Source organism: Mesoplodon mirus (assembly GCF_964341445.2).
Source record: "Mesoplodon mirus genome assembly, chromosome: 14".
Classification (NCBI taxonomy): Eukaryota; Metazoa; Chordata; class Mammalia; order Artiodactyla; family Ziphiidae; genus Mesoplodon; species Mesoplodon mirus.
The window spans coordinates 14,453,143-14,515,128 of record NC_138990.1 but is presented as its reverse complement, the minus strand read 5'-3'; the positions used below and the strand labels follow the sequence as shown (position 1 = coordinate 14,515,128).

Genomic DNA, 61,986 nt, shown 5'->3' with positions numbered 1-61,986 from the left:
CCGCAGTCCGCCGCGCCCGCCCGCCGCAGGGCCAGGGCCAAGGCCAGCCCCAGGCCCAGCAGGGCCGCCAGGAGGCCGGGCGCACGCACCATGGGGTCGGCCGGTGGGTTGCGAGCCGGGCGGACGGGGCTCAGGCGGCCGAGAGTGCGGGCCGCGCACGGGGCAGGCCGTGCATCCTTCACCAGCCTCCGTCCCGCTGCTCTCGAAACCGGCCCGACAGGTTTGGGCTACCTGGGCACCCGCCCGGAGCGCGGCCGGGGCAGGGGCGGAGGCCTGGGCTGGGGGTGGGGTTTGCGGGGTGGGGGGCAGGGCCTGGTCCAGACCCGCTCCCAGCGGCCTGGGGTGGGAGCCTGGGCGCCCTCTCCCCTCCCCAGATGCTCCTGGGAGGGCTGCCTCCGGAGCTGGGTGGGGAAGGCACCTCAGTACCTCTGGGTTATCTAGGATAGCCCAATTTCAACTATTACATCCTGCGCCCAGACGCAGCCGCCAAATCTGGGGCCTGGGAAAACAACCACCCCGTGAAGGTCTGGCCCAGAGTGCGGCAAGACCAGCCACCGGGCCCAGGAACCAGGCTCCTCCCCCAGCTTCCTCTGGGGCCTGCTCTGTTTCCTCGGGTCATGCCTGCGCCCGTGCCAGGTCATTCTGGAGCACAGAGGCCACAGGGCTTTGTCCAGAGCGGCTCTCTGAGGGGCCACTGAGACGGGCACAATCCTTTGGGAGAGTGAATCCCAGCAAAGCTGTGCCCAGCAATGTCCCATCCAGTCATCAGCTGAAAGAACTATCAGGAATATGCCCAGAGATGAAGTGAGAGAGTGGCATGGACATATAGACACCACCAAACGTAAAATCGATAGCTAGTGGGAAGCAGCCGCATAGCACAGGGAGATCAGCTCGGTGATCTGTGACCACCTAGAGGGGTGGGATAGGGAGGGCGGGAGGGAGACACAAGAGGGAGGAGATATGGGGATATATGTACATGTATAGCTGATGCACTTTGTTATAAAGCAGAAACTGACACACCATTGTAAAGCAATTCTCCAATAAAGATGTTAAAGGAAAAAAAAAAAAGAATATGCCCAGAGATGTGTCTGCACAGGCCTCTGTTTTGTCAGTGGCTGTAAGCCCAGTACCCAGAGGGTGCCTCTGGGGAAAATACTGCTAAATGGATGGAAGATGTTCCTGGCAGCATTATTCATGATACCGGAAGCATCCCCGATGGCACTACCGTGAAAAAATTGGTGAAATGACCACCTCACACACTGGGCTGTCATTAAAGAAAGTGATGTGGAAGTGGCTCTTTTGACCTGAACGATGCTCACAGCGTGCTAACAAGTGTGAATAGCTGATGACAAATGGCTGAATACACGGAGTGAAGGCATAAAACGACGGTCATCTCCAGGTGGAATCACGGGCACTTTTTAATTCTCTTCTGCTCATCTGTGCTTCCTAATGTGTGTTCAACAAGCATGCGTTAGTTGTGTTCAGAGAAGTATTAGAAGTTTGTGAGTTTCCATAGCAGCCCCCATGGGAGCCCTGGAGGGGGAGGCTGGGCCTGTCCCTGCATCCCCCCAGCTCAGCCCTGGTCTGTGGGGTGTGTGAGGGGCACAGGGGTTTTTGGCCGCTCACGGGAGTCTGCAGTAGGGAAGTGATTTTTTTTTTTTTTTTTTTTTTTTTGCGGTACGCGGGCCTCTCATTGTTGTGGCCTCTCCCGTTGTGGAGCGCAGGCTCCGGATGCGCAGGCTCAGCGGCCATGGCTCACGGGCCCAGCCGCTCTGCGGCATGTGGGATCCTCCCAGACCGGGGCACGAACCCGTGTCCCCTGCATCGGCTGGCGGATTCTCAACCACTGCGCCACCAGGGAAGCCGGCCGTATTGTTAATTCTTTTTTTTGGTGGGGGGGGAAGTGATTTAAATTCAAGTCACGGCTGGGCCTGCAGCAGAGTGCCTACGCTTCCCACTGCTGCCCTCACAGTTTTCTCTGAGCTGGGGGATAAGGGTACGCAGTTGTGGAAGGAATAGTCCAGTTAATGACGGGGTGCAGACGGGAATCGGAACCTCATCAAAGGGTGACTCAGAGATGAGGGTCACGGCTGCAGTGGGGAATGGGCTGGGGGTGCGCTAGTTCCTCAGGTCCAGGGCGGGGGGTGCAGTCCAGGGCCAGCACTGACCCCTGGAGCCCAACCACAGTCGTGGAGGAAGGCCCCTGACCCCTCCACCCTCTGACTGTGCTGAAAAGCTAAACGCAGGCCGTGCCCACCCCTCACCCTTCCCATCTGACTCACCTGAGCTCAGCAGCTGTGCTGGGGGTATCTTGGCCTCCTGGAAGCTGCCATCAGGAAGGGCTGGTCTCCCCGCAGCCAGCCCGCCCCTCCTCACTCTCCTCCAATGTGAGCTGTCAGAAGGAATGGCTCCCCTGGCCATCACTTTCTATCAGTAACTTGAGTCTAACCACCAGCAACATGGAAATAGCCCTTTCCCAAGTTGATATAATCCACCTATGTGATTTAGTAACTGCCATTTAGGCTTTTTTGTATTTTCTGACTTGGGTGCACCCAAGAGAGTGCAGGAGAGGTCCCAGCTTCCTGGGGAGGATTAGAAATCCTTGGAGCTTTGGGAAATAAGCAGTCCAGGCCCCCAGGTCCTGTCTCCCCACCAAACTCTTCTCAGCTATTGTAGTTAAGCCAATCAGTTGTTACTGCTATTGTTTTCCTGTGTCTCTAATAAAAGCACTGCACTTTGAAGATAAAGCGTTCACCCAAGAAAAAAACAAAACATACCAAGCCTCTTTTTTAGCATAGGGCCAGGAGGGTTGATAAAGATACTGAATCTGCCTATTTGATAGGTGGACAAAGTGAGGCATCGAAGAAGGGATTTTCCCAAGGCATTGGCCAAGCCAGGAATCTCCTTCCTGAGCCAGATCCTGATGGAACAATCTATCATCAAACTGGCTGGTCAGCCTGAGTCTCCTCCCCTCCCCCAGCCCTAACTGGGAGAGCAGGTGGGGCTCAGGGGTCAGCCCTGGGTGCTGGGCAGAGGAGGAGATGAAATTGCTGCTAGAATTGAATTCCTTGGAGGAACAGACCGAGCAGACTGTGTGGGGCTGGGCCCCTCGGCAGCAGGGATACCCCTGCAGCAGCCTCTAAGGGCATGGGGCTGGCAGGCAGCAGGGCTGGAGGGCTTCCAGATGTTGGGAAGGGGGTCCAAAGGAGGTTCTATCCTGCACCCTCCTTTTAGTCACGCCTTTTTGGGCACACCTGCACATCCCTGCCTCCTGCTGCTCCTGGGCCCCACTACCATCCATGGAAATTCTTTTTTTTTTTTGTGGTATGCGGGCCTCTCACTGTTGTGGCCTCTCCCGTTGCGGAGCACAGGCTCCGGACGCGCAGGCTCAGCGGCCATGGCTCACAGGACCCGCCGCTCCGCGGCATGTGGGATCCTCCCGGACCGGGGCACGAACCCGCGTCCCCTGCATCGGCAGGCGGACTCTCCACCACTGCGCCACCAGGGAAGCCCCATGGAAATTCTTTGGTTGATCTAGGCTAAGCTGGCCCTTGTTACCTTGGGAACACTTCCCAGGGCCACTTTCCCACACTTGACTTCAAACATCATCAGAAGTTTGATGGTCCCCAAACCCCACAGCCCTGAGGTCAGGGAGGGGAGAGTGGAGGTGGAGACCAGGGGGTGAGGAGAGGGACTCTGCCCTGATTCAGAAAGCACTTGGGCCCAAGGACACCAGGTGTGGCCCTCTGGGCTACCTCACGCCGCCCGCCCTTGAAACAGAGAGGAGGAGATATCCAGCAAGGAAGCAGCAGATGAGAGGGCTGGTTCTTCTTCCTTCTGGTCTCAGGAGTCGATGCTGTGCCCTGGGAATGGGATGTAAGTCAACCCCAGGGAACAGACCATCGAGGCTAGAGCACAGCGTTGCCTTAGTCAACGCCCTTTTGATGGCAGGAATCAGAGATCCACTTCGGTCGCTGAAGGACCTGCTGAAGGATTTAAAAAGTGAGCATTTACTATAGGGATACGGGACATCTGAGGAGCCCAAGCATGGGAGGTGGAGCCGGGTCTCAGGAGGGCTTGGGGCTGGAACAGGAAACCCACTGAGCGCCCCCTGCTCTGTCTTAGGGGGTCTCTGGGCGGAGGCCTCCCCCGCTGCACGCTGGCCGGTATCCCCTGCAGACCAACAGGGCAGAGAGGGCCATGCTGCCAGCCCAAGGCTACCTGTTCTCCCAGGTCTGCTGGTGCCAGAGGTCACAGCACCGCACGCCACATCCTGAATCAGAGCAGGAAGAAACCGATGGTGCCAACCTGAGACAGCGTCCCCCAGGCCACGGCAGTCCGGCCCTTGGAGACAGCCTTGCGTGGTCCAGTCACTGCTGCTGGGCCCACTGCGGTGGCTGGTGGGTGTGTGGGGGGACAGTCCCCTGAGGAGGAGGTAACATCTGAAAGATGTTGGTCCCAGTCATGGGAGCTGGACTCTGGTTCCAAAAATCCAGCAATGTATCCTTCTGAAACGCTTTTGGTTCAGAACTCAATGAGAGGAGAAGGGGTAACTGTGGGTATATTTTGGAGAATTTCTACCATCGTGAACCCTGACCCACGAGAGCATCCCTGACTTCTCGTCCCTCATACCTGCATCCAGCCACTCAACAGTGTCCTTCCAGTGCCCCCTCCTGGGCATTTCTTCAGAATGGACCATCGAAAGTGGGTATCAGGCTATGTGACTCCTTGGCGTCAAACCCTCCAATGGCTCCTGCACCAGCCTCGGGATAGAAGTGAATTCCTTCACTCGGATCACCAGGCCCTGGGCCACTGGTCCCACCTTGGTCCCCCTGGCAATTTCCCGAGTACTCTGCCCTCCCTGTGACATTCCCCCCATCCTCTTCCTGCCACAGGATCTCCTCTTCTTCACTCTTGTTCCCATCTTGCACCCCACTTCTGTTCATCCCCTGAGACGTGGCTTGGTGGTCATTTCTAAGAGGCTCCCCAGACCGCACCCCCAGGCTGAGTTGGGGGCCCCTTCAGGCTGCTTCCCTATCACCTGTTCACCAGTCTGTCTCCCCCACATAAACAAGCTGTATTTATTCATTAGGTTTTTTTTTTTAATTTATTTTTTGACGGTGCAATGCGGCATGTGGGATCTTAGTTCCCTTTCCAGGGATAGAACCTGGGCCCCCGCACTGAAAGTGCAGAGTCTTAACCACTGGACCACGAGGGAAGTACCAACAGGTTGTATTTTATTCACCTTCACCTCCTCCTCAGCCCCATGCACAGTCCCCGGCACACAGACTGTTCTCCATAAATGTTTCCCTAGGCTTGAGGAAAGCAGATTTCAAAACCTCTAAAGATAAGATTTTCTTGCAGCCAGAGAGTACGAAAGTGAATGTGATTCAAGAATAGTTGGGATGGGCTTCCCTGATGGCGCAGTAGTTGAGAGTCTGCCTGCCGACGCAGGGGACACGGGTTCATGCCTCGGTCTGGGAAGATCCCATATGCCGCGGAGCGGCTGGGCCCGTGAGCCATGGCCGCTGAGCCTGCGTGTCTGGAGCCTGTGCTCCGCAACGGGAGAGGCCACAACAGTGAGAGGCCCGCGTACTGCAAAAAAAAAAAAAAAAAAAAAAAGAATAGATGGGAGAGGGGAATTCCCTGGTGGTCCAGTGGTTAGGACTCTGCGCTTCCACTGCAGGGGGCGCGGGTTCGATCCCTGGTTGGGGAACTAAGATCCCACATGCTGTGCGGTGTGGCAAAAAAAAAAAGAGTATGTGGGAGAATTTCCCCAAACCGAAATTCCCCGTGGTGGTGAGTGAAGCTGGCGAGGAAGGGGTGGGGTGGGTGGGGAACGGGAGTAGGCTCTTTGGGGAGGAGTGTGTCCGTGGGAACGTCTTCATGAGCCTTGCCCAGCAGTAAGGATGGGGCGCAGCCCAGAGGGAGGCCACAGGAAGCACGTGGGGCTTTCAGCAAAGTGCTCCAGCATCGCAGTGATCACTGCTGCAGGCCGGGTGCAGGTTTCAACATGGCCAGCTAGCTGTGGCCGGAAGGCAGCAGGTATGTCGGGACCTCAGGCAGGCAGCTTTGTCAGAAGCAGTCAGAGTCAGGAGGGCAGGGGCCCAGGCAGACAGAGATGGCCGCGCTCTGGTTTGCCATGGCAGGATGAGCCTCTAGAAGAGGCAGCCCAGTAGTGAACAGATTCTCCAGGCAGACTTGCCATAGAAGGTTCTTGGTCAGCTGAAGACTTCAGTCTTTGCAGCCCAGGGCCCCTGGGTGGGCTCAGCATGGCCAGGGGAGTCCCCTTGAGACCTGAGGGTCACCATGTCCTCAAGGCTTGACCTCTGTGTCAGTTGGGAGGACAGCATCTTCTGGCCTGAGCCAGACTTCCTTGGCTGCCCTCTCTCTCCAAGGTCAGGGACAAGGGCTTGTCCCAAGGTCAGGGCCCAGGCCTCATGTGACACTGACATCAGCTCCCTCCTCACCCTGTGGCACTTGCGGCCACGGCCTCTCGGGGAGAAGACAGAGGCCTGGTTTGCAGAACCTGGGGGCCATCTGGGGAGTCGTGTGGTCCAGGAGCACCACGGGAGCCGGCTGCGCCTCCCCTAGAGCCTGACTTAGAAGGGAAGGAGGCCCAGGTTGGAGATGGGCCGCCGGCCCTATCCTCCGGTGCAGCCTCCTCCCTTCACCACAGTAGGTGCCAGGGAAGGTCGTTGATGGCCCCTCTTTGGAGGTGCCATGCGTCCATTGCTTCCCCTCGGGTGCTTGTGACAGCGCCATTGACCGGCCCCTCAGGAGCTCTGCTGACCCCTGAGTCTCCTCTTGGGCACATTCAGGTGCCCAGGAGGTCCAGACCCAAAGTCTTAAAGAGCAAGATCCTATATTGTACCGCGGAAAAGATGGCTCCTCCCTCTGACCCCTCGAGACAGCTCTGTGAGGACACAGGTTAGAGATGCAGAGGCTCCCCGGGAGTGGAGGCCTGGGAGAGGGGGGTTAAGCCCGAAAGACAAGCCCACCCAACCATGACCAGCAGATGCATTACATCGTGGAGAGTTGAAAAGTGATATCTAAAGTCCACAGGGTAGTTTCAGGTGACATGTTGCCTGCTCTGAATCAGAAACTGTGTCCTGTTCAACATCGACTACGCGAAACCAGGAGGAATGGTGTGTGGTCCTGATAACAGAGTGAGGATTCGAAAGAATCTCGATCCACTGGACCGGGGGGTTCAAACCCGCAGCATGAAATGGAGCCAGGAGAACAATAATAGGCAATTCACAAACAGATTCCTAGATTCATAACTGTTTGTGGAAACAAAAAGACCATAATGGGCCAGCTGACCACAAGGTAGCATAAGGTAGCACCTCAATAATGAGGTCAGACAGCGAAGATGCCTTTGTAATGCTAGCCAGCCTGAGAGGTCAGAGGTCCCCCCTGCCGAGGCCCAGGGCCATTGTCCTGTGCTGCTCAGCCCTGCCTGCTCTGGAAATTTAACTCCCTCCCGTGACAGCCACGACCAGGTAGGTGAGGCAAGGCCAGAGCACCAAGCCAGGAGCGGCCACCTGTGCCCAGGAGAGGACCACCCCCAGAGGTCAGGAGGAAGGACAGGAGAGTCAGGGAAAAGACCCCGTTGGCTTCCAGTCTTCCATGCTGGAAGCAGCCAAGAGACCTGCCCTGCCTGTCCCCCCAGCCCCGCCCCAACCCATCTCCTTCCTTCTCTGCCCCGCTGCAGACCGGGCCACGAACCTGGTCACAGCCACTGAGGACAAGGTTGGGCACACGCAGCCCCGCTGGGGCTCCACGCCAGCAGCATTTCCCCTTTTCCGAGCTGCTGGTGTGTCCTCCAGGCTGAGGATGGGGCTGAACACGTCAGGGTCCCCCTAGACCGTGGATGAGGACATAGGAACCCCCCTGACACCCAAGAGGTCACAGGCACTCCTGCACCCCTGCAGCAGGCCCCTGAGAAGTATGTCTGCAGTGACCACCCTCTAGGGGGCAGGACGCTCTCTGCAGGAGGGAACTGGGTAGGTGCCTTTCCGGGACTCTTTTTTTTTTTTTTGCAGTACGCGGGCCTCTCACTGTTGCGGCCTCTCCCGTTGCGGAGCACAGGCTCCGGACGTGCAGGCCCAGCGGCCATGGCTCACGGGCCCAGCCGCTCCGCGGCATGTGGGATCTTCCTGGACCGGGGCACGAACCCATATCCCCTGCATCGGCAGGCGGACTCTCAACCACTGCGCCACCAGGGAAGCCCATCCGGGCCTCTTTTGAAAGGGAAGGTCTTTCCTCTCTGGGTGACTTACAGTGAGAGCACTGCCCTCACCCCCAGTTCATTAGAGAAGGACAAATCCAAAGTGAGGGTCTCATCACGCTGCGCATTTATCCGATGCATTTATCCGACGCACGATCACTGCTAATTGAAACACAGGGACCACAAAAGAGCAAGTGTGGACATACTCTCCTAGGAGTGTGAATTACACATCAGTCTGTGTCTCTAAAACGTAAGGAGGCCACATAAAACTGTGGGAGGGGCTTCTGAATCACACTCTCACCCAGAGAAATGCCAGCTTTTGAGGAATGGGGACAATGGCAAAAGCATTCAGTCTCACCGGAGACCTTCTCTTCCTGATAAGATGCAAGGCCCCAAACTTCAGTGTGGAGAACTGGTGTTTTCAGGGCTGGGAGGGAGCTGTCTTCTGAGCAGGAGGCGTGGGCTCCGTCAGCAAGAAGAGCAGAGACGAAGGCTGTCCGTCCACACAGCTGGGGTGCGGGGCTCTCAATCAGGCTGCAGATGCCCAAACCAGAATCACCAGCAGAGGTCTAGGTAGCATCCCACTGAATTAGAATCTCGGGGTGGGGGGGCTCAGGTGGATGCAGGTTCATGAGCTCCCCGGGGCTCCTGATGGGCCAAGTGGACCGAGAGCCATTGCCGTGGGCAGTCCCGGCCCTGCCCCCCAAGGCGAGCAGCCCTTGTCCTGGAGGGCAAGGGTCTCCACACCTCACACACTTGGAAAATTTCCTGCGGGGACGTGGGGAGGGGCTGTCAGGACTCCATTCCTGCCTGTGGCCATCTCCATCTCCACCCCCCATAGGAAGGTGCCGCGGTGCCAGGCTTCAGGGACCAGATCAATACAGGTCTGGGGAGTATATGTGAGAAGCGGGGATCACGTTGGGCCCCTCAGCTGCTCTCAGGGTGTGAGGGGCAGGAAGCAGCGGGGTGGCAGGGAGGAGCCTGGTCGTCAGAAGAGTCCAAGAAGCACCTTTTGGGAAGCCTCCAGTTAGATGTGGACCAGCCGGGATTTGGGGAGTAACACCTGTCCCCAGAATGTTTAGAGATGCGGAGACCTCCCTGCCAAGGCCCAGCAGCCTCTGGGGTTCCTTGGGGGGCGCTGTTGGGGGCCAGTGAGGCCACAGTGAGCTCTTAGGGATGGGCTACTGTGCTGGCAGGAAAACAGATGAGTCAGTGACCAAAGCAGGTGGAGTCCCCACCTCGCTCCAGCTGGTCCTTCAGATGCAGAGGACAGTGGGAGAAGGACCTCAAAATCAAGACGACAAGGGGGCAGTGACGTCCACGTGCAGTGGACAATGGAACAGTGTTTTCGAAATGCAGAAGACAGTGGGTCAGTGCCTCCTCTGAATGCAGGGGAGGATGAAGGGATCTCTCCCAAACGCAGGGGAGCCCGGCACAGTGCCCTGGGGATGCAGAGAACTTGGGAGCAATTCCTTCAACAGCAGAGGACCGTGGAGCAGCGACCCCAGACACAGAAGATGGCAGAGCAATGAAGGGACGTGGAGAGCCGAGTGGCGCCTTTGCATCTGTAGAACAGTGGGCAGTGCCTTCGAAATGCAGAGGGCATTGCAGCTCTGCCTTCAAAATGCACTGGACAGGGGAGCAGGAACCCCCAGCGAAGCCACGAGAGTGGCAGGGATGTCTTAGTACAAGAGACCATCGAGCAGAGGCTCCGGACGCACAGAGTGTGGTTCAGCACCTTCCACACACGGGGGAGAGGGGAGGACCACCTCCAGATGCAGAGGATGGTGGAGCAATGACGTCCAAAATAGTTGGCAAAGGAGCAGTCCCGTCAAAAGGCAGTGGAGGGCTTCCCTGGTGGCGCAGTGGTTGAGAGTCCGCCTGCCGATGCAGGGGACACGGGTTCGTGCCCCGGTCCAGGAAGAGCCCACATGCCGTGGAGCGGCTGGGCCCATGAGCCATGGCCGCTGAGCCTGCGCGTCCGGAGCCTGTGCTCCGCAACGGGAGAGGCCACAACAGCGAGAGGCCCACGTACTACAAAAAAAAAAAAAAAAAAAAAAAAAAAAAAGGCAGTGGAGCAGTGCCTTTTCAGTGCAGGTGAGGGGGAGTATCGGCTTCCACACGGAGAGGAGAGGGCAGCAGTGCCTCCAGCTGGGGCCCCCACTTCCTGGCGGGCTGTCAGCCTTGGGCAGATCCTAGCAGCTGCTCTGTGCTCCCGCACGTGGGCCCCTACATCCCTTAGCCGGCGATGGTGCCTCCGATCCTTCCCGTGCTGACTTCCCCATCAGTCATATTTCTCTTGCCTCTTCTACCTCATCTCTCTGGCCAACTCTTCTTCCCAGTCTGTGATTAGGGACTCGCAGCTGGATGTTCCAGGACTGGCTTTCTATCTTAAAGCCAGAAGATGAGTAACCTTAATTACATCTGCAAAATCCCACCACAGCACTGCCCAGAATAGTGTTTGTTGAATAACCAAGGGACAGGAATCTTCAGGGGATATCTCTAGATGTCTGTGTATGATAGGTTTCTTTATTGTAAAGCTTCTCATTTGTCTTTAATTTGCTAATAGGAACTCTGAGTCTCCCAAAAGGAAGTCTTCTATGCCAGCCGTTTCTGTTAAGATTAGAGGGCTTCCCTGGTGGCGCAGTGGTTGAGAATTTGCCTGCTAATGCAGGGGACACGGGTTTGAGCCCTGGTCTGGGAGGATCCCACATGCCGCGGAGCAACTGGGCCCGTGAGCCACAACTACTGAGCCTGCGCGTCTGGAGCCTGTGCTCCGCAACAAGAGAGGCCGCGATAGTGAGAGGCCCGTGCACCGCGATGAAGAGTGGCCCCCACTCGCCACAACTAGAGAAAGCCCTCGCACAGAAACGAAGACCCAACACAGCAAAAATAAATAAATAAATTACTAAACTCCTACCCCCAACATCTTAAGAAAAAAATAAATAAAAAAGATTAGATTCAACTGACTATGTCAGAAAATCCAAAATAACAATGTGTAAACCAAAACAGGAACATTCTCACAAAAAGTGAGACTGGAGGTTGGTCATCCAGGGCTAGCCTGGCAGTTCGACGAAGCAACAACACCCAGGCTCCTCTCTTTTGTTTACTCTGGCAGTTTCTAATCTGGTGATTGCCTCCTGGAACAAAATGAGGGTTGGAGGTCCAGTCCTCACATTGACATTTCAGGCTGGGGAACAGCTGGGAGGGGCTGATATCCCTCCTGGCTAAGGCAACTTCCTTTAAAGCAGCCTCTACCCCCCAACAACCCACGCCCCCATGTCACTCCCAGACCTTGAATTTACATTTCATTGACCAGAGCTTGATCAGAAGGCCACACAGAGCTACAGGGAGGTTGGGAACATGCTCTTTGGGCTGGGTGCTCTATGCCTGGAGTAAAGCCAGGGTTCTGTGGCTCAGGAAGAAGTGGGGTGTGGACACTGGGTAGATCCAGCTTTCACTGCTACCCTGGGTGCTCCAAGCATATTTGACTACAGATGCCTTTGTTCTCAGAGCACAGTTCAGAAAGTGTGTTTTCCTTTAACCTGCAGAATAATGTGTTACGTCTAGCGGCCCAATACGTTTAGGTTCTATTCCTCTAGTCCCCGAGTAGTGAAAGCATTTTAAGACCGAATTATATAGTACTGAAGAAAACAAAAACATTCATCCCTAAATTGTATCAGAACAGGATCCTGTGCTTGCCAAACCCAAGCCACATCATTCGGGTCTTCCCTTTCCCCTTTCACTCGTGTTTGACTCTGCTGGTACTCAAATGTGGTACAGCACGCATGGCGGGTACAACAGCTCCAGGCAAAACCTTCAAGGCGCAGGGGAGCTGCAGGTCCTGCATTGGGGCCCATCCTGCCAGCTGCACCCTCGGGACTGGACCCCTGAGCAGGGACTGCTGCCTGGAGGTCCCCAGCCCCTCCTCTTCTCTCCTGTCCCGGTCATACGGCTCAACTCCTGCCCCTCATCATCCTCCTCCACTTCCTTTCAAGGTCACTTCTCTGTTGGAGACCTAGGAGCAAAGGAGGACTATCTCAGGGCCCCTGTTCACCTTGCAGCAGTCACCACCTGGCATCTGGGGAGCTGGCCTTTTTTCTTCATCCCTGACTCACCACTAAAACAATTATGTAAAGATCTCTGACTAATGGCTAGGGGGTAAAGGAAGGTGACTGCCGCAGACGAAGGAAAAAATCCTCAAACTGAAATGTCAGTCCTCACGTTCCTAGCAACCCGCTCAGCTCTCACCAGGAGAAGTTTCTCCGGGGCTCTGTCCATCCTCAGGCCCTTCCTCCACCGTGTTGTCTTAAGTCTTCCTCCTGTCTCAGGTCCTGGTATTGAAAACCCCAACTTGTAACCTGAGGGTACTGTCGTCAAGGGATTCTGTTCGGGCTGGGATATGAGTGCCCTCCGTGTACACAGCAGGTGACGCTTCAAGGACACGTCTGTCACACTCAGGGAGGTCGGCTCTGGGTTCCAGCCTCTCACTTCAGACTCATTAACCTTTAGGACCTCAGTTTCCGCAAATGCAAAAGGGAGGTTTGGTCTTGCCTGATTGCTGAGGTTGGCCCCTCATCCCCATAAAGTGACGGCTGACTTCCGCTGATTGCAGCAGGACGAGCTGTGGCCCAGACAGCATCGTTCCCGCAGAGGAGGCAGGCCTGGGACGAGAGGCAAGGGTGCCCGTTTCCAGGGTTGAGCCAGAGCCGGGGTCTTTCTGGCCCAGAGGGAGGGAGGGTGCAAACCCAAGAGACGGAGAACATCAGGGCGTCGATGGAGGGGCCGCCGGGGTGAACGCTGATGCCCCGCGAGGTGACCCGTGGGTTGAACGACTGCAAGCTGGGAAGGGGACTGCTCGAGGATGGCCAGGCCAGGAGCACACTTTGGTGGCGAGGGCACTGCGCCCCAAAGCAGGCTGGGCCCTTCGAAAGGAGGCGGGACCACGCAGGGATGTGGGTGTCAGCAGGATAGCTCAACGAGAGGAAGAGCTAAGGGAATACACTGGGACCAAGGATCTAGACTAAACTGGGGACCAGGCAGGATGTATGGAGTCCAGACACACACAACAGAGTCAGCGTAAGGCGATGAGGTGGCAAACCTTCGGTGGACAGAAATTCGGCATCGAGGGGTAACAGCACGGGAATTCCCTGGCGGTCCAGTGTTTAGGGCTCCGCGCTTTCACTGCCAAGGGCGTGGGTTCAATCTGGTCAGGGAACTAAGATCCTGCAAGTCAGGCTGCGAGGCCAAAAACAAACAAGAAAGAGGGAGCAGCAGGCTAAGGACAGCAGGAGCTAGATACGCACGTGGGACCCAGGTGAGTGCAGATTCCAAGACACCAGCAGGTGAGCGTAAGTCTCAGCAGGCAACAGGCAGCCAGGGCAGGAAAGCTGGCCCAGGGTGGCAGGAAGAAGGAAGCCCTGGCTCTGGAGCCGGCTGGGAGCCCTCCAGGGTCAGCTCAAGGACTCAGGTCTCTCCAAACCCAAGTTCTCATCAGAAGGCTTGGGCCGAACATGGCTCCTCTTGGGTAAATGTAAGGCACCCAGGAACACCTGGAAACTTTCAGGGAGAAATGGCCTTTGCTTCAGGTCGGGGAAGTGGGCACAGCGGGAATCCCTTCCCCTGATTCTCTGGCAGATGAAAATCCTTGCGATTCAGCAGCACCTGTGGAGCCCCTGCACCTCCCGTCTGCCTGTCCTGGAGAATGGCCCACAGGGGACCCCATCTGGTCATAACACCCCCCTACGTGAAATACTTCAGGGCTGCTTGTGCCCCTAATAATGTTCCGTCCCTAGCGCTGGTCAGATGCTGCAGCAGAGACAGAGTTCACGTTCACCAGCCCCAGCCCCGGTTCAGCCTCCTCTCCCAGAGGCCGAGGCAGACTGCGTTTCCCAGCCTCCCTTGTAGTTGGGTTGAGGCCATGTGATTGGTTAACCCTGGCGAATGGGCTGTGAGCAGAAGTAGAGGGAGTGATTCCGTGGCCAAAGCACAGGAGGGCAGGTATGAGGTCCCACAGCTCTCTCCCTCTGTGTCGGGCCCCTGAAGCCGCACATCAAGATGAGGATGTTACAGGACAGTGGCACCTCCATCAGCCTGGATCCTGGGGCCTTGGCAGAGCTGCCAAACCCACACCCTCCACCCCTGCCCCAGACTACACTGGCCCCCCAACCCTGGGCCACCAGAGTGAAAAACAAATCCTCGTTGGATTAGGCACTGAGGTCTGGCGTTCACCTGTTACTGAAGCGTAACCTAGACGATCCTAACTAAATACATTCCCTCCACCCGCACCCCGTGGATCAGGCACTCTCCACAGGGCTTCATGTGCTGGTCAGACTTCTCATAATCAACCATTATCTCCAGAGACTTCTGCCACACGCCTCCAACCCCAGACAGCCACGCTGAAGTTGCTCTGCCCCCAGCCTGCCGGTGTTTCATGCTTCTAGTTCAACAGGCTGTGTCCCGACCCAAGTGCCCTCCTGAAGTTCCTGGCGGCTAAGCCTCTGACTGCATCGCCCAGTGGGGCTGAGGCCCGAGCACCTGTCTTGCACCTCGGCTCTGAGAGTGTAACTGTTTCTGCTCCTCTCTCCACTTGACTCAAGTTTCTGAGAAATGATTCTACAGCACCAGAAGCATTTGGAGCAGGCTCACCAGGATGCTGGACTGGGTTTCTGTGTGAAGGCCTCGCTTGGACCAGAACCACCCAAGGGCATGTTTCCGGGCAAGGGGTCTTGGGCCTCACCTCAGCACACAGTCAGAAGGAGCCTCAACTCAAAGGCATGAGGCCCTCCTTCTTCCTGGCCGAGAAGCCGGGGTCAGAGCTATCTCCCCACAGCAGGTCATGTTCTGCTCCCCCATCCTTAGGCCTCCGGTCATCTCCATGGCAACGACTTTACAGACTTGACTCTGTGGGAGACGGGGTGATGGCCCATGGGTCAGCTGTTGGTTCTGCAGGGCGGCAGGAGCACAAAGCAGCAGCCCCAGCTGAGCAAACGTGTATATTGAAAAGGAAAAGAACTATTAAAAACCTATGTGTGGGGCCTCCCTGGTGGCGCAGTGGTTGAGAGTCCGCCTGCCGATGCAGGGGATACGGGTTCGTGCCCCGGTCCGGGAAGATCCCATATGCCGCGGAGCGGCTGGGCCCGTGAGCCATGGCCGCTGAGCCTGCGCGTCTGGAGCCTGTGCTCCGCAACGGGAGAGGCCACAACAGTGAGAGGCCCGCATACCGCAAAAAAAAAAAAAAAAAAAAAAAAAAAAAAACCTATGTGTGGGCTTCCCTGGTGGCGCAGTGGTTGAGAATCTGCCTGCTAGTACAGGGGACACGGGTTCGAGCCCTGGTCTGGGAGGATCCCTCATGCCGCGGAGCAACTAGGCCCGTGAGCCACAACTACTGAGCCTGCACGTCTGGAGCCTGTGCTCTGCAATAGGAAAGGCCGCGATAGTGAGAGGCCCGCGCACCGCGATGAAGAGTGGCCCCCGCTTGCCACAACTAGAGAAAGCCCTCGCACAGAAATGAAGACTCAACACAGCAAAAATAAATAAATTAATTAATAAACTCCTACCCCCAACATCTTCTTAAAAACCCCAACTTCTTAAAAAAAAAAAAACCTATGTGTGGGGCTTCCCTGGTGGTGCAGTGGTTGGGAGTCCGCTTGCCGATGCAGGAGGCACGGGTTCGTGCCCCAGTCTGGGAGGATCCCACGTGCCACGGAGCGGCTGGGCCCGTGGGCCATGGCTGCTGGGCCTGTGCGTCCGGAGCCTGTGCTCCGCAACGGGAGAGGCCGCAACAGTGAGAGGCCCGTGTACCGCAAAAAAAAAACCCCAAAACAAAAAACAAAACAAAACAAAAAAACCTATGTGTGTGTGTGTCTGTAAAAAGCTAAAACAAAGAGCTAGAATTTGGAGTCCTTAAAAGAAACCCTGGGGGCTTCCCTGGTGGCACAGTGGTTGAGAGTCCACCTGCCAATGCAGAGGACATGGGTTTGTGTCCCGGTCTGGGAAGATCCCACATGCCGCGGAGCGGCTGGGCCCGTGAGCCATGGCCGCTGAGCCTGCGCGTCCGGAGCCTGTGCTCCACAACGGGAGAGGCCACAACAGTGAGAGGCCCGCGTACCGCAAAAAAAAAAAAAAAAAAAGAAAAGAAAAAAAGAAACCCTGGACGAAAGTGTGCTTCTAAAATCTAAAACCATAAGCCTCGAACGTGACTTGAAGTCAGCCCCGGAGAAAGCGCATCTTTCAAAAACAATGAGTCCAACAGAGAACAGGACATCCCACATAATGAGGCAAACTATCATTAGAGAGCTAAAAATAATTTCAGGTGTGTTTTGCCAAGAATTCAAAAGGCCTTTCAGTCCACAAACCTCCACTGAGTACCCACTGTGTATCCACCACCGTGCTGGGAGCTGGGAGCATGAGGCGATGGAGGAATATTTCTACAACTCTGTTTCCTGAAGATATAAAAGGAACAGCCTAAATTAGCAGGAGCCATGGCAGGGATCTGGGTACAGAGATGTGCTCAGTAATGACAAGAAAAGACAATCATTTTCCTGTTGTGGTTTCTCCATAGACAAGGCTTCAAAGAGACCAATCACCTCATTCCTCTTTGAAGCAGACAGGCTGAAAATCCTGTTGGCAAGTCCACAGGATGTCCTAAGAATGACATGCACTGAAGTGGTGAAGCCACCCCAGAGTTTGGAAGGGATGAAAAGCAAAGTCCTGTCATGGAAACGTCAAGCAAAACTTGTCTCCTATTGTTTTGCTCAGCAACGAGACCAGGAGAGTCCCAGGTCCACTCGCCTTGACCGTGGCCCCAGAGCCCGCTGCTGGGGCCACGCCCAGCTCCCCTCTGCCCTGCACTGGGACATCACAGGACCCTTTTCATCTGTTTCTTCACCTGAAAGTTTGGTTTATGAATAGTCCCTCCCTCCGGAAGCAGAAATGATATAATGTATATTCAGCACTTACACAGCTCCTGCTGCGTGGCAAACGCTCAGTAAATGTTGGTAATTATCCGTATAAGGAGCCTGGGGCTCATTAATAAATTGAAAATCGCGGGGGCATGGCTCTGTGAAGGTAAATCATTTTCCAGACTCCTCCACAGGCTGGAAAAAGATGAGTCATTTTCAGCTGAGACTGGTAAATTAAATAGGTAATTGAGATGAGTAATGTCATCTGCCCAAAAGTGGATGATGATGATAATGATGACAAAAAGGAAACCAGTTCTCCTTAGCGGCTCTGGACATCACAGGTATCTCCAGAGTTCTGACTGGTCCCCGCCCCTGACTGATTGATACAACACTGCCACCTGGTGAAGCCAAAGGGAACTACAGGGCAGTTCTTAAAAGGACAGCAAGCCGCTTAAAAGGGCAAAACCGAAGCTGAGCTCCTGGACAGCAGTGCCGGGGGATCCAGCACACTGCAGAGATCTCAGTTCCCCCTTTCGCCTAATCTTAAATTAATGTGATCTACTCAGTAAATTCTGAGTCTTTGCCAGGCAGTTAATATTTCCTTCCTTCAAGGGTAAGCTGGGATGAAGTGAGAGAGTGGCTAGTGGGAAGCAGCCGCATAGCACAGGGAGATCAGCTCTGGGCTTTGTGTCCACCTAGAGGGGTGGGATAGGGAGGGTGGGAGGGAGGGAGACGCAAGACGGAGGGGATATGGGGATATATGTTCATGTATAGCTGATCCACTTTGTTATACAGCAGAAACGAACACACCATTGTAAAGCAATTATACTCCAATAAAGATGTTAAAAAAAATTTCCTTCCTTCCCTGTTTATCTCTTTTTAAACGTGGAGATGTGAATCATACACACATACTCACATACATTTATTTGTATTTTAGAAAAATGTCACGTACCATGCATACATAAACCTTAACTGTACAGTTTTGACAAACAGATACACACTTGTAGAATCCACATCCAATCAAGAAAAGGAGGAACATTTTCATCACCCTAGAAAGTTCCCTGTGCCCCTTCCCACGCAGTGCTCCCTCAAGAAGCAGTGACTCTTCTACCTCCCATCACTATAGATCAGTTTTGTCTTTTCTAGACTTTCATATAAATGGAATCGTATTGCATGTACTGTATGTTCTGACTTCTTTCACTCACATGATGTTTTCTAAATCTGTCCATACATCAGTAGCTCATTCTTTTTATTGTTGAGTAGTAGTCCATTGTGTGAATATGTTGTCCTTTAGTTTTCTATTACACTGCTGGCGGACATTTGGGCTGTTTCCAGTTTGGGCTACTAAGAACACACTACTAGGAACAATCTTGTGTAAGTGCTTTTGGGAACAAATGTTTTCATTTCTCTTGGGTAAATATTTAAGAGTCAGAGTTCTGGGTCAATGGGTAGGTATATGTTTAACTTTCTAAGAAACTGCTAAACCAGTTTCCAAAGTGGTAGTAGCATTTTTACCTTCCCACCAGCAATGTATGAGTTTCTTTTTATTTCTAAAGTTTGGAGAAGTCCAATTCTGTATGAGCAGCGAAACAAGGAGAATCAACGTTCATATAAACTATTATGTCAGCATTCAGTGAGGCAGATGTTCTTTCTAAAACTCCCCACACAGATGGAAATGCTGGATTAAAACATCATAAGTGGGACTTCCCTGGTGGCGCAGAGTTTGAGAATCCGCCTGCCAATTCAGGGGTCACGGGTTTGACCCCTGGTCCGGGAAGATCCCATATGCTGCGGAGCAACTAAGCCCGTACACCACAGCTACTGGAGTCCACACGCCTAGGGCCCATGCTCCGAAACAAGAGAAGCCACTGCAGTAAGCCCGCGCACTGCAATGAAGAGTAGCCCCTGCTCTCCGCAACTAGAGAAAGCCCGCGTGCAGCAACAAAGACCCAAAGCAGACAAAAATAAATAAATAAAATTAAAAAAAATAATAAAACAGCATTTAAAAAAAATAATAGGTCTGCTCATAGAAATGTAAGAACTACTTTCAAACGTCAAAACCGAAATAAATAAATAAATAATCGGGCCTTCCTTGGTGGCGCAGTAGGTAATGCAGGGGGCCTGGGTTCAATCCCTAGTCAGGGAACTAGATCCCACATGCCTCAACTAAGAGTTCGCATGCCACAACTAAGGAGCCCACATGCTGCAACTAAGGAGCTGGTGAGCCTCAACTGAGACCTGGTGCAACCAAAATAAATAAATAAATATTTTTAAAAATCATTTCTCATTAAAAGGAACCAAGGATCCTTGGAGAATGGCTGATTCCAGCTTTGGTATAAGGAAGGAAAAAATGTAGGCCTGGAACCTTCTCCCGTGTCAGACAATAGGACAGAACAGCCAGCATGAAGGGCTCCCAGTTTCCACATTTCATCATAACAAAATGATGGGAGATAATATTCCCAATACAGATATATGCAAAGAACTTGTATCAAGAATATATACAGAGAACTTCCACAAATGAATCAGAAAGACAGAATCTTTTTTTTTTAATGAACAAAAGACTTGAATAGTTGTAATAGGGAAGAAACTTTGTGTTCTATTACAAGCTAATCACTAAAGGGATGTTACCTATAAGCTTAAATTATACATAATGGTCCATCTCTGAGAACCCTGCCTCCCAGGTAATGAGTTTTAAGCTAAAATCCTTTTGTTTAGTTCACAGCAAGCATGCTGACCAGACCTGCCTGTGAATGGCTGCAGGAAGGAAGAAATTAACACATCCCCTCTGAAGTCTGGCCAGAATCAGGACTTTACCTCTTCCCCTTTTAGTATAAAAGAAGCCTGAAATCTAACTCGGGGAAGATGGTTCTTTGGGACACTAGTCCACCATCTTCTCAGTCTGCTGGCTTTCTGAATAAAGCTGCTATTCCTTGCCCCAACAAGTCATCTCTCGATTTATTGGCCTGTCATGTGGTGAGCAATAAGAGGTTGGACTGGGTAACATAGTCACTTAAAAAAAAAGCAGACATCCAAATATCCAATTAGAATTTGAAAAAGTGATCAGTATCATTAGTTATTGGAAAAATGAAAATTAAAACCACCATGAGAGACCACTACACATGAACCGGATGGTTAAAATTTTAAAGACTAAAATTACAAAGTGTTGACAAACTGGAACTCTCATGTTTTATTGATAGAGGTATTATAAATTGGTAAAAGTCATTTGGAAACCATTTGATATTATCTTCTAAAGCTAAATATATGTCTGCTCCATGACCCAGGAATTCTACTCCTAGGTATATACTGAAGAGAAAAGCATAGGCCTATCAGGAATGTTCACAATAGCCCCAAACTTAAACAATTCAAATATCTATCCACAGTAGAATGGATAAACAACTATTGTATATTCATACAATGGAATACTACACCATCAGTGGAAAAGAACAAATTACTGATACATCCAAGATGGTTGAATCACACAAAATATGGAGTGAGGAAGCCAGATATAAAAGAGTACATACTATATGATTTCATTTGTAATTTTATTTATTTATTTATTTTTGGCTGTGTTGGGTCTTCGTTGCTGTGCATGGGCTTTCTCTAGTTGCAGCAAGCCGGGGCTATTTTTCGTTGCGGTGCACGGGCTTCTCATTGTGGTGGCTTCTCTTGTTGCGGAGCATGGGCTCTAAGCGCCTGGGCTTCAGTAGTTGTGGCTCGCGGGCTCTAGAGCACAGGCTCATTAGTTGTGGCTCATGGGCTTAGTTGCTCCACAGCATGTGGGATCTTCCTGGACCAGTGATCGAACCCGCGTCCCCTGCACTGGCCGGCAGATTCTTAACCACTGTGCCACCAGGGAAGTCCCTATGATTTCATTTCAATTATGATTTAAAATATGTAAAACTAGTTGAGGATAATAGAAACCAAAACAGTGATTACCTAGTGGGGGCAAGGAGGTGAGAGGTTAGGAAGATGAGGTGGGGTGGGTGCATTGACTGGAAGGAGGATGTGGGAGACTTCAGGAATAATGGACATGTTCTGTATCTTGACCTAAAGCTGGTTTGTTGTTACATGGATTTATGCATATGGAAAAATTCAGCAAACTGTATACTGAAGATGTATATATGTTAGGAATGTTAAACCTCAATTAAAATAATTTTTTAAATCCATGATTCATAGTGATACTGAAAAAAATAGGTGGGAGGTAAAGATGAAAATCTCTTTTTTTTTCATAATAATGTCAGCTACTAAATATAGAAGAAATAACAGAGTTAGAAAAACACCATTTTGTAAGCAATAATGTTTACAAAATGAATTCCGGCAAGGATCTTCAATGGAGTCCAAAAACACTGTGTGAAAGTTTGTTACGAAACAAGATATTCATAGATGACTTACTAAGTTGAAAAGGAGAGATGATTAATTATAATGAGGGAATTTGGACAACATGTGAGGCAAAGTAATCAAACTTAGCATTAGGAACAACAGACAAATTGGCATCTTGAGTTTCTTGATGTGATTTGAGGATTACACAACAGCTATACAGCTTTCTTGCCAGAAATGCTTAACCTGGATCTAATCATAAGAAAATAATCAGAAAATACAGATTGTGAGACATTCCACAAAACAACTGGCCTGGACTCCTCAAAATGTTAATGCCATGAAAGACAAAAAGAGGTTAAAAGACCGTTCTAAACTGAAGCAGACTACAGAGGCAGGACCAAAAAAATGCAATGTGTCATCATTGATTGGAAACAGATGGTGGAGCTGTAAATGACATTTTGGGATAACTGTGGATAAATTAAAACTGACCAAAGACTTCCCTGGTGGAACAGTGGTTAAGACTCCACACTCCCAATGCAGGGGCCCGGGTTTGATCCCTGGTCGGGGAACTAGATCCTGCATGCTGCAACTAAAGATCCCACGTGCCGCAACTAAGACCTGGCACAGCAAAATAAATAAATATTTTAAGAAAAAAACTGGCTACATGTTAGATAATATTATTGCATAAATGTTAGATTTTTAGGGTTGAATAATGGTATTGTGGTTATGTCGGAGAATATACTTGCTCACACGCTGATACATATTCTTATAAAATATATGACATCAGGGCTGAAACTGGATGTCAGCAATCTAGTTTCAAATAGGTTGGCAAAGGAAAAACATACACAACCAAAAATAACTAAATAAATTAAAAAAAAAAAGATCAGGAAGATTTAAGCTCACAACTCATGACTATGAAACCATGAAAAACGAAACCAGAATAAAAGTAGAACAATATCTTTAAAGTGCTGAGGGAGGGAATTCCCTGGCGGTCCAGTGGTTAGGATTCAGTGCTTTCACTGACAGGACCCAGGTTCAATCCCGGGTCTGGGAACTAAGGTCCCGCAAGCCAATAAAAAAAAATGCTGAGAGAAAAATAACAGTCAGCCTTGAACTCTATACCCAGTGAAAATATACCTCAAGAACTGGGGCAAAAATAAAGACATCAATCAACAAAAATCTGACAATTTACAACAGATCCTCACGAGTAACCTCTAAAAGATATCCTTCAGGAAGAAAGATGGTTCCAGAAGGAGGGTCTTCTGGAATGCAAGAAGGAATAGAGATAAATCTGTGGGCAAATCTAAATGAACAGTGACAATGTCAGTACTCATAACACTGATATTTAAGACGGGAGGGTGAGTGTGGTATGTCAGCTGCCAAGACTGACCCAATTCCTCACCCTCCATGTCCACAGCCTTTGTAATGTGACTTTATTGTTATTTTTTAAAATATTTATTTTCCTTTTAAACTTTTATTTATTTATTTATTTATTTTTGGCTGTGTCGGGTCTTAGTTGCGGCACTCGGGATCTTCCTTGAGGCATGCGGGATCTTTTTTTTCCTTACGGCGAACGATCTGCTCGGGTTTCTCTCCAGTTGCGGTGCTTGGGCTCCAGGGCACGTGGGCTCTGTAGTTTGCGGCACGCGGGCTCTCTCGTTGAGGCGCTTGCGGCATGCGGGCTTAGCTGCCCTGTGGCATGTGGGATCTTAGTTCTCCGACCAGGGATCGAACCCTCGTCCCCTGCATTGGAAGGCCGAGTCTCTACCACTGGACCACCAGGGGAGTCCCTGGTGACTTTAATACAGAGATAGAATCTATTTCCCTACCTCTTGAATCCAGGCTGGCCTTGTGACTTGCTTTGGCCCAGGAATGTGATGAAAGAGATGGTGTGCTAATTTCTAGCCTTGCATGCTTCCACTCTCTTGGACCCCTGTCACCAGGAGAGCATGCCTGAGCTAGCCTGCTGGAATGGCAGAAGGAGTGCAGTGCCATCCCATCCAAGGCCATCCTCGGCCAGCCAGCCTGTCTGCCTACACATGACCGAGCCCAGCTGAGATCAGGTCTGTAGCACCATCCAGCTGACCCAGAGATTCATGGAGAATAAGACATAGTTATTGTTTTAAACCACTAAATTTTAGAATGGTTTGCTATGCAACAATATCTAGCTGATATAGGAGTGATTGAAGTTAAAGGATTCTGAGATCCCTAATTTCTTTGTAGGAATGAAATTGATTAACTTTAGAGTTTCAGTTAAACATGCTTTAAGCTAACTTAGCTTGTTAAAATATTAACAATAACCACTAAAAAGAATAGAAACAGGGTATATATGTTTCAAACTCATAAAGTGAAAAAAAGAAATTTAATAAAATTTATTAATTAATCCAAAAGAAAACAGAAAAGTGGAAAGAGGCAAAAAAAAAAAAAAAAAAAAAAAAGAAAGCACAAGACTAAATGGGAAAAATATATTAGTGTGATGGCCAATTTTATGGATCAATTCGACCGGGCCTGGGGATGCCCAGATAGCTGGTTAAACATGGTGTCTGTGATGGCGTTTCCAGAAGAGATTAGCATTTGAATTGGTGGACTGAGTAAAGAAGAGTGCCCTCCCCAGTGTGGGTGGGCATCGTGCAATGTGCTGAGGGCATGAATAGAACAAAAAGGCAGAGGACAGGTGAGTTGGCTTTCCCTGCCTGAGTGCTGAGCTGGGACATAGGCCTTCTCCTGCCCTCAGCACTCCTGGTTCTCAGGTCTTCAGACTGGGAACGGAATCGACAGCATTGTTCTCTGGCTCTCAGGCCTTCTAACTATATACCAGCTTTTCTGGGTCCCCAGCTTGCAAACAACAGGTCATGGGACTTCTCAGTCTCCATAAATGCAGGAGCCAATTCCTTACAATAAATATCATTATTTATCCAATTGGAGATATAGATATCTATGTCTATACCTATATCTATCTCCTATTGGTTCTGTGTCTCTGGAGAACCCTGACTAATACAGAGTTTGGTACCAAGAGTGGTTCTAGAAAATCAAAACTTTAAGGATGAGTTTTCTGAATTGGTCCTAGGGGTTCTGGGATTGGCTCTCTAATCTGATTAGATTTAAAGACCCTCATGACTCTATTTCCAGTAGTAAAGAGAGCACCGATAGTCTATGATGTGATCTGGCCACAGAGGTATGCAAAATATCTGCCTTGGATACTCTTAATCATTTCAACCATTTGTAAAAAGGCAAGAAGCTGGGAAAACTAACTGTTGTGTGTCTGACATTAAGCTTTTGATTGCCAAGACATCCATCTCAAATAAACGCACTGCCAGTTGTATGACACACTTACTAGTAAAGCAACTAGATAAGAAACCGGGCTGCCCCACCCATGACGTATGTTCCCCTTTTAGAAAGCCCTAGGCAACCTAGGTAACTGACTACTCCAGTGACCCTGCTTTTCTCTTCCCCTGCACTAATTCCTGCTCTTATGTTTTAAATTCACAAATAAAGAATAAAACTGTGAAACCCTCAGACCCCAGTAAAGGCAGAGTCCCAGGTCCACACTCTCTCTCTTTCTACCCCTGACCATGCTGTATAGCCCTTGGGCCTGCCAGGTACCCTCTACGACCTGTGAGTAACAAATCTTTTTTTCAAAGTACTCTGATGGTTGTTGCTGAAGTGCATCTTGCAGTCATAACAAGAAACACAAGGGCTGGTCCAGCCACAACATTGGCTCTGGGCTCACTACAAGTAGTATGGGCCTAGGTGAGTACCTCAGGCATTTCTAGCCAATAGCATCATTATAGGCTGAGACTGACAACACAAAAACAAACAAATAGAATAAAGTTGGCTGGTTACTCCTGATGTTGTTGGGCAAAGTGGTAAAAGAAAAGGATAAACTCAGAGATTTAAATTCCCTTCTCAAGTGCATATGGAACATTCTCCACAATAAATCACATTTTAGGTCATGAAACAAGTCTTAAAATTTTTCAGATTGAAATCACACTAAGTATCTTTTTTGACCACAGTGGAATGAAACTAGAAATGAATAGCAAAAGGAAAACTGGAAAATTCACACATATGTGGAAATTAAACAACACATTCTTGAACAACCAATGGGTTAAAGAAGAAATCACAAGGGACTTAAAAAATATCTTGATCAAAAAAAATATATCTTGAGACAAATGAAAATGAAAACACAATATACTAAAACTTATGATTTGCAGCAAAAGCAGTACTAAAAGGGAAGTTTATAGTAGTAGATGCCTACACTAAAAAAGAACTCAAATCAACAACCTAACTTTGTACCTCGAGGAAGCAGTAAAAGAAAAACAAACTAGGGACTTCCCTGGCGGTCCAGTGGTTAAGACTTCGCCTTCCAATGCAGGGGGTGTGGGTTCGATCCCTGGTCGGAGAGCTAAGATCCCACATGCCTTGCGGCCAAAAAGAAAACCAAAAACAAAACCAGAAAAAACACCAAAACATAAAACAGAAGCAGTATTGTAACAAATTCAATAAAGACTTTAAAAATGGTCCACATCAGAAAAATCTTTTAAAAAAAAGAACTAAGACTAAAGTTAGCAGAAGAAACTAATAAAGATTAGAGCAGAAATAAATAAAATAGAGAATAGATAAACAATAGAAAAAAATTCAATGAAACTAATAGTTGGGTCAATGAGATTAAAGGAGGAAGGAGAGAAGGAAAGAACCATACTATAAACACACACACACGTTTGGTGGTTAAACAGGTAGTATATTTATCAAACTCACTGGACACTTTAAATGGATTAATTTATTTATCTAAAAGTATACTTTAGTAAAGTTGATTTTATAAAATGCCCAAAAGCCAGGTTTTTTTTTGGAGTAGTAAAACTGACAAACCTCTGGAAACACAATCAAGAGAAAAGGAGAGGATAAAAAGAAGCAATTCCAGGAATGAAAAAGAGAACATAACTACAGATAAAACAGGGATTTTAAATAAAATAAAAATATTTGAACAACTTAATGGCAAAAAAGATAAACTTTTAGAAAAGCCTAACTTAAAAAAATTAAAGAAGAGATAGAAAATCTGAATATCCCCTAAAACCAGTCAAAACACACACTATACAACAATAATCCCAGTTTAACAGGTGAATTTAACTAAACATTCAAGGAGCGCAAACTCTTCCAAGGGTAGGGAAAATCATTAAGCTGTGTAAATCCCAGGAATGCAAGTGTTCTTTAACATTAGGAAATTTATCAATGTAATTTACCACATTAACCATACAATCATCTCAAAAGATGCAGATTTTACTACTGTTCATTAAAAAAACTTTTTTAAAATAAAAAATTAAAAGACACATGTTATATTCATCATCATTTTATTGGGCTACACCATCATAAAGGTTACATGATGGACAGGTCATATAAACAGCTATACCAATACCTAATAGTCATACAGCACTTGATAGCTTACAAATCACCTCTGCACCCATTATCTACCTAATCTAGCCACTCTCAAGGAGGTATGACATTTTAAAATATATATAAATGAGGAAACAGATTTTAAAGGGTGATGTGATTTGTCCCAAATCCCAATTATTTTCCTTCTTTATTTTGTTGGTTCTCTGTGATATCCACACATAGATAATACATAATAGGAAAAAACCACAAAATTCTGAATCTAATTCTCCAGTGGTTCTCACATGTTCTTGGAGCAAAGATACAAATAAAAATGTTTAACCTCATAGTTTATATTCTTAGTCATATCTATCCTTCCTTCTTGAATTTGTAAACTACAATTAAATGCTGGTATTTCCTCAACTTAAAAACTATAGTTCCCTCAAAGCTAGATGACGCTTGCAGCCTGATAGTTTCTACCTTCCAACTAGGCAATGTATCTTTGGGGAACAAGTGAGCATTCCTCTTGGTCCTTACTTGGTTACAAATGCCCGGTGTAAGGTACAAACCTTTGATGCAACATGACCTGCCATTTCAGTGTCAGATGGAGGATGTCATGGGAAAGATGGAGTGGTGACTTACCCTATTTCTCTAAGTATAGCTAAAACCCCTGCACGTTCTATAGAAAAAAACATAAGATTCTGAAAGGTGGAGAGAATACAGACAGGCTGGGGACCTCTGGACCTGAAGAACAACACAGGGCTCCTTGGGTTTTCTTTTTGCTTCATTTGTCCCAGACTGGGTTCTGAAGAAGCAGGCAATCCAGAAACAACAACAAACACAGACCAAAAAAAAAAAAAAACCCAAGAAAAGTCTGCTCTTTCTAGCCAAAGGACTAGGAAAAGAGCAGCTTAGCAAGACAGAAAACTTTTAGACAAGAATCACCCTACTCCGGCCAGAGACCATGGAAAAACACTGTGCTCTTATCCACAACCAACAAAAGCCAAGTGGGGAGCCTACAGATCCACCCTCACAGGCTGTAATGAGGCTCCTCAATGCCCCATCCCCACCCTGAGTGGTGTCAGAGAAGGTCAAGTGCGGGACAGGATTGTCAAAGCCAACCCCTCCCCCATCCCACCCCAGCAGTGTCACTGGGGACCCTCTGGGGAGACCAGGCTTCCAACCCTACCCAGGGACAAGACGTCTCTCCCCTTCCTTACTGGTGTGGTGTCAGTGGAGGCCACGTGGGGAGCTGGAACTCCTCCCCACCCCCAGCCCAGCAATACTGAGGATCCCTGTCCCACGTGTCAACAGAGGCCAATGATAGACTGGGACTTCCAATACCAACTTATAATCATAAGGCAGTGTCCCCCCCAACCCTTTCCACCAGAGCAGTGTCAGAGGGAGGCTGCCCAGACAGAAGCTCCAAACAGAGTCAGAGCCTCATAATACTCAAAATGTCCAGATTTCAATGGAAAATCACTCATCACACAAAGAACCAGGAAAATCTCAACCCGAGGGAGATGATCCACAGATGCCAACACTGACATGGCACAGATGTGAGAATTACCTGACAAGGATTTTAAAACAGTCATTATAACAATGCCTCGGTGAGCAATTACAAACACACCTGACACAAACTTAAAAAATAGAAGTCTCAGCAGAGAAATACTAGAGGATCAAATGCAAGTGAAAAATACAATAACTGACGTAAAACCCAATAAGGGGCTCAAATAGTAGAATGGAAGGGACAGTGGAACCAGTGAGCTTGAAGACAGAACAATAGAAAGTACGCAATCTGAACAACAAAGAGAACATTGCTATGGACTGAACTGTGTCCCCCGAATTTATATGTTGAAGCCCTAACCCCCAATATGACTGTATTTAGAGATGGAGCTTTTAGAAGGTAATTAGGTTAAATGAGGTTATAAGTATGGGGTCTTAATGTGATAAGACTGGTAGACTTCTAAGAAGAGGGAGAAAGAATTCTCTCTCTCCACACCCATGCACTGAGGGAAGGCTGTGAGAACACAACAAGAAGGTGGCCACCTGCAAGCCAGGAAGAGAGCTCCTACCAGAAACCAAATCTGCTGGCCCCTTGAAGCCAAATCATCTTAGCCTTCCCAGCTCCAGAGCTGTGAGAATTAAATCTCTGTTTGAGCCACCCAGCCTATGGTATAGGCACACCTCAGAGATATTGTGGGTTCAGTTCCAGAAAGCCACAATAAAGTGAATATCGCAACAGTGAGTCACATACTGTTTTTGGTTTCCCAGTGCATATAAAAGTTATCTTTACACTGTAGTCTATCGAGTGTGCAATGGTATTATGTCTAAAAAACAAGTACGTACCTTGATTTAAAAATACTTCATTGCCATGGGCTTCCCTGTTGGCGCAGTGGTTGAGAATCTGCCTGCCAATGCAGGGGACACGGGTTCGAGCCCTGGTCTGGGAAGATCCCACATGCCGCAGAGCAACTGGGCCCATGAACCACAACTACTGAGCCTGCGCGTCTGGAGCCTGTGCTCCGCAACAAGATAGGTCACGACAGTGAGAAGCCCCCACACCGCGATGAAGAGTGGCCCCTGCTTGCCACAACTAGAGAAAGCCTTCGCACAGAAACGAAGACCCAACACAGCCAAAAATAAATAAATTAATTTAAAAATACCAAAAAACAACAAAAAAAACTTTATTGCTAAAAGATGCTAACTTTCAGCGAGTCATACTAGTAACATCAAAGACCACTGTTCACCGATCACCATAACACATATAATAATAATGAAAAAGTTTGAAATATTGAGAGAATTACCAAAATATGACAGAGATACGAACTGAGCAAATGCTGTTGGAAAAATGGCACCAATAGAGTTGCTCAACACTAGGTTGCCACAAACCTTACATTTGTAAAACAAAAAACAAAAAACCATCCCACAATACCTGCAAAGCGCAAATAAAATGAAACACAATAAAATGAGGTCTGCCTGTATTTTGGTTTGGAACCCAAACAGATTAAGACAGGTTTTGGTACCTAGAAAAGGGATGCTGCTCTAACAAATACCTAAGAATGTGTTAGTAGCTTTGGAACTGGGTTACGCATAGAGGCTGGAAGAGTTTTGAGGTGCCTCTTAGAAATATGGGTAGTAAAGGCCATTCTGGTGAGGTCTCAGACCTCAGAAATGAGGAGCACATCATTGGAAACGGGAAGAAAGGCAATCCTTGCTGTAAAGTGGCAAAGAACTTCACTGCACTGTGTTCCAGTGTTCTGTGGAATGTAGAACGTGTGAGCAATGAAACTGGATGTTCAATAGAGGAGATTTCCAAGCCAAGTATTGAAGGCACAGCTTGGGTCCTCCTTACTGATTAGAGCAAAATTCGAGAGAGGGACTTCCCTGGTGGCGCAGTGCTTAAGAATCCGCCTGCCAATGCAGGGGACACTGGTTTGAGCCCTGGTCCAGGAAGATCCCACATGCCGCAGAACAACTAAGCCCGTGTGCCACAACTACTGAGCCCGTGCACCACAACTACTGAAGCCCACGCATCTAGAGTCCACGCTCAGCAACAAGAGAAGCCACCACAATGAGTAGCCCACGCACCGCAACGAAGAACAGCCCCCACTCGCCACAACTAGAGAAAGCCTGTGCGTAACAACGAAGACCCAACCCAGCCAAGAAAAAAATATTCGAGAGGAGAGAGATGAATGAAAAAGGAATTGTTAACCCAAAAGGAACTAGGACTTGGAGGTTCTATCCATGTTGCAAAACATGAGAAAACTTGTTCTGAAGAGAATACTAAGGGCGAGGCTGAGTAACCATTTGATAAAGAGATCATGGGTGTGACTCGTAGATTTAATCAGCCATCTCAGCAGAAGCCAGGGACAGAAATGGGACTATACCAGCAGAAACACAGCCAGCTGGGACTAAAGGGGATAGAAAAACCAGACAAATGAAGGAAGGCTGTTGGACTTCTTAGATCCTATAGGGCCAGCCAATAGAGCTTATTCAGCTGCAAACGTGCGCCGTGCTTCAAGAAAGGGAAGAATGACTCTGAAGTCCACTCAGAGATCTTGAGGCTGCCTCCTCAGTTTCAAAGGGTGGGGACATCACCTTGGTTTCAACAGGCCAGACAGCCTCCAGCCACAGTTTGGAGGCAGGGCTGCCCAGCAGAGCTTGGCAGCAGGATGGCTGCATGAGCAGGTCTCGAAGGTGGGACACCTTCGAGGTTTATCCTCACCTGAAGATCTCATGGAGTTTGCTTTGCTAGGTTTTGGGCTTGCTTGGGATCCATCACCCCTTCCTTCTTTCCTATTTCTCCCTTTTGGAGTAAGAATGTCTATCTTATGCTGTCCCACAATCGAATTTTGGAAGCACATCACCTATCTGGGGTCACAGGTTCACAGCTGGACATGAATTTTGCCTCAGGATGAATGATACTTCAAGTCTCATCCGTATCTCATTTATGTGATATTTAGATGAGACTTTGAACTTGACTTTAGAGTTGATGCTGCAATAAGTTAAGACTTTGGGGGTTGTTGGGAGGGAGTGGATGTATTTTGCACGTGAGAACATGAATTTGGGGGACCAGGGACGGAAATGCTATGGACTGAATTGTATCCCACCAAAATTCCTATGTTGAAGTGCTAACTTCCAATGAGACTGTATTTGGAGATAGGGTTTTTCAGAGTAAATTAAGGCTACATGAGGTCATAAGGCTGGACTCCTAATCGGACAGGACTGGTGGTTTTACAAGAGGAAGAGAGCAAGTGCTTTCTTTCTCTCCTTCCATGCTCAGGCACCAAGAAAAGGCCATGTGAGGACACAGCAAGAAGGCAGCCATCTGCAAGCCAGGAAGAGAGCCCTCATCAGAGACCAAGGCCGATACCTTGATCTTGGACTTCCAGCCTCCAAAACTGTGAGAAATTAATCTCCGTTGTTTGAGTCACCCAAGCTATGGCACTTTGCTATGGTAACCCATGCAGACTAAGATAAAAACGTACCAAAAAGTAAGTAAACAGAGTCTCAGGAACCTGTGAGACTAAAGATCTAACATTTGTTAGAAGGGGTGGGGGTGGAGGCTGAAAATGTATTCAAAGAAATGGTGGTGGAGAATCCCTCAAATCTGGCAAAAGACACACACCTACAGCCTCAAGAAGCACAGAAAGCAGGATAAACTGAAAGAAATGCACACTAAGACATCACAGTCATACTTGTAACCACTAAAAACACAGTACTCAAAATGTTTGCAAAAATAATCTTCAAAGTTTCAGTGAAAAAAACAAATATAAAGATGTCACCTGCCTCTATTTAAGAGTAAAATGATGAAAAGTATTTCTAGTGTTTTCAAGTTGTTTACAACCTAATATGCAGTGTCAGTTCAGGTCTACAGGTATATTAAACGATGGTATGAAAAAGCCTAGGGTACAAACTGCATACAACTGAGGCAAATTTTTATAAATATGCACATTTTCAGGTAACTCAGCTTAAAACAGATTGAAAGCATCAGAGGTCCCTTCTGTAATCTCCCTTTCTAGGTTGTCAGTCTTGACCCTTGGAGTTAATGTGATTCTTAGTAGGTAACTTCTCAATGAACATGGTCTAAAAGACCAAAAGTGCAGAAGTGGACTTGCCAGGCCAATATTCCTTGACTTCAAGATGGAAACTTTGTGACCAACTAACGAGCCTGACTGATATTTTTCCTGGTTCTTGGTACTCATTTGAGTAGTTATCTTTCTATCCACCTCCTAAGTGCTCTGGTATTTAAGACTAAGGACAATGTCCCTTCCACCACCACTCTCAACCCCGTACAGGTTCATTGTGAACTGCCAACCTCTTATTTCCACCCTTGCAATTTGCCTAAAAGGACCATTTATCCCTTCAAAACTTCATCTCCTTCGCATTATGAGACCACCTACCCCAGCCAAGATGGCCTCTTTCCATCATGGCACACCCTATTTCCCTCGCAAGGATTTGGTAGCTTACATACACATTAGGGTGTTGGAAATAATTTTCCTCTCTCCCCAGGGAAATACACAACATCCTCTGTTACGTTAAAAAATGTAAAACCCTTCTTTCACACTCTAAATAAGCTATGTCCCATATCAACAATGACTTCTCAATTCAATCTTTTTTTGTAACACAGTCTTAAATTTCTTTGTAGTCCTCACAGCATGTATAGTAATTGTTCAATAAATATGTTCTGAACATACCACATGTACAGGACCTTTATCCAGTATGAATTCTCTTTTGCTGGCCAAAGGCTGAATGCTCACTAAAGGCTTTTCCATATTCCTTGGTTTTCCCTCCAGAATGAGTTTTCTGATGTTGAGAAAGGGATGAACTCTGGCTGAAAGCTTTTCCACATTCCTTACACTTATAAGGTTTTTCTCCAGTGTGAGTTTTCTGATGCTTTGTAAGAGATGAGCTCTGGCTGAAAGCTTTTCCACAATCCTTACACTTGTAAGGTTTCTCTCCAGTGTGTGTTCTCTGATGACGAATAAGGGCTGAGCGGTCACTGAAGGCTTTGGCACAGTCATTGCATTTGTAGGGTTTCTCCCCAGTGTGAGTTCTCTGGTGTTGAGTCAGGGCTGAACAGTAGCCAAAGGCTTTCCCACATTCATTACACTCATAAGGCCTCTCCCCAGTATGAGTTCTCTGGTGCTGAATAAGGCCTGAACGATCACTAAAAGCTTTCCTACATTCATTACACTTATAGGGTTTTTCTCCAGTGTGAATGACCTGATGCTGGGTAAGGAATGTGCTTTGGCTGAAGGCCTTCCCACATTCATTACACTCATAAGGTTTCTCTCCAGTATGAATTCGCTGATGTTGAGTGAGGTATGAACTCTGATTAAAGGCCTTCCCACATGCATTGCATTCATAGGGTTTCTCCCCAGTATGGATTATATGATGCCGAATAAGGGCTGAGCGGTGACTGAAGGCTTTTCCACATTCGTGACATTTGTAAGGTTTCTCTCCCGTATGAATTCTCTGGTGTAGAGTAAGGTGTATGCTCTGACTAAAGGCTTTACCACATTCATTACATTCGTAGGGTTTTTCTCCTGTGTGAATTCTCTGATGTAAGACAAAAGCTGAGTAGTAACTAAAGGCCTTTTCACACTCATTACACTTCCAAGGCTTCTTTTCTGCACAAATTTTCTCATGTTTCATTAGATCTGAATTTTGTTTCAAGTTCTTTTTAAATGAATCACAATTGTGTCGTCGCTCTCCTTGTTGCTGAACAAGTAATGTCCTCCGACTAAAATTTCTTCCAAATCCATCACGCTGGTAACTTCTCTCCCCAGAAGGTTTCTTCTGAGGGACAACCTCTTGTATTAAATGTTTCTCATGGTTTTCCTGCTGACTCTCTAAAGAATCCTCACATTCACTGGAACTTTCCTTTGGATATCTCTCTATTAACACCCCGGTGTTAACAGGGGCTGATTCTTCTTCAGAAATGTCCTGCTCTGGAGTTAGCTCCTTGCATTCCAGTCCTGTATCCCAGTCTGAAAGAAACAAAAATACAATGTATCATTTCCTACACTGAGAGAAAAACAACTGCTGTGGTAGGAAAATAATGAAACAAACAAAAAATGCTTACAGGGAACAGAGGAACTTGTAAATTCTCAAAAATAGCCCTGCAACCTTGAGAGAGCATGAGAAAAGAAAAATGACTGGGCAAAGCAGTGCTCCACATTCCTGTATCCAGAAGGGGAGGAAATGAGAAAGAATAACAGAAGAAGACTAAACAGAGGTGATGGGGGAAATAGCAGATAAGAAACAGGGTCTGGTGGAGATTGGACTGGGATCAGAAAACGATGGTCTCCCATGGATTGCCCACTGTCACCACCTCACCAGAGCATCATGCCCTGAGAATGTCCATCATTAGCTGATCTTATCACCAATCTTTTCTTGTTCCAATATGTCCCAATCACTGCTAGCAGACTAACCTTTTAAAGGCATACCTCTTACACAAAAATCTCTGTTGGTTCCACTGTCCCAAGGAGAGACACAAATCCTAGAAGCTAGCATTCAAGGTAGTCCAAATCTAGAAATTCAATTAGTAATTAAAAAGCAACTGATCATCTCTGATCGCACCACACTGAAGAAATTGGAAACAGCAAAACAGAACCAACCTTTAAAAAAAAATAAGTAGTGTGTGGGGAGGGGAAGGTCAAATCCCCACATGCTCAGATTGGTCCCCAACCTGTCAGGGCACCTGTCCCCAAATTCCAGGCTTCTTAGGAAGAGTTTGGGGGAAAAACCTGCACTGCTAGAAATGTTTAAATATTCTAGGCTTAAATGGTCATTAATATCCATTCCAACCATGACTCTACATGAAATAAATCAATACAATGTAACGTTCTCAATAACGTATCATAATCAAGGAAGTGGCTAGGATTTTAAGGATAAATAGGTAGAAACAGCTTAAAGGCAAATGGACTTTTAGCTAAGGGGAGTGGAAGAATTGAAGCCCCAAACATTTGCAGAAAACGCATGGTTAGAGGAGGATAGTCAGAGACTTGCCTGTCTCGTGTTAAGGGTTCAAGTTGAACAGAGAAGATAAAATGCCTAGGCAGGTTGGTCTTGAAGGCAGGTAGAGAATACAGAACTGGCAGAGTAAACAACTCACTGTGGGAAATCTGGCAGTATTATGCTGCTTAATTAGACAAGGATAAGAAAGTATAATTAAAAGCTAAAGAAAGTATAATTAGCTGGTAGTCTATTGCAGTACCAGTTTGACAAAAGTGATAGGCTCAAGTCCATGACATCTTTCAAAAGAAAAGTTAGCAGGAATTAATCATTAGCTATCATTTGCTTAGCATACAGCCAGGTACTGTTCTAAGCATTCCCTTGGATTATTTCATTTGATCCTCACAACAACCCTATGAGTTAAGTGCTATCATTACCCGCATCTTACAGTTGGGGAATTTGAGTCACAGAAAGAATAATTAATCTGTTAAAGCTCACAGAGCTAGTAAGTAGTTCAGATTGGCTTTGAACCCAGGAAGAGTGGTTCCAAAGTCTGCACTCTTAACCACTATGCTATGCTACCTCCACTTAGAGAAGAAGGCAAGGGATGACTCAGAGATCAATTTATAGTCATTGTTCTGAGACAAAAAGTCACGTTATCCTGCAGAGATAAAATAACATATATGAAAAAACCTGGTTTAGAGCCTTGTACCCAAACAAATTATTAACAAACATTAAAATGTTGATTTCATTTCACCTTATTTGGGAAAAAGAATTGGTTTGAAAGAGTGGAAAGTACTGACTTTCTAAAAAGTAAAATTATGACTCTATAACAGATCAGCATCCACAGAGCTGGAGTATGGCCCAAGAGAAAGGCACTTCACTTCAAGCTTTCCATGGGTCTAGCAAAATCTGGAAAGGCTCCTCCACAAGCATTGCAAAGATGTTTTTCCCACTGACCATCTGGGTTTTACGTTCACTGTTTCCAAAAATCACTCACCTGGACTAGTTGCTTTTGAGACTTCTCTCTCCAGCTCCTCCCCACACTCTAACTGAGAGATTACATCAGGCTTGGAAATTGGAAGCCCTGTTCGTGGGGAAAGAAAAAGGAGTCTGGTAAAGAGCTCAGTGTTAGCTCCTTGGTCGTTAGAAAAGACAGTCAGTATAAGAGAGAGAAAGGTCGGTTCTGGATTTCTCCCCCAACAGCGCTCAGAAGAAGGTAGGAAGATTGATATGGGGTCTATTTGAGTTCAGAGTAATTGAATCACTTGTTTTTACCTCTCCCTATTAAAAGAATAAGCACCCATCTGTTAAGAGGTGTTTTTATTAGAACTTTGTCTCAACATCCTTGGTCAGGGAGTAGGGAAGGACGCTACCGCCTAGGCAATTACGATATAAAGGTGTCCACTTCGGACTCTAGAAGGTTTAAACTTATATCCAGAAACAAAAAGAAGAAATTGCCTGCATCAGACCTTCTTTGAATCTAAGAACGTCAGAGCTCCTAGGAACTGAGGAAGCAAAGGTACCACACTGGGTAAATTCCCACACTGGGTGGGGGCCGGGGTGATGCTTACCCAGCAAGACCAGATTCCTATGCTTCTCAGGCACATCTCCTTGAGGAGTGTTCAGCTGCCCCCACTGGGTGAGAGCCTCAGCCATGTCCCTGATCATCGACTCCTGAAAAACCGAACACATCAAGTGCTCACCAAGGGACATCCTTCCAGAAGCCTCTGGGCAGGACTCAAACAGACGGCATAAGAGGAGAAAGACAGGAAGGACAGGAAGGTTAGACAAAACGACCTCTACCATCCCTTCCAATACTAAGATTCTCTGGTGTATTTGGAGCCACCGACTCGCTCCTTACCTCCACGCATCAGAATCACATGTAACCTGCAAGTGGGAGAGAACACCTGCGGGGTAAAATCTGAAGGTACCAAGTTACTAGTTTACGTGGTGAAAAGTTAAATTATAGAACTACAGAAATCCTTACTATTTAGATATGGGAAAGTGGAGAAAATAGAATGATGAATTAAGTATTTTCTTTATGGTATGGTTTTAAAATACAAGAGAGTCAAGAAATATGAATTATTTTTCTCTCTCGTTTTCCTTTGAGAATAAAACCAGTCCAATATAGTTTCTAAAAATTAAGATGTTTGCTACACGTCACAGTACATAGATTTGTAAAACAGTATTTCAAGCCCAAATTATCAGCGTTCCGAAAGCATTCCTGCCATTTCTCCCCAGTCAGTCTGACCACTCTCCCCGCCCCCCGCCTCCACCATCTCCTCTCTACCCCATCATACACTGCTCCCCCTGCATCCTCTGCGCTCCAGCTGCCGGCTGCCCTTTGGCTGCCTGAAATGTATGTCACACTCCCTCCCGTCTGCCCCTTTACACACACTGCTTTCTGTCCCTGAATGCTCCCCCCTTGCCCCATCCTTTCAGCTATTTTAATCCTACTCACACTTCGGATCTCAGCTCAGGGGTTACCTCCTCAGGGAAGCCTTCCCTGACTCTCTGGGTGGTAGCACCATGTTCCTTCCCTCCTCTTGGGTTATGCACGCAGCAAGGGGACTTTGTGATTAATGTCTGTCTGTCCCATTAGAAGCTAACCTCCAAGAGAGTAGAGGCCAGGTTTAATTTTGCTCAGTGAAGCAGCCCTAGTCTTTGGCACAGAGCAGGAACACTGTGAATATTGGTCAAAGAATTAAAAGAAGGTGAAACACTTGAACAAGAATTAATAGAAACAAGAATTAAGCTTAAATGGGGTGTTCTATAAAAGTGTGCCTGGGAACAGAGGTGGGAGGGGAACAGAAGTGTATCAAACATTGAAAACATTACAGGAGTGTTTACTTTACCTTACCTTGACCTAGATGACAGGCACAAAGTTTAGATCGTCTACTAAAATGTAGGGAGAGTGAGCAGGGTGGGTAATGCTCCTTTGAATCTAGAGCTGAAACTGTTTACTGCTGATAAAACAAATGTCTAATAGTTTTTCTAACTCTATGACAAATTTTTTCTCTACAACTTCAATGTAATGGAGTCACATTGAAACATGCCAGTCCCTGGGATGCAAGCAAATGAACCAGTCATGGCTTTCTTTGAAACACCACTTTTGCCATAGCCTCTGAATATATATGTATATACATATATACATGTTATATGTATACACACACACGCATATATGTATACATATCCTCCAAAACCAACTGGTAAAATAATTCCCATAATGACATAAAGTTAAGAGAACTACCTACTTTGAAAATCCCCTGCTCAAAATAATTTAAATCTTCTTCTAATACTTGAACTATGAAATCACTTCCCTTTTTATTTAAGTTATGGTCCCTTAAGGCCACATGCCTCAGGAGCGTTCAACACAAGCCATGAAATCTGTACAGTCTCTTTTCTTTACAAACAATGCAGCAGTAACAGACTACCTAGCAGTTCCTTTCAGACTTTAGTTCTGAGAACACCTCAGCCATCAAACTCATTTAAGGAGCTGCTGCTCAGTGCGAGTATGTGGGGGGCTGGAGGGCACAGGTAGACCAATCGCCCACTGTCCAGCAGAGGCTACTGACTCTCTCCTCTTCCCTCTGAGAGAGATCTACCCATTCAGATCAGAAGCAATACTGGTGTTGCTTCCTAGCGTTTTGCACGGACTGTCAGCACCTGGATGCTGCTGTGAGGCAGGTCTGAGGTTGACAGGCAGCCCCAATGCCTTTACCACGGGGTCTGCCATTCCCCCAGTATCCTAGGCCAGACCCTACAGAAGTATCTTGACTAATCTTCTCTCTCCAATCATTCACGGCATGTTTCGTCTTGCTGGGCCTCTAAACACTTTCGTGGGGCCTCATCTGCCTTTGGAATAAGATCCTGCGTGGAGTTTTCCTGTGGTCTGGCTACAACACGCCTACACTTCCCTCATCACACTCCAGCTCACTCCACAGTGACACACATTCTCCCCGAAGACCTCTGACTCTCTCATCACTTGGAGACTTTTGCCAAAGCTGTTCTCTCTCTTGGAATATTCCTATATTCTATTTTCCAACTACCTACTCTCTCTTGTCTTTCAAAATGCAGCTTTTATCCTAGCATTTTACCCCCAAATACTCTAGAGGATGGAAAACCTCTTCTAAGGTCTTTTATGACTTGTCTGTACTAGTAATTTCTCTACTAAAATATACATATACATATTTCTTCTTGCTGTTTAACTATTTTACTTATCTATATCTTATTTCCTCAGTAAACTTCACAAGGCAGAGGCAACTGGCTTTTATTCCTTTGCATCTCGCCAGGAGGCCAATTACAGCACTGAAGAGCTTGTAAGTGTGCATCTAGCACTAAGTGGATAGAGAAGTGACGCCAGGAGGGAAGGTTCTGTCCATGTGAGGAGCATTTACTATCAGGTTCACAGCTCATCATTTTATTAGGATGAAGCCAGTGGTCTAGGGACCACGGCTGAGCAAGTCCATAACAATGCTAGAAACCATATTCATGTTCTGAGAACAGAAAAAAAAGAGAAGAAATTTAAACCCACCTGGTATGCAGGGGTCAGCACCACAGTGGTCAGGCCATTTTCTTTTGGGTTTCCAGCGTGGGGAAGGTCTGAATTCTCAGAAAGTAACCCTACAAGTGGACATAGGAGCCCCAGTGATTACTCTTGCTTGCAGTACACTCACAGAAACTGCCACACACAACTACTTGTCACCTAAGGAAAGTCAACACAGGGAACCAAGGGACAATCCCACAACGTCTCTTATACAAGACAGTCATGACCATGGCTGCCTCAGGTTCCTCCTATACTCCTCTGCCCTTAAACTCCAGTAGAACTCTGCTACGAGATCCTGGACACTTAAATACATATTTCCATTTCTCATCTGCTGAGTGTAGTCAAAATAATCTCAAAGTCTCAGTGTGTCAATCCGTGCCTCAATGAGTCACTCCTGTTCTATTCCAGGCTCACAGGATGAAAGACTAGTTAAATTCTTTTTGAACATTGGCTTTTCAGATACAAAACTGGCTTTCTCAGAAAAGCAATGGGCCTGTGGGGAAAAAAATCCAAGTACTCTAAACAAATCCTGTGACTTCTCGAATCCTCACTTTCCCCATCTGCCAAATGGGTCTATTTGATAGTCTCCTTCCTCCATAACCGCCTTACGAGGTTCCTGTGAGAACAAAAGAAAGTCATTATCAAAAGCCAAATTGTCAGATCTGGTGATTTGGGGGGGGGGGTTGCGCAAAGGAGGTATACATCATCCTAAAGACCAGCAGGGCAATGGAGGTAGCGGGCTCCCTTTAAACCCCAACGTGAGACCAACTGGTAGGAATGGGCTCTCTCCCAGAGAAGACGTGATGCTTATCCTTCCAGAGCTTGCCCCAGCCAGAGGGCAGCCTTTCTCCTTTTTTCTCTCCAGCAGGCGGCATCCCTCTGAAATTCTCACCTCTGCCCTTAGGCTCCATGGCGACTTCCTCCCCGCCGGCGCAAGTGACGACCGTGGGAGAATGGCGCGACGAACGCACTAGGGGCCGGGGGTCCACAGCTCTAGTCCACCCCGAGGCCCGGGAACACGCGCGCGACCCTATAGCTGGGCAGCCCGGTGTCCTCCACCCGGAGGCCCTCCACCGCTCTCCTTCCGGCCACTCAGACTCCGAAGGACACGCGCTCAGCCATCCTGGAGCCCAAGCTCGACCTCGCGAACAACGCTGTGAAGGCCCGGCTAGCGACAAAGGCATCTATGAGCCGGCCGGGCCGAGTCGCGCCAGCCCGAACTCGCTAATGAACTACAACTCCCAGAATCCTCCGCAGGGCGCGGCGCGCGTCACCGGAGGACGCTTCCCAGAGGACCCCGCGGGGCCGCCTCTCCCCCCGGCCCTGCATCTCTGCGATGGCGCGGGGCCGTGCTGCGTCTATAGGAGCGCTCGGCCCCTCGGAGAGCTCTTTCCTGGACGCTCCAGGGGCCGCCCCTTCCTCAGTGTGTACTCTGGGCTCCGACCCCGGAGGATGTGTTCGGCCGCGCCAAACCCCGCCTCGAGAGGGAAATTCACTCCCCGCCAACTGTAACTGGCAGAGGGCGGCGCCCCACTACCCACCCAGGATTCCTCCCTGGCTGCTGTGCTCCCTCGGAGGGAAGGCGCCCGCGTTCCAAGGATGTTCACCCCACCACGCCGCTTCCCCTGTACTGCGCCTCCACGACCCATTGTCGGGGGGCAGAGATTACCTCAAGTAACCAAGGATGTTTATTCCATGCTGCACTTCGAAATATTGAAAAGCAGAATCTCAGTCCTGGAAAGCACCTCAGGCCGGTCCCCAAGAAGCTATTAGTTAATAGTTGGTACCGCTGACCTTAAGGTGCCTGGAACATGAAAGTCTTTCAAACTCCCAAGGAGCTCTAGGAAACGTCAGCTGGGAGTGGGGTTATCTTCAGGCTGGTGCATGTTCTCACCTTCCTTCCCGCAATAAAGTGGCCAATTTTCTATCCAGCTCAAGTTCCCAAGAAAGAAAATCAAAGTACCTAACTGTCCCTGCTTGGGTATAAGCCACAACGTCTGTTTGCCCTTTCTCTAATAGAATCCCCAACTTTTAGCTAGGCTTAAGGCTGCCTGGAGTAAAAATGACATTTCTCATCATCCCTACCTCTTGCCAGGGGGATGAGAGCAAAGTGATTCTTTTTTTTTTTTTTTTTTCCGGAACGCAGGCCGCTCACTGTTGTGGCCTCTCCCGTTGTGGAGCACAAGCTCCGGACGCGCAGGCTCAGCGGCCACGGCTCACGGGCCCAGCCGCTCCGCGGCACGTGGGATCTTCCCGGACCGGGGCACAAAACCGTGTCCCCTGCATCGGCAGGCGGACTCTCAACCACTGAGCCACCAGGGAAGTCCTCAATTTACTTTGAACAAGGCAATAAATTAAAGATTCAGAACTCTCAGAGACAGTCATCAGCCAAAAGTCTATCAGTAGTTTCTTTTATTTTGTACTTGACATTATTAAATAATATTATCCACTTCTGTAGATTCTGCACTCTGTTTTTCCTCAAGTTACTTTGAAAGCCCACATGTGAAAAGTCTTCCTGCCGCTTATCTGCTTTAAGAAAGGTGGATCAATAGGGTTGTGAGTAGATTAGGGAAGGGTCTGTTTGGAATTCCAGCTTCTTGAATCAGACTTTTTACTCCCAGGGAGAAATGCATGTTGGTCCACTGGGATTCATGCAGGGTGAGGTAAGTTCCAGACAGCCTTTCAGAATCAAGTCCTCTTCTGGGCTTCACCTTAAGCAAATAGAAAGGGAATGCAGAGCCTAGAGTCAAAGCTGCCTGGTGCCTGTCAATAAAATAAAAATATAGGACTGGGCCCAGGGAATAGCAGGGTTTTGGGAGTCGAGATTTCAAGTTTAGCAATGTGGGATCACCTCGTGGCAGACCTTAAATATTCAGAGACGTTTTCATTAAACAGGGAGCTATTTTAGGTCTTGAGTAAGGCAATGATGGGCAGGAAGGGATCATTTGGAAAGACCGGCCTAACAGTAATATGGAAAATGTAACTTGTGACAGAGGCTGTTTATATTAACCAAATGCTGAGGTGCCTGTTGACTTTCCAAGTCTCTTGGTGCTGGGTTCTGGTTTATGAGATATAAACAGAAGTGATGGCCCTTAAAAATATCCCAGCATACCCCCCAGCTTTCTCTTCCATGATGACCTTGGAGGCAACATGTTCTAAATGATGAGGATGAAGGAAGAAAGACTCACATCTGAGTTTATGTGAGAAATGAATCTTTATTTGGGGTTCACTTATTGCCCCATAGCTTAACATCCCCCTCCTCAATAATGAAGAGGAAAGAATTCAAATCAAGGAGTGTCTACTGCAGTAATGGGAGCCTGAGATGATAAAGGTACAGGCTGGACTGTGAAATTCAGAGAAAGGATGTGAATCTAAGAGGTGTTTTAAATAGAACTTGGTAAGTCAAAGAGTCATTAATTTAGATAACTATTTATTGAGCACCTATTATTTGCAAGGCACTGTGTGAGATACAGACACATATAAGTCACAACTCCGAGTGCTTACAATCTGGTTGAGGAGATAATACATGTAAATAAATTAGAAAACAAACCTTATAGCATTATGGTAAAGACAACAGACTTTGAAGGGAGACCTGTATTCAAGACCTGGCTTCACCTTTTACTAGCTGTCATATTGGGCAAGTTATTTAATCCCTCTAAACTTCAGTTTGCTCATCTGTAATATGTGGGTAGTAACAGTACCTACTTCAGAGGGTTAGTGAGACGAGCAAATAATCTACTCCTTGCAAAACTCTCAGCTGAGTGCTTGCCCCATAATAAGCGCTCAATAAGTGCTAGTTACTAGTAGTAGTATTAAGAGATCTAGAAGCTGGGACACAACAGAACAAGGTCAGTGCCCAAAAATTCTCCAAGAGAGAGGGACTAACAGCTATAAAGAAAGAACTGTTCTGGAAACAACAGTATTGCTCTGACATTAGTGTGCCTTCCCCTCCTGCTGTGGCCTCCAGTTATTTAAAGTGTAGTGATACCTGGGGCCTAGGACGAGAGGTCTGAGGATCGCCTCCTAACGTTTGTCCCTATCGTCTGACAAACCTCTGCACAATGTTGACTCTAGATAGTCACATCCTAATTTCTGGCATCCCACATCAGCTCTATAACACAGTGGGTAGAGAGTGTTCCTTCACACACTGTGGTAACAGAGGCAGGTAAGGAGAGTAGTAGCCAGAATAGAATAGGTGCAATGACCGGGAGATGGGTTTAAGATGGGGAAGACCTATCTTGAGTTTGCATGGAGGTCCTTTAACTAAAGCTTTTGCTCAACTCAGTCTATTCCCTGTTTGGCATAACGCCTTTGATGTTGAATAACTGATGATTTGGAACTGAAAACCTTGCCACACACGCTGCATTCAAAGGGCTTCTCTCCGGTATGAACCCTCTGGTGTCGCGTAAGCCGGCACCTCTGGCTAAAGGCTTTCCCACATTCGCTGCATTCATATGGCTTGTCTCCAGTGTGAATCTTCTGATGTTGAGTAAGGGAGGAGCGGTCAAAGAAAGCTTTCCCACACTCGGTGCACTGATAGCGAGGCTCTCCAGCGTGGGCTTTCTGATGTCTATTCAGTGATGAGACACCGTAGAAGGCTTTCCCACACTCGGTACATTCATACGGCTTCCTGCCCGTATGGATCAGCTGATGTCGAGTAAGAATACTTTTCTGGCTAAAGGCTTTCCCACACTGATTACATTCATAAGGACTTTCTCCGGTATGAATTCTCTGGTGTCGAGTAAGGGACGAGCGGTCAAAGAAGGCTTTTCCACACTCGTTGCATTTAAAGGGCTTCTCTCCAGTATGAATTCGCTGATGTACAGTTAGGGATGAACGGTCGAAAAAGGCTTTCCCACAGGCATTGCACTCGTAGGGGCTCTCCCCAGTGTGTGACATCAGATGTCTACTGAGACTGCTCCTGTGACTGAAGGCTTTCCCGCACTCAGGACAGTCATAGGGCTTCTCTCCAGTGTGAGTCCTCTGATGGCGAATAAGGGAGGAGTGGTCAAAAAAGGTCTTCCCACAGTCACTGCATTCCTGGTCTCTCTCTTTAGTGAGAATTTTCTTGGGAGGGGTTGCCCCATGCTGCAACCTTTCCTCCTGAGAAAGGGATCTCTTGCAGGCCTCCACTGCAGGGCTTTCCTTCTCTGTTCCCAACCCACCATCCACTGCATGAACTTCAAATTTAGGAGATGGAGGACCTTTCATTCCAAGCTTTTCCGTCAATGTTCTTTCTGATTTTTCTTCTTCTGAAGCACCTTGAATCTCAGGCTTAGTCTCCCAGTCTGGAATGGACAGAAAACACAGATGCATGTTTCTTTCTTGGGCTAGGAAATGTTACAGCAGAGAGGAGAGATGCTATGATAAATCTGAAAAGTCATGTACAGTCACTGCATTGCTTGCTCCCAGAAATACTGTTACACTCTAGGGAGAAACCGAGACTTGGGACTGAAACAGGGAATAGAACTGGTAGTGGAAATCTCAGAAAAGAGGAGAATTTCCATTGGGAGCATGGCCAGGTTAATTAGGAGAGGTGGCTAAGTGGAGGGGATGGTGAGGAATAGGAATATCAAAGCGTGAATGGGTAATGTGACAGGTCTGAGAAAGTAAACATTTGGTGAATAATAGTGAACAGAACTTTAAAGGTGTAGAGAAAAAGAAAAAAAAAACGCTTGTGGGGGACAGAGAATAAATAATAAAGCAGAAGATTTGAATTTGAGAAAAAGGTGATACCCAATACTCCGTCCCACATACACCTAAATAACAACCACAAAACAAAACAAAACTCTGCCCTGCCCGGTTCATACTCAATTACCTTGATAGACATTCTCTGCACATTCTTTCCCCTCAGATCCATGAAGCTCCACTATCCAAGGCTCATCCCCTCTCTTCAACTGAAAAATCACATCAGGTCCAGGAACTGGAAGTCCTGCTCATGGAGAAAGAAACAAGCCAGGTGGTCATGTGTGATTAAATATACAGTATGATTCCAAAGCTAATCCCAACCTCTAAGTCTTTCAGAGAGCAAATGCAAAAGGCAGAAAGTGCACACCAGGAATACAGAGTATGAAGTCATATAAGGAATTCAGGAAACTCTGAATGGAGGTCAAGACTGAGGTTCTAAAAAGGAACAAACAGCATTTGGTCAGAGAATTGATAGACTCCATTTGAATTAATGTGTTTATTCTTCCCCACGAAGTGAATGGGATGATCCTAGCTTTAGCACTGGTAGGATGGGGGCAAGAGTCCTTAACTCAGAGAAGATGAGAATGAAGAAAGGTCACATTGAATAAGAATGTGTAATGTGGGGGCTTCTCTGGTGGCGCAGTGGTTAAGAATCTGCCTGCCAATACAGAAGACACGGGTTCGAGCCCTGGTCTGGGAAGATCCCACATGCCGCGGGGCAACTAAGCCCATGCGCCACAACTACTGAGTCTGCGTTCTAGAGCCTTCGAGCCCATGCTCCGCAACAAAGAGAAGCCACCATAGTGAGAAGCCCGCGCATCACAACAAAGAGTAGCCCCCGCTCTCTGCAACTAGAGAAAGCCCATGTGCAGCACCAAAGACCCCACACAGCCAAAAATAAATACATTTATTTAAAAAAAAGGAATATGTAATGTGTATTATGTAGGTGCCCATTTTTGCTTGTTTATTTACCCTTTACTATTGTGATTTTATTTAAACAAGTGGATCATGTTCATTGCAGGAAATCTAGAGGCATGTACAAGTAATAAGAAAAATCACCTTTCATACTTTGCATTCATTTCTTTCTTTCTATTCACTTTGATACTGAAAGATACCTATAGATACATTTTGTTAAAAACTGGATCATGACAATTATATCTCAATTTTTGAAAATAAAAAAAACCGACTGGAGAGCGATTTTGGAAAATAACTAAGACTACCCCAACTAAAATCATTCTTATTTGATTTATTTTGACATTGACAAGTAGATAATTTCTAAATCCATAACAATTCACTATATATAATATATGTCACTCCAGGCACTTTTACATGTAAAACATCAGTTTGGGCAGAAGACTCTCAATTAAAAAAAAAAGGAAAACCCCCAAATAACTGGATAATGAAATAATGCTAACTTTTAAACTTGATTTTTTCACATAATAATAAATTTAAAATATTACTTTAATTAGCACAGCTCTACCTCACCATTTTAATGGCTACATGGTATTACATTGTATGGAATAACGTCATTTATTGAATTAATCTCTTGCTGACAGACATTCCAGACTGTTTTCAATGTTTTGCTAAAACAAACAATGGTATGATGAATATCTGTGTACACCACAGGCTGCTAATCTTATTATTTCCTTAGGACAAATTTCTAGAATTGAATCTGTCCATCTTTGGTTACATTTAAAAAACAGATCCCTTCCTAGAAATAGTCTTGAGGTCTAAACTTCCCCTGCATTGGGACCCCTGACTTGGGCAAGAGAGGTACTTTCTTCTTGGGCCCAAGGATCATCGATCTGGTTGTATGCTGACTCTCTGCTGAGAACGGCCACATCCATCACCTGCCCATGGCTTCCTGTCTCTGTCCTTAGATTTCTATTTTTCCCACCAAAGTGACAAAGGCTCAGCAGTCTCCCTTAATGCTCCCTAAACATTCTCTTCTATTTCCAGATTTGGCCTGTTTAAGCTTATCCAGGGTGTTGTGCTTGCTTTTTTGACCTGCCTTGAATGAAATCTGCGATGTGACTCCTTTTACTGCCACCTGCTGCTGATTTTAAGTCTATTCTAAATCTGTACACACTCAGCCTCTTATTCTGGAAGCTCCTGACAGGTTCTCCTTACAGGAGCCCAACTTTACTCTCACGAATACCTCACATCAGCAGTAGCTCTTAATTTTCTTTTAGTCACACAAGTCTCTATCATTGCAAAGTGCCTTCTGCAGGCATCCAAGATGTCCTTAAGACAAATATTCAAAATCAAACACATTTCTAGTGACCTACTCTGAGCTACAACCTTATAATCTCACCCCTACATGCCCTCTTTTTTTTTTTTTGGCATGCACATGTGGCATGCAAGATCTTAGTTCCTGACCAGGGATCAAACCCACGCCCCCTGCAGTGGAAGCACAGAGTCTTAACCACTGGACTGCTAGGGAAGTCCCCCTCTTTTTTTTTTTTTTAATTGAAGAATAGCTGATTTACAATGTTGTGTTAATTTCTGCTGTACAACAAAGTGACTCAGATATATATATATATATATATATATATATATATATATATATATATATATATATATACACACACACACACACATTCTTTTTCATCAATAGATTCTTTTCCATTATGGTTTATCCCAGGACATTGAATATTGTTCCCTGTGCTAAAGAGTAGGACCCTGTTGTCCATCTGCCCTTTTTTTTTTAAAAGGAAACACTTCTTTCCCCCTCCTCTGTTTCTCTGAGGAGAAATTTTCCCTCAACGAGAATGCCCCTTGCACTCCCCCTTAGTACTCTGGATGGAGCTGAGTAAGTTACTGCTGAGCTGAGGGAAGACCTGGGCGTAGGTAACTCGGCCTCTTCTGCTGGCCCCAACCCTCTGGAGAGCAGTTCCCTGCAGCAGGCTCTCACATGCCCCGCTCCTCCTGGCCCTGGCCCTGGCCCTCCGTGTTGCAGGGCCAGGCTTCTCAGCAAGGGCCCCTTGGTTGTCCAGTCTGCTTACAGCTTAGGGAGCAAGGCTGTCCCAGGCTGGGGTTCAGGATTAAGAAACCCACTCTTGCTGTACACCTAAGCCACATCCCTCTGCTCTTCGATCCTGCCTCTCAGGGGTTCTGACTTGGGTGGGAGGAGAAGAGGTGGCAATTTATTAGCCGCTCAAGCCCACATCAACACAGCACAGAGTCTACTCCTGGTGGGAAACTCTCCTTACCCAACGAGACAATGCTCTTATAGTTCTCCAGCATCACCTCCTTGTAGAGGTCCCTCTGAGTAGGGACCAGACGCCTCCACTCTTCATCTGTGAAAACCACCGCCACGTCCTCGAATGTCACTGGGTCCTGGAAACACAATTATGTTCTCCTTATTCATAACCCTTCTCTTTACATGGACCAGACAAAACTGTCATAATGATGACAACCTGAAGGATGCAGAGGGAGTGGAAAGAAAATGGTTCTGACAAAGTAAGGCTTTGAAGCATTTGGGGAAAGTGCTATAATCCCCCAAGGCATGAAGTTTTTGGTCACAACCCCACACTCCCTTCCTAGCCGAGCCTCTGAATATCAGGGGCTCTGTTTTCAGACTTACAGAAAATGTGCAAGAACAGAACCAAGAATTCCCATGTACCCTTCACCCAGCTTCCCCTAATTAACATTTTCCACACTGGCTTTATCTTTCTGTCCCTCTCAGTACAGCACATTCACCTACCTTCTTCCTGCACTTCTTTAGAGTAACTTGTAAACATGATGTCTCTTCACTCATAAACATTTCAATGTGTATTTTGTAAGAACAAGGATATCCTCTTGTATCATCACAGTATGATTGTAAAAATCAGGATAGCAGTGATATTATATAATTATCTAATCTACAACCTTAGTCAAATTTCACCAATTGTCTGTGTGTGTGTGTGTGTGTGTGTGTGTGTGTTTTAACAAATCCTCCAAATAATGGTGTAGATTAGATCATCTTTAAGATCTCTCTCATTTCACTCTGCTGTTCTGTGATTCTGTAAGGTTGCATCTTTACCCCCAATCCTGAAACCCAGAGGAGTCTCCATGGCGTCTGCAGAAGCTCTAAGCCAGAGCATGGAATTCAAGACTCTCTGCCCTTGGGCAGGAAGGGGGTAAACCACATGTCTCTACCCAGACAAAACTCTCTTCAGGACTCTTTCAACCTCACTGAGGTGCTTTACAGTATGTGTCACGTTCTCCGCCTAACCCAACAACTCCCTGGGATGTGGGGGCCTACTTTCAGTCCATACATAGTGGATGTACTAAAGGGAAGTCAGAACTAGAAACAGCCCGCTGTTCCCCAAACCTTCCAATCAGACGCGTACCATTGGTTTTTAGGCAAAATTGCTCAGGGTGAAGGCCACAGGGGCTGTGTGCCTGGTGACAGGCTAGTGGGCACATGTTCAAGGCAAGGAGGCATCACTGAACGATATCACAAATCAAATGGGAAGGACACACTCCCTAAGGAGTCCTTCCTCCACCTGGTTGGGTTTGATCAAAGAAGCTCCAAGATAGAGAAAGAAAAGTGGTTACACTCTGGAGCCTGATAAGAGTATTTCAGAAACACAAAAGTCCACCTCACCTGGAATCTGGCAGTTGGAGACACAGAAGCCATTCCCTCCCGAGGGCTCTCCTTGCAGAGAAGAGTCGAGTCCTAATGAGGCAGAGGTGTGGGATGAGAAAGAGGGTATAAGAGCAGTCTTGTTTTGTAGTTTTGTGACCCACGAAGCAAGAAATCTCCACACACCAGTGAGTTATGTACTCACCTTCATTCTCAATACCCTACAAAAAGGGAAGGCAAGGTAAAGCAAGACCAAGAGCAAGCCCACCCCATCCCAGAATTAGAGCGAAAGGCCATGGATATTGCTATGCAGAACACAATGTGGTGCTTGTTTTACCATAATCTTAAAGGCAAAGTTCTGTTCCTGGCAGTCAAGAACATATTAAGGCTCATACCGTCTTTATAAATTCACATTCAACATTTCTCATAATGATTAGTAGACAAAAAGCATAAGAGGGCTTCCCTGGTGGCGCAATGGTTGAGAGTCCGCCTGCCGATGCAGGGGACACGGGTTCGTGCCCCGGTCCGGGAAGATCCCACATGCCGCGGAGCGGCTGGGCCTGTGAGCCATGGCCGCTGAGCCTGCGCGTCCGGAGCCTGTGCTCCACAACGAGAGAGGCCACAACAGTGAGACGCCCGTGTACCGCAAAAAAAAAAAAAAAAAAAGCATAAGAAATTTTATGAATGGCTATACGGACAAGTCCTGTCAAGGAAATACCCATAGCTTCTTCAAAGGAAAAATGTCCCATTCACAGCAATACCCAATGCTAAAGGAGCAGCCCTTGGGCAGCCACAGTTTGTTCCACATGACCCTGTGTCTCACTCCCGGAGCCACACTGATTAGGCCACAGGTGGGCAATGCACAGGCTGACCAGTGGACTGACGTATGGTCTGGCTTGAAAAGATAGCATCCATCCTCAGGATCGTGAACTAAGAAATGTTGGGACAACGAGTGGGTGATGAGCTGAAAAGATACCACGAGGGACAGAAGTAGCCACGGGGCTCAAGGAGCCAAAGGTACCAGGAAGCAGAATCCATGAGCATGTGGGAGGCACGAGGTAGAGAACAGGCTGTAACAGACTAAACACAGGCGGGCACGTTGGTGGTGAAGCAGTGAAGCAAAGACCCAAGAATTCCTGGCCTTGAAGGCCCTAATTCACCTAGCACCACCCCAGACAGCAATTTGCATGCAGACCAGCCTTACTTATTCTTAGATTTCCATAAGACTCTAACCTCTCAGGCTTTGTGTGAATCTTTATCACCAAACATTACTTGCATTAACTGAGTACATCTCAGTTTCTCACAATCAAGAGTCTAATTAAGACACAGTCAAATCAAGCATTTTGGGGATTCATGAGTGGGGTGTGGGGAGAGTGTGGTCCTGAGAAGGAGAAGGAAAGGATGCGTATGTGGCTCAGTGACTACTGTCCTGCAGCCAAGGGAATGTATTCATTGATCCTTGTTATTCGTTCATCCATCTCTATCCGACCAACATTTATTCAGCACCAACTGTTTATACCAAAGCAAAAGAAGTATGACACTGTCCTTGTCTTTCAAAAGCTTATGGACCACTACGCAGGACAAACAAGTAATCAAGTTAATATTTCACTACAGGATGAATAGATGCTCTAAAGAGACGTGCACAGCTAACGATGAGATAGCCCATCAGAGGCTCGCCTAACCCAGACGGGAGGCAGGGAGGAACACTGCTGGTTTCTTGGCAGAAGTGGGACCTAAGGTAAGTTTTGATTTGGGGGAGGCATTAGAACATTCTAGGCACAAAAAAAATCAACTTTTCCAAAAACAAGGAGGCAGGTCTTTGCAGCGAAAGGATTAATAACTGTAATGAGTTTAGAATGGCAATGTCTAGGTTGGGGCAGTGCTGGGGGGGAACATGGGGTTGAAGAAGCAGGCAGAGACCAGCTAGATCAAGGAGAGCTCTGAGTGGTCCTACTCCCACTGGCATGGGGATCACAGAAGGATTTAAGCTTGGAAGGGTCACCACCAGATTTGTGTTTTAGAAAGATCTTTGAAATTTGTACCAAGGGCCTTAAAACACATATCTTTGACCCAGCAATTTTCTCCTTGGAGTTTCTCCTAAGGAACTAAGTAAGAACACATGCAAAGCTTTTTATTAATCATCACTAACACTAACCTTTACTGAGTGCCATGTGAGGCAACCTCCTAAGCACTCACATGTGTCATCTCATTTAATCCTTACAATACAGCAAAAATTTGAAATAGCCTAAGTTTCTAAAATAGGAGATTTGAGGGCTTCCCTGGTGGCACAGTGGTTAAGAATCCCCCTGCTAATGCAGGGGATACAGGTTCGAACCCTGGTTTGGGAAGATCCCACATGCTGCAGAGCAACTAAGCCCGTGTGCCACAACTACTGAGCCTGCGCTCTAGAGCCCACGAGGCACAACTACTGAAGCCCACGCACCTAGAGCCCGTGCTCCATAACAAGAGAAGCCACCGCAATGAGAAGCCCATGCACTGCAATGAAGAGTAGCCCCCGCTCACTGCAGCTAGAAAAAGCCCGCACACAGCAATGAAGACCCAATGCAGCCAAAAATAAATAAATAAATAAATTTATTAAAAAGATAAAATAAAAAATAAAATAGGAGATTTGATTAAATAATTTATGGTCCAGACCGTACATACAATGGAATGCCACTGATATTATCATATTAATATGATAATGTTATCATATTTTAAGTGTTATTTTATATGATAATTAATATCATATTAATAATAACTAGCATTTATTGAACTTATGCTACTTACCAGGCACTGTACTAAGTACTCTTTATAAGAATAGTTTAATTCCATCCTTATGAATCAATAAGGTACGTACTGTTTCACAGATTAGGAAATTTAGGCTTTGTAAGAGGCTGAGGCAGAATTTGAACCCCAGTCTGGCCAGCAGTTTTTAACCTCTATGCTGTAATGATTTATTTTCATGAAAAGATAGCCACACAGATAACAGACCAATAGACTAGAAAATACCAAAACATATCCAAGCAGGTAGGAAAGCTTGATACATGACAGAAGTGGCATCACAAATCACTGGGGGAACGATCACTAGTAATAAACTGCAAGCAACTTACATGTTCATCAATAGGATAAACTGTGATTTTATATGTGTATGTGTGTGTGAATATTATACCTTGATTAAGATGAATGAACTAGAACCTCATGTTAGTAATATAAATTTCAGAAATATAATTACTGAGCAAAAATAAAGTTATAGAATGACTTACTATGTAATAGTTATATAAAATTTAAAAACAGGTAAATGATACCTACAAAAATCTATATGGGACAATAAGCAACAGATTGTGAATATCTCTGGGAAAGAAGGGATATAGGATTGGGGAGGGATACCGAGGAGACTTCAACTTTGTAATGTTTTGTTAAAAAAAAATCTAAAGGGAAAAAAACCCAAAGAAATTCACATAATATTAAGTGAAGAATGCACACTTTTAAAATTACATAATTGAGCATGCACACACGTACAGAAAAAAGACTGGAAGAATATATATTAAAATGTAAATGGAATTTGAGTGGTGGCATTACAAGTGATTTTTATTTTATTTCTTACAATTCCTTATATTCTGATTTTTTTTTACAAGAGTTATGTGTTTACTTTGGTGTACAGGAAAAATAACAGGAAGGAAGGAAAGGAGGTGTGCAGAAAGTTACAGCAGACTTGAGACTGCCGTTCTTGGGAACATCTACTTGCGATGTTGGCCCTTGGCTGGGGTCTGGGAACTTCAATTTTAAGAGTGTTTCCTAAGAGGTAGGGTGGGTCATTATGCCTAAACTATTTGTGCAAACAATATGGTTTCTGCTGAACACCTGCTGTCCTGCTAGAGGGCCTGGAATTTTGGTATCTGTTAGGCAGGAGGTGCCTACGTGACTATCCCTCACTAAAAAGCTTGGGCTCTGAGCCTAAAGAACTTATTTGGGCTGACACATCATACACATGTTGCTGTATTTTCATTGTCGGAGGAGGAAGTGCTCTGTGTGACCCCTCATGGGAGGGAGAGAGCATGAGAAAGACTTCCCATGGATTCCTCCAGACTCTGCCTATCTGTCCCCCTTATGATCTGGCTGTGTATCCTTGCGAGATCACTGTCATAATCTTAGCCATGAGTACAACTGTGGGCTGAGTCCTGAGTCCTTCTAACAAATCCCTGAACGAGGGGTGATCTTGGGCACCCCCGATACAGGCGGCCATACCACTCTGGGTAGCTGTGGCAGAATGGGAACAGAGGAAGTGAGTAGACCGGTGAGGAGACTATGAACTAAGCAAGAAATGATGAAGACCTGGACAGCAGACATAGAAGGGGAATTCGTGTTGAGATATTAAGAATAGACCATAGATTGGAAGTGGAGGCTGAAGGTGATGGGAGAGGCAAGGCTGACTCCAGGCCACAGATCTGAGTAACGTGTGAATAATGGCACCATTCATAGAGATGAGCGACAGAAAAGTAGTTTTGGAGGGAAAGTTAAGAAGTACAGTTTGGGGCATTTAGAATGTGAGCTGTTCCCACATCTTTGGATAGGAAAAAAATCAGATGACTCTGGCTCCCACTGACCAAGTTGTAAAAATTATTATTGCCAAATGAAATCACTTGAATTTTGAAAAACTGTTTCATTCAAAATAGAAAAGTTAATATAAAGTATTTTAAAAATGGTTATAATACAAAGAAGGCAATGTTCAAGCCTTTAGTTATATATAATAGTACTTTGTTTTTTTCTATTATTTGTAAGACTATTTATTGAAGTATAGACGTACCCTTGAGATATATAGTTGTATTCATTCACATAAGCATGAAAAAAGAAACCTAGGAAAAGGGGATAAGCAAAGTAATCCCAGAAATAGGAATTCTGTACCCAAAACAGGAAGGACTAACCAGCAATGGGACCAGGTAGAAAGAACATGGGCTCCTCACAATGAACCAACCTCAGGTTCTAAAGAGGCAAAGTAACTGCAGACTTAATCCTTCTTCCCTTAGGAGATGAGTCCTCCAGCTGGTCTTATTAATTATAAGATACTAATAAGGTATGTTTTCAAAAATGCCAAAAGACTAGATCAATATATACTTACTAGACAACAGGTTAACACCGGCCAAGCAAACTTTAAAAGAATATTGCCTTGGGCTTCCCTGGTGGCGCAGTGGTTGAGAGTCCGCCTGCTGATGCAAGGGACATAGGTTGGTGCCCCGGTCCGGGAAAATCCCACACGCCGCGGAGCGGCTGCGTCCATGAGCCATGGCCGCTGAGCCTGCGCGTCCGGAGCCTGTGCTCCGCAATGGGAGAGGCCACAACAGTGAGAGGCCTGCGTACCACCCCCCCCCCAAAAAAAAGAATATTGCCTTGAGGGTGAACAACAGTTTGCAAAAACTAAAACCTATGTGAAAGGCAAAAACTTGAAACAAAACTTACTGGAAAAAGAAGTTTGGTGTAACTATAAAAAAGAATCTCAACCTGAGGAGAGATTGGGGTTTGAATCTTGCTAGGAGGCCAAGAGGATACCTGTACAAATGGAAACAAATATACAACATCAGTTGGCAACCAGAGCCTCCAACTTGTGTTGTCTGCGGCAATATGTATTCTTATCCTTGTTGGTCTGTCAAGATTCCTCCATCCCCAGGAGGGTCTCAAAATATTACCCTTGGGTCCTATGGAGATGTCAAAATTAGCATTTAGAGATACAGGAGAGTATAGGAGTAAAGGCTCTGGCAGACCGCTTGAAATCAAAGTCCAGCTCTGCCTTGTCCTACCTGTGTGACCTTAGGTAAGTTTCTTTTCTTTTCTTTTCTTTTTTTTTTTTTTGCTGTACGTGGGCCTCTCACTGCTGTGGCCTCTCCTGTTGCGGAGCACAGGCTCCGGACGCGCAGGCTCAGTGGCCATGGCTCATGGGCCCAGCTGCTCCGCGGCATGTGGGATCTTCCCGGACCGGGGCACGAACCCGTGTCCCCTGCATCGGCAGGCGGACTCTCAACCACTGCGCCACCAGGGAAGCCCGTTAGGTAAGTTTCTTAACCTCTCAGTTTGCCCACCTGTAAAATTGTGATAGTGAAAGTACATTATCTCATAAAGTTATTGTGATGCTTAAATAGGATAATACGGGTAAGGCATTTAGAATAATATGCTAAGTAAGTGTTAGGAGTCCTAGGAAGGTAGAAATAAAGAAAATATTAATTACACTGTGTTGCTGCTGTTTGAGTGGGGTTTTTTTTATTATTAGCTTCTGCTTTATAACAAAGTGAATCAGTCATACATATACATCTATTCCCACATCCCTTCCCTCTTGCGTCTCCCTCCCTCCCACCCTCCCTATCCCACCCCTCCAGGCGGTCACAAAGCACCGAGCTGATCTCCCTGTGCTCTGCGGCTGCTTCCCACTATCTATCTACCTTACGTTTGGTACTGTATATATGTCCATGCCTCTCTCTCGCTTTGTCACAGCTTACCCTTCCCCCTCCCCATATCCTCAAGTCCATTCTCACGTAGGTCTGTGTCTTTATTCCTGTTTTACCCCTAGGTTCTTCATGACATTTTTTTTTCTTAAATTCCATATATATGTGTTAGCATACGGTATTTGTCTTTCTCTTTCTGACTTACTTCATAGAGTAGGTTTAAGTGTAAGTGTAGCCACAATATTGGGATCAAAGTATTTGTATATGTTGTCTAAAGCATTAGAACTTTTTGAACAAATCACTTGAACTACATCTGAAATTGTGGTTGAAACTGCTCAATGTTTAAATGCTTAAAGACAATTTTCAAAGTTTCATTTATTAGATTATAACTTTAATACACTGAGCATTAACCAAATTACAAACGAAGGTGAGCATAAAAGCTCCCCAGCCATTAAACGACCAGCTAATATTCCCAAGGTGCTCATCGTCCGTGGGCTCCCTGCCAGGCCAACTTCATTCCCCATCAGGTCTAGACTCCACCAGCAGTCACTTCGGTATGCTCTCAATGGTACTCAGGACTCCTCAAATCCACCAAATTCACATGGAATCACTGCCAGCAAAGGGTCACCTCTGTTTTTCCTTTCCCTATTTCTGGATCTCAGAGTATTTCTGGAGAAAATACTTTTCAAATTCTTATTCTACACCTTCAAAGGGTGCTCACCTAGAAAGCTTTTACTATTCCCATCTTAGCTGCACAGCTATTCCAAACTCCATGGCTACCCTTCAATTTCAGCAGAACACTGTCTTTCATGACACTGAAGCTTCGCAAGAGTGAGTTCTGAGCAAGGCAGGACTGTGGTAGAAAGCATTCCACAGGCCTGGATTACTGACTGTGAAGGCTTGGGCAAGTTACTTAAGCTAACGGTTTACCCCCCATCCCCTGTTTTTTAATACCTATTTCACAGGGCAGTTATAATAGTAAATGAGACAATTAATGTAAAGCATTTATCTTACAGTCTGTTCAATAAACGGAAGCTTCTTTCCTTTCTACTGCCCAAAACCAACCCATTCAACCAATATTTCCAAGTACCTGTTATGTGCTAGGCAGCCTGGGTGTGAGGCCAGCAAAATGGAAATGTCTCTTCTCCAGGACTTTACCTTAGTGTCCTACATCTATGTCCTACTTTCTTTCCCACCATTGTTTCCTCTCAGAATCTGCTTCCTGCATGACCCATTCTTCCTTTCTCCAGCATCTCCCGTCGCTTCAGTAGCTTCTTCACATATCTTCAAACAGATATAATCCTCCTCGATGTGAAATTATCTTCACTGAATCCCAAGGCCTCCCTCTGGCAAAACAGTTCTCATTTAGATTTTCCTTTCATGATCAAACTTCTACATACCTACTGACGCCACATCATCACCACCTACTCTTCTCAAAGCCATTTTTCTGCTCCTGCCACCCTCACACACCTGAAACCGCATGCTTGAAAACTGCCAATGCATTTCTGAGCTCTAATTCCGATAGTCCTTTTCTCCTTATTCCTCTGCAGCTTTTTGACTGTTTTGACAAGTTTCTGATGCTGCCCAAGGCTCAGACTGTGTACAGTATTCTTCTCGCTATCCTGCAGAAAGTCCATCCACACCTGGTGCTCCATTTCCACCTCTACAGAAATGCTTCCCGAGCCTAGTCCCAGTCCCTCTTTCAAACTCATCCTGCATTTCCAAATGACTAAGAATTTTGAATTAGGCATTTTGTTGGCATCTTAAAACCACCTTCCCCTATGCAAGTCCCCACATGAGCTCCTCTGCCTGTCCTTACATTTCTAGCAGATGTTCTATTATTCTCCCAGGTGCCCCAAATTCAAACTCCTACCTAGCTCTCTTTCCTCCCAAATCTAGTTAGTCACCAGATCCTTCTGAGTCTTCTTTTGCAATGTCATTTGTATCCTTACCCAGCACCGACGCCATCATAATTCAGGTCCACAACAGCTTGCTTCAGGACTACTACCACTACCAAGCATTCCTAACTGGTTCCCTGCACTAGTCCCTTCCCCTCTCTAGTCCTGGATGGAACCTCTAGAATAACTGTACCAAAATAGTTTTAGCCCTGTCAGTCCCCAATCCGTCCCATACAATCCACCCTGCTGACCGTGTCTTGTCCTGACCCTCTATGCTCTAACCCCACTGTGCTTTTCCCCACCCTTGTCTCCCACTATTCCTCGATACTTCACTCTTATATATAGCATTTCCTTCTCACATCTGCCTAATGCTTCGCTACTTCTTTCCTATTTTTTTCACATCAAATTCTACCTCCTCCACGAAGGTCCCCTGATCTAGTGCGGAGGTCTATGGTAGGGAGCTAAACGAGACAATCTGATGCGGTTTCTGGGAAAGACAGAGGGACTGAAGTGGGCGGCACCCTAGGTTTAGTGTCAATTCCACCCACGTTTATTAAGCACCTATTACGGGAAGAAGGTACGGGAGGAGCAGAGGAAGGCTCCAAACTTCCCACGGAACACACGCACACACGGGGGCTGGGGGGTCAACTTTCCGTCCGCACCTGTCCGAGCCGGGACGTCGACACACACACGCACACACACGCACACACTCACGCACACACTCAGACTTCTGCAGGTTGGCTCCGCCTGCGTCACCTGTTCTACTCCCACAGCACCTCCCCCAAGTTCTCAGTGTCCCCTTCTCTCGGCCGCTGCGCTCACTCGGCTCCGCCAAGACACACACCCACAGCCCTCACCTCCGGCACAGACTGCTCGCGACCCAGGAAGACGGCGCCTTTTCAGGTCGGGAAAGCAGTGCGCCGGCGCAGGAGGTTCTGACGTTCGCGCTCCCCACCAATGCTCGGCTTTCGCAGACTACATTTCCCAGAAGTCTCAGCGGTTGGCCAGCTTTAATTTGATGTCTAACGATCTGCGCAAGCGTACCCTTCTAATGAAGGGGTGGGCGGTGCCGAACCGGATCCGACGCGGCAGTGCGGCAGCCTGAGAGCGGAGAGGGAACCGTCGTGGATGCTAGGGAGGCTTGTGGTCAGCCTGGAAGTACTGCCTATGTGTGATGTCACCTCCCTCCAGTCCTCCGATGGGAGGGCCGTCCTAAGGAAATGTGCCTCTTTTAGCTTTGGGGGCCGGTCCCTACTGAAAACGACTTCGAGTCCTCTGGCCCTCGGAAGGGGCTTGTTTCTGCTTCAGCTTGTTCACTTTCAGGAATTTGGTTGTAAAGTTTGGGCAGGAGTGACGCAGAGTTTGGTTCTGAGGATGGGGCTGGGTATGTGCACATTTTTGTGCAGAAAAGAGAAGAGCCCAGGAGCAGGGCAGGTAGCCCGACTCCCGATATTTTGAGTGCACACCAGCTTTTCTTCCTTGGTGCTACTGGAAGGACCCTCGTTGGAGTCTCGCAGGGCTTCTCAACCTTGACTGCACACCGGAATCACTGAAGAGCTTTGATATATTGATACCTGGGGCCCACTATGAGGAGTGAGAGTTTGAAAAGATCTGCATGTGATCCTAATGTGCAGCTAAAGCTAAGAATCACTGCTGCATAGCTTCAGGGAAGACTTGAGATTATACAAAGAATGTGGTGAAGTTCTACAATTAGGAACAAGTCTACACTTGCGCTCAGAAAACCTAAATTGCCTGCCATAGGCAAGGCATTGTTACAAATACAAATAGGACACAGTTACTGCCCCAAAGGAACTCGTGTTCCAGTGGACAAATCAGAATGTGAAATTGTTACAACACAAAGCAGCGTGTTCTACAATTATGTCACTATTGGGAGACACTATTGGGAGTACAACTGAGGAAGCAATTAACTATGGCCGAGAAAGTTGGAAAAAGCTTCCTATAACTGGTATACTTGAAGAAGAGTAATTAGAAAATATGCAGAGAGAACAGCATCTGCAGAGGTATAGGCTAGAGGATAAAAGTGCAAAGAATTAGTAGCAAGATGAGTGGCTGGTGGATAAGGTTTAGGGGCTGATAACCGTAACTTGGAGCCAGATGGAGGGCGACTTTGTGCTATAGCAAGGGGTTTGGACCTTCCAAGAAGATTAGGATTTGGACAAGTTACGATGTCCAAGACAAATTTTCTTGCTGTTCCCTTCTGTGGGTGGTTTTTATTATTCGTTTAGCCTTATGCTGAGAGTGGAAATTTGGGGGTCCTGGGTGAGTTTCTTAGAGTTCCCTACCCTTGGGCAGGCCTTAGGGTTTCATCGCTACCTTAACTCCCCAGGTTGCTGTCAGAGTGGGAGCTTAAGTTCTCCAAGGTTTAGCAGGGTGAGAGTTGGGTTTGCTGCTCACTCACCTTGCTGCTCACTCACCTCTCAGGGCTCTAGCTCGCACTTCCTTATTTTTTAAAATTGAGGTATAGTTGATTTATAATATTACATTAGTCTCAGGTGTACAACATAGTGATTCACAATTTTAAAAGATTATACTCCATTTATAGTTATTATAAAATATTGGCTATATTCCCTGTGCTGTACAATATATCCTTATTGCTTATTTATTTTTTACATAGTAGTTTGTACCTCTTAATCCCCAATCCCTATCTTGCCCCTCTCCACTTCCCTCTCCCCACTGGTAACCACTAGTTTGTTCTCTATATCTGTGAGTCTGTTTCCGTTTTGTTATATTCACTAGTTTGTTGTATTTTTTAGATTCTGCATATAAGTCATATCGTAAAGTGTTTGTCTTTCTCTGTCTGACTTATTTCACTAAGCATAATACCCTCTAAGTCCATCCATGTTGTTGCAGGTGGCAAAGTCTCATTCTTTTTTATGGCTGAGTAGTATTCCATTTGTGTGTGTGTGTGTGTGTGTGTGTGTGTGTATATACACGCACACACAAGTCCACTGTCCTCCTTGGCAGCAGATGCCCATTGAAGGAGACCCAGCCCAACCTACCCCCATTCTTTGCTGGAATATTTTATACCACATCTTATTCATCTGTTGCTGGACACAGGTTGCTTCCGTATCTTGGCTATTGTAAATGATGCTGCTGTGAACATTGAGGTGAGTGTATCTTTTTGTTTTCGTTCTTTTTTTTTTTAACTTTGCAAATTCCTTACTTTCATGCCTGTGTGTTTAGAGAGATGATTTATAAGTTTTCAGCATTTTTAGTTTTTTAGTTTTTTTCAATTAGGGTTGTTCAGGGAACCCAATCTGCCATGTTGCTGGAAAGATTAAGAGAATTTTAGCCAGTTTTCTTAGAAGAGTTAGGAAGGGCATATGGATGCTGAACAGCCAAGAAACAACGTTGTTTAGAATAAAACAAGGCCTGCCAGCTGGGGACTCTGCCAAATTGCAAGACGTTATGGCTATCTGCTGCTGTGTAACAAATCACTTAAAACTCAGTGGCTTAAAACGTTTATTATGCCAATAACTTATGTGGGTCAGAGACTTGGACAGGGCACAGCAAGGGTGGCTTGTCACTGCTTCACACTGACTCCATTGGGAG

At 46.7% G+C, this 61,986-nt stretch overlaps 3 protein-coding genes across 6 annotated transcripts in view; all 3 read right to left on the bottom strand.

The window, feature by feature from the left end:
* Positions 1 to 210, bottom strand: part of PROM2 (prominin 2) — a 14,706-nt gene extending 14,496 nt beyond the window's left edge. Inside the window, exon 1 of the mRNA XM_082642749.1 lies at positions 1 to 210. This exon is cut by the window's left edge and continues 152 nt beyond it. Coding sequence (XP_082498875.1) covers positions 1 to 92 — 92 coding nt within the window. The 5' untranslated portion in view covers positions 93 to 210.
* A 26,594-nt stretch (positions 211 to 26,804) lies between these two features.
* ZNF892 (zinc finger protein 892) lies at positions 26,805 to 40,939 on the bottom strand. Its single transcript, XM_082642473.1, has 5 exons — positions 40,719 to 40,939; positions 39,815 to 39,903; positions 36,852 to 36,954; positions 36,278 to 36,364; positions 26,805 to 34,310 (listed from the first exon to the last, which is right to left on the bottom strand). Exons 1-5 carry the CDS (start codon positions 40,735 to 40,737, stop codon positions 33,031 to 33,033), a joined length of 1,578 nt encoding a protein of 525 aa, XP_082498599.1. The 5' UTR covers positions 40,738 to 40,939; the 3' UTR covers positions 26,805 to 33,030.
* Positions 40,940 to 42,276: 1,337 nt separating this feature from the next.
* On the bottom strand, positions 42,277 to 60,531 carry ZNF2 (zinc finger protein 2). Of its 4 annotated transcripts, none has more exons than XM_082642023.1 (6): positions 59,271 to 60,531; positions 57,606 to 57,861; positions 50,106 to 50,177; positions 48,727 to 48,853; positions 45,645 to 45,758; positions 42,277 to 45,114 (listed from the first exon to the last, which is right to left on the bottom strand). In XM_082642023.1, exons 3-6 carry the CDS (start codon positions 50,136 to 50,138, stop codon positions 44,108 to 44,110), a joined length of 1,281 nt encoding a protein of 426 aa, XP_082498149.1. In that variant the 5' UTR covers positions 50,139 to 50,177; positions 57,606 to 57,861; positions 59,271 to 60,531; the 3' UTR covers positions 42,277 to 44,107. The 4 variants fall into 4 exon arrangements, with proteins under 4 accessions (XP_082498149.1, XP_082498151.1, XP_082498150.1 ...); XM_082642025.1 differs by having other exon boundaries at positions 57,674 to 57,861; XM_082642024.1 differs by lacking the exon at positions 57,606 to 57,861.
* Positions 60,532 to 61,986: the final 1,455 nt, after the last annotated feature.

Excerpts from the sequence above, each read along its gene's own strand:
- ZNF892 (XM_082642473.1), bottom strand. Across the intron at positions 36,955-39,814 it reads TGCTGACCCCTGCATACCAG|GAGTCGATGATCAGGGACAT; the intron begins GTGGGTTTAAAT and ends TCGGTTTTTCAG. Across the intron at positions 36,365-36,851 it reads TAGGAATCTGGTCTTGCTGG|GGCTTCCAATTTCCAAGCCT; the intron begins GTAAGCATCACC and ends CCCCACGAACAG.
- ZNF2 (XM_082642023.1), bottom strand. The coding sequence starts at position 50,138 with ATGGCTTCTGTGTCTCCAACTGCCAGATTCCAG. Across the intron at positions 48,854-50,105 it reads CTCCAACTGCCAGATTCCAG|GACCCAGTGACATTCGAGGA; the intron begins GTGAGGTGGACT and ends TTGTGTTTCCAG. Across the intron at positions 45,759-48,726 it reads TAAGAGCATTGTCTCGTTGG|GACTTCCAGTTCCTGGACCT; the intron begins GTAAGGAGAGTT and ends CTCCATGAGCAG.